This window comes from Punica granatum, chromosome 4, assembly GCF_007655135.1.
Source record: "Punica granatum isolate Tunisia-2019 chromosome 4, ASM765513v2, whole genome shotgun sequence".
NCBI classification, from domain to species: domain Eukaryota; kingdom Viridiplantae; phylum Streptophyta; class Magnoliopsida; order Myrtales; family Lythraceae; genus Punica; species Punica granatum.
In genome coordinates this window covers 25,241,942-25,292,844 of record NC_045130.1, presented here as the reverse complement: position 1 = coordinate 25,292,844, position 50,903 = coordinate 25,241,942, and the positions used below count along the sequence as shown (strand labels likewise).

General features: G+C 37.7%; 3 protein-coding genes, 1 long non-coding RNA gene and 1 pseudogene across 4 annotated transcripts in view; 2 read left to right on the top strand and 3 right to left on the bottom strand.

Moving 5' to 3' along the window:
* Positions 1-8,188: 8,188 nt before the first annotated feature.
* LOC116202649 (mechanosensitive ion channel protein 10-like) lies at positions 8,189-17,100 on the bottom strand. The gene is made up of 7 exons (XM_031534244.1): positions 16,621-17,100; positions 14,693-15,179; positions 13,273-13,676; positions 11,264-11,387; positions 9,896-10,189; positions 9,170-9,372; positions 8,189-8,658 (listed from the first exon to the last, which is right to left on the bottom strand). The coding sequence occupies exons 1-7, from the start codon at positions 17,016-17,018 to the stop codon at positions 8,388-8,390; spliced, it is 2,181 nt and encodes a 726-aa protein (XP_031390104.1). The 5' UTR covers positions 17,019-17,100; the 3' UTR covers positions 8,189-8,387.
* Positions 17,101-31,384: 14,284 nt separating this feature from the next.
* On the top strand, positions 31,385-34,069 carry LOC116205659. Its single transcript, XR_004156550.1, has 3 exons — positions 31,385-32,553; positions 32,884-33,456; positions 33,678-34,069. It is a non-coding gene; the product is annotated as an uncharacterized LOC116205659 (long non-coding RNA).
* A 1,377-nt stretch (positions 34,070-35,446) lies between these two features.
* Positions 35,447-37,815, bottom strand: LOC116204246 (annotated as a pseudogene).
* A 7,747-nt stretch (positions 37,816-45,562) lies between these two features.
* LOC116204655 (flotillin-like protein 4) lies at positions 45,563-48,013 on the top strand. Its single transcript, XM_031536841.1, has 3 exons — positions 45,563-46,528; positions 46,831-47,176; positions 47,282-48,013. Exons 1-3 carry the CDS (start codon positions 45,948-45,950, stop codon positions 47,798-47,800), a joined length of 1,446 nt encoding a protein of 481 aa, XP_031392701.1. The 5' UTR covers positions 45,563-45,947; the 3' UTR covers positions 47,801-48,013.
* A 1,570-nt stretch (positions 48,014-49,583) lies between these two features.
* The window catches only part of LOC116204658, a 5,510-nt gene continuing 4,190 nt past the window's right edge, over positions 49,584-50,903 (bottom strand). Inside the window, exon 5 of the mRNA XM_031536844.1 lies at positions 49,584-49,951. Within this exon, the coding sequence (XP_031392704.1) occupies positions 49,900-49,951 (52 nt within the window). The 3' untranslated portion in view covers positions 49,584-49,899. The remainder of the gene's footprint in view (positions 49,952-50,903) is intronic.

The window sequence follows — 50,903 nt, the reverse complement described above, 5'->3', positions numbered from 1 at the left end:
AGAGACATTTTTGACAAGGACAAGCACCAAGAAATACAGACACATGCCACATTATAACATTCACCACCAAACGAGGAAATGTGGGCTTTTCTCCATTGTACAGGATTTCGCCATTAAGATTCCCAATGGTTATTGTTTTTTGTTTCTTTTTTCTTGTCATAGGAAGATTGGACATGTGGTCCGGAGAGGGAGGCTTCCCTTATCATAACATTTCCACTAGAATTTTCATCCGCAAGGAAGCCATTCACTATCCACAAAGCACTAGCACGTGTGTATTAACCAGAAAGGTCTTTTGTCATTTCCTTTCACCATAGGCAATTACCACGACAGAGAGCGCATAAGAACCACCAGTGGTCCTCATTTTGGCAACTCTTCTATCGGATATGCATATCCAGAATCATTCTCCGGCACGTGATGCAGATAAACCAGTATCCAATGTATATAGGTTGATTCATATATACTTCAATTAAGATACGCCAGCTAGTAAATGCGGGAATGCAAACTTATTGACTTTCTTATCCGTAATTGCTAGAACATGGGCTTGAGAGCAGCATTTTCCATGGAGGGCGAGAAGTAGAGGACTAGTTAGTACATGGCCATGCACTAAAAAGCATATGCAGTATGCACAACGCAAAGAGGCAGTGATTTACCTATGTGGGTTGATTCAAGTAATTTGGTGCTTGTTTCCTTTAAATAAGGTTTCGAGTTCGAGTTTTTGAATGAAGAAAATTCGCTCTGATAGAGCTTTACCTTTTAGTAAGTCGACCCAACTCGAATTGGACTAGTCGGGGCCCATTAGACTCTGAATACTAGGGTATATACCGAAAGAAGAGGTAGTGATTTGAGCTGTATTCCCACTCCGACACTTGTGGTAGAGGGAGGAGCTCAGAAAAAGGCAGCAATGGTTCAACCTAAACAATCATGTGATTGATCTTTTAGTCAGTGGCAGAATATATATTCAACCATCCTACTGAAAAAAGAATATATATTCAATCATGAAATCAGTGCAAGTCATAAGATCCAGAATTATGACATGTAAGGATCGGTCCCAGACAACGTTGACATGAAAGCAGGATGTTCAGTGGAATACCAGGACATGACTCATTTTCAGAACGGAGCCGAGCCTATTCAGGCTACTTTTACTAGTGGGGCAATGGCTTCAGTTTGAATCAAGATCTATTGTGACCTATTTAATTAAATCTTTGTCCTCTTTTAGTGCCAGCTACTTTTACATCGTGTCATTCATGAAAACATTCATCGAGCGAAATTTGGAGTTCAAGAATCATCGGTCAATGGTCGTCTTTCTATTGTTAGCTAGGCAGAGTGAATTGCAGTCGTCGCAGTTCAGCAAGCCATGGATTAAAATTCAAGGAATATATATATATATGATCAACTCAACTGTCAGCATAATTTCTTAGAAAATTTACTCCCATAAACGAATATGCTTCTTCTTGTCAGCTTTGATAGTCTCCACTCAGAAAATGTTAATAATGAGAATTTAGCAATTTACGGATGGAAAATGATCGATGGACGCATTCCGACGGTTTTTTGTGGGGAAATGTCCCTCCCGAGCGGTCTTTTCTATAGTGGTTGAACTGCATTGGTTTTTGCTTGTTTGCTTTGCGATGGACCACAATGCCCTTTTTCGTATCTCAAGCCTTCAAAATCTTCATTTTGATTTCGATGTTTTGGAATTGGAGCCCCCCTCCAAAAACAAAATGGCCCAGACTTGGCCCTTGAGACTTCCTTGAGCCACGACAGCCATTCAGCCCACTGGCGCTCCAGCAAGAGATGGCCCAGCTTTGCTCTTGCCCGTCTTGGCCTCTAAGAAAAGTCCATTGTATCCGGAAATAATTTACTAGATTACAGTATTAACTTAGGCAATCTAAATATTGCAAATATCTTTGATGAGGTGATATCCTCATTACTCTACTCTCTTATAAATATATGCTTTTGTTCTTAAATTAGACATCTACACATGTATTGAACCCGCTATAGACTCATTCTACCTTGAGCGCCGACGAAGAAAATCAAGAAACCATCATGATCTCCACTTTTGCAGTTTATTCATGTAGTGTTTGTCCATGGCTTGATTTTCCAGGCCACAACATTGCCTTAGTCTTGAGGATATGACACAAAACCTCACTTACATTAACTAATTCAACTACTCCGAGAAGATATGATAGTTACAATAGGAAGCAAGGAAAATTCTTGAGCATGCGGATCCGAATTTTGTCTCATTAGGGCCCGCATGTGTACACATTGATAACGCGACTTGGGAATTTCCACTTTCTTGGGGGATGCGTGACGGACATGCATGAGAAGAAGTCGCTACTATCTGTTTACGACCCAGAAGTCAAGGGCCGGTGACTTGTCTGGATCTAGGAGTAAGAGATACACATAGTTTGGTAAGGCATATGGTCTTACGAACCAAGAGTTTCGGATTTGATGGTTCTGTTACGTACGGGCCTCTATCCCGCACGCCCTATTAGTACTCTGATTTGTCTAGGATTTGCCGTTTCTAATTTATTTACCGCGTTTATTAGGTTTCGCTTGACTCGCCATATTTGACACCATAAATTCGAAGAATCAATCAATTTGAACTATAAGACTGAAAGAGGAGTGGATCCTTGGGTCAGGGGATTGGTTCGCCGTCCACTCATCTCGGTTAACCTGATTGTGATGGCCGGTTCACTGTATGAATTAGACCCGTGACTTGTGTGGTCCAGCTCGCCTCGAGGACCCGTAAATTGACTTGATCGATTCCGACTCTCAGACTCCACCCTTGTTGACTAAGATCGTTACATAAATAAATATACAAATTACAACAAATGGATCCTGGTTGACTTGCGTTCGGCCAATAATCTATTTCTGCTCATCGTGAGGTTGGAAAGACCAACACTAAAATTAATACGAAGCGGGCTCGTGAGAACCTATGGGTCAGGTCCGACCGAACCAATGGGTCCCAAGAGGACTGAATGGTACTCGAGATATCTATGGGACTGGTCGAGCTGTCGGGTGATTGTCTAATCTCATTTCATGCATCCCGACCCGAGTTATCCTTTGATTGAATGCTAATAGGGTCGAAAAGTTGACTCGAGACTATACCCCATGCCATACTCGGGTCACACACACTCAATGTGTGTGAGGGCGTTGGACCCCGTGATCGATGGTTGGAGTGTTGGACCCCGTGTATGCCATGTCCTATAGGTTTGGGCTTGAACCGTCACAACATAGACAAAAACAGATAAAAATAGATAAAAACGGATAAAAACAAACAAAAACAAACGAAAACAGATAAAAGCAAATAAACACAGACAAGTTGCGTGTTGATTGCCGTGTTTACGTGATTATCAAATTATGAACCGGGATTGCTTAGTAATCGCGTTTCTACCATAAACAGACAAAAACAGAACAATTATGTGTGGTGATAATCGGCCATGACCACCCTAAATGGGCATGTAGCATTCGGCTTGGCATAGAAAGGACTTGACATGTATGATGTCTATTGTCAAGCCATGAGTGTAGGGGTTTCTTTTAAATTATTATGTTTTGTAATACCGACAGACTAACAAAAGATTATAGAAGTATGTTTTGCCTGAAACTTGAAACTTAGGGTTTTTTCCTACATGTTCTCATGTGTTTATTAATTCGAATGTGTGATTAACTAGATTTCGCGTTTTATGACAGATAAACACAATCTAAGCACAAACTTAGGAAAGTGGGAATGCGAAACACCATTGAGGTGCCAATGTCTTTGTTTATGTCCTATGGAGGACCAGACAACCTTTCACGAGCCCTCCCTGCTATCATCTCTAGTTCACATTCCTAAGCGTCTCAATCCATGCTAAGATGATAGAAACACTTCGGTCGAATAAAGAGGGCTATGCAGATAAAACTTGCGCCTGCACAGGCTGCTTGTTTTTACCCTGTGGCTCAGAGTGTTTCGATACTCTAGGATTGTAGGTAAATCATAAACCGATAATCTTGCCCTCAAGACGGATTTTTTTTTTTTTTGCATAAGTGAGATTGCGTGATGTGGGCTACCTCGGCATGTAGTCAGTATTGACCAATCCCCTAGATCCTCCATGGTCGGTGTAAACCTTGAGGGACCTGGAAGACTAGTCGGTATGCCCGAAAGTAGTCTAGGAAGAACTCCCATATTTCGACTTGAGCTGTCTTAAATCGGGCCTAGACTCGAGTCAGGACACGCGAGTCCTTCCTAGATATCCATGCTACATGGACCACGTGTCTTGGTATTTGTATAAATTATTAGTTTGAAAAAGGGCACGATTAATAATTCGTGATTTATCTACTTGATTACAAATTATTCACCGATTCATGCAATTTATGTAAAAGCTGAGTAAATTATTTAGCCGAGTGAAACGTCCCAATTGCTATGTGTGTGGAATCAATTAAATTAAGTGGATTGCCTAATGTTTTTGTTTTTGGGTTTCAAGTCGTCGAGCCGGCCATTGGTGGACCACTCGATAAGAGCTCTAATTCTCGATTGTCTCAAAATTAAATCCGATTTTTATACTGACTTTACTTGATTAATTCGGTTCGTGTGAGATTTTAATAAGAAACGACAAGGAACACATCCAAACACACATATCATGGGAATACAAAATCACATCATCATTTAATTTATCGGTTTTTAGCTCAAGTGGATCTTTTAAGCCGGTTTGACTCTTTTAATCGATTTTATTCCTTAAGGCCTAGTGCACATGGAGTCCAATTCGTGTGAGTTCATTCTTGTTCCAAACAACTAATTTTGAGTCCTTTTTTTAAAAAAAAAAAAGTCAAGATTCGTGTTCGGGTCTGTTTACATCTCACGGCTCGATTTTAAGGGTCCAAGTTTAAATATTATACCAGTTCGTGCTTATTGTTGTTCAAAATAACACGTCTCCATATTATCACGAATTAAAATCATCGGATCACCCAGTAAAAGAGAACCTAGGCATGCCACTAAGTCCGAGACTTGTACCTCTCCCAAGTCAATGTCGAGGAGCTCAAGGAAGCTTCGAAACCACTCGGGCCAAGGCTGGAGCGGATCACTTGAACTCACCATCGCACCACAGAAGGGTCCTAGAGCTGGAAATGGCCACAGGTGAACCCCCTAATGCCTAAAAACTTCGAATCCTACAAGGAAAAGGCAAAGATAGCAGCTGGAGCTTCCAGGAGGAACTTGGGATGGTGATGTAGCAGCAACACAGCTCCTGGACTCCGAAGAGAAGCTCGTTGACCACCAAAAGTGAGTTGAGGGAGGATTCAAGGGGCGGCAAGGCAGCTCACAACAACTCAAAGGTATGATGAAGGCTCCCAGTGACATGAAGAGCTGATGATGAGCTGAGGGAGGAGGACTGTCAGTGAACTGAGCTGAGGGGTTGCTTGTGTGTTGTCTTTTGGTGTGTGATGGCTGCAGTCAAGAGGAACAACGAGCCGAGAGGAGAATGTGAGGTGATGTTTTTGGATGGTTTTTTGCCGAGAAGAAGGAAGAGGTGGTCAAGAGGTTGCTGTGGTGAATGAGGTGTTAGTGACTCAGTGAACTGAGGTCAGGGGACGCTGGAGGATACCAGGGAAGAGGAAGAAATGAGCTGATCAAGCTACTGGTGGTGTTGTGCTCGAGAGCTCGGGCAATGCTCCTTATGGACATGTTGACGAGAGAGAAAAAGGCAGAGCAAAAGCTGAGATCATCCTGGGAGGACAGGGAGTTGGAGAGATATCCGTGAGCTATGAGGGAGTGAGCTGAGGAGGAATCGGGTGAGTTGAGCCGTGAGAAAATGCGAGAGTTGACGGAACATTGAGAGTTAGTGAGAATGAATCAATGAGCTGAGAATGAGTTGAGAGAGTTGAGGGAATGTTGAGAATGAGTGAGCTCAGATGAGAGTGAGCTGTGTGAGAGAACTGACGTGAGAGTCTGTGAGCCGAGGGTAAGAGTGTTGAGAGTGAGAGAGAGTCTGTCGAAAACACAGAAGAGGGGAGTGATGGTGATCAGGATCTGTCAGGGGTTGTCCTCAAAAGAATCCAGAGGAGAGACCAGAAGCTGAGCTTCCTGTAACGGGATCCTCGGAAAGTTGCAGGAGAGAGAAGGGAGAAGATGAACTGATGTGAGGTTTGAGGTGATGGGGTAACGGGCAGAAGCTGAGCCGTGATGGTGGTGATCTCATCCACCGAGCGGTGATGATGATGGTCTAATGAACTGAGCTGTGATTTGAAGGGTGTGCAGCCGCGTGAGGTTACTGAGTAGCTTGCATCGTGGGTGGTGGAGGAGAAGGGCTGCAGAGGTCGAACGCTCTGTCTGTCTTGTCCCTCTGCTTTCTGTTCTGATTGAGGGACAGTGAGAGAGAGAGCGACCGAGAGAGAGGGGGAGAGGGAAGTGTGTACGAAGCAGATGATGATGAAGATTACATGAGGATTGGTTGCAGGTCGGCGCCGAGATTCCTTGCGGCGGGCAGAGCTCCTTGCTTGAGCTGCAAGAAGGAACAAGAAGAAAGAAAAGAAAGGAACAGGGAACAGATAGAAGAAGAGGAGGAAGAAGAATAAGAAGAATGAAAAGGCGGCAGAACAGGGTCGGCAAGTTGGCCATTTGGTCGACCTCCACCCCAAAATTTTTTTTTTTCATTTTTTATTTTTTTATTTACTCGTACGCGCATATTTAGGTGAAATTCAACTTCTCGGGATCAATTGAAATTCACATGTGGTGCTATACTGATGGTAAAAGGAATTATACTTAGTGCTATACATATATACAGAACGCAAAATCGTCAGTAAACACCAAGTTGCCTCTTATGGTAATTTCTATTATTGCAAATTTGAAAATCATTAGTAAATGACATGTTTTTCTGATGAAAATTTCATCGGTATATAGGAACGCTCTATTAAACTCTAAAAAGTGGTACGCATGCCAAATAAAAGAGCATGCAGGCCCTTGTCAAGCAACTCGCGGAGGAAAGCAGCAGAAGGGCGGTCTCTGCTTCGGGGACTTGAAAATAAGCGTCGATCCGATCCATTCCTAAAGTTCCTGAGCAATTCATGTCGCCATTGATCTTGAGATAAAACACGAAACAGCGGATCAAATTACAGAGAGCTTAAGGCCAAGCTTGAAGGCATTCACTCACTCAGTAAGAGAAAGGAACATCTAGTGAGTTATTCCTCAATTCTCCCCAAGTCTCATCTGACTGTTGTTGATGAACTTTCAGTTGAAATTCTTGTCTCCTAATAATATCCATCTAACGTTTCTATTGATCAACAAAATCTTCTCAGCAGCAGCTATAACACCAGAATGAACTTTCTTATTTCTATATTTCCAAATGAAGTAAATATGAGCCTCCCAATCAAATTTATAAAAAGCTGCCTGAATAAACCTATCATTCAAGTATTTGATACCCTAATCTAAGTCAGTTGTCTAGTCTGCGGCGCTCCTCTGCAAGCCTTTCAATAGTAGAAGTTGCTTCCTAGTTTGTTTTGCCAAGGAACATTAAAAGAATAGATGGCCTCTAGTCTCCTCAGTTGCATCAAAAATTACACCGATGGAGCTACTTCCTTTGAATCCATTTTCTAGTCCTCTCTCGAGTGGGAAGCCCGTCCTGAATAGTAAGCCAAGCAATAAAACTATGCTTAGGAATACTTGGATGAAACCAAAAAAACCTGTGCCATCTTACTTTCTCCCTTTTATGCTTTAAAACATTCTAGGCACTTCCAATAGAAAACTTTTCATTGCTATCATCTAGCCAAACAATTATGTCATCTCTCCTAAATTCTGGATGAATAGTGGCCACTTCAACATGCATATCATTAACAGCTTGCTACAGTTTCCCCAACACCAATCATCATCATTGACAACAAGGTGTACTTTAGCATGAATCGGAATGCCTGTATAAAGAGGACCATTTAGAATCATAATAATTAAAGGGTTGTTCGGATGCCAATTGTCAAACCATAAGAGCGTATTGGATCCCTTCCCGATCCCATGCTTTATGAGTGGATGTTTTCTATGTCAAAGCTTTAAAAGCTCTCTCCATGCATATGAACAATAACTATGAATTGTGGGAGAATATACAAGAACATACAAGAGTACGACCGATAAATCAATTTTCATGATTTCATATTTAACTCCTCCATGGTGTAGTAAGATTTTGTTCAACATCTATAGTTGAAGCAATCACATATCCAAAGACCAATTGTACTTTTCGCAAAATCGACGTATATTGTGTATCCATGCAGAGCAAGTTATAGAGTATGCTAATAAAATGTAAAAGCAATAAATAAATGGACAACACCAACTCGATTGACTTAATGTCTCTCGTTACCCTCATAATAAAAAAACTCAAAAGAAGCATCCCAATTATGGAGCTCGTAATTAATAACCTACGATTTCTCATTCATCATGGATGCAATACTGGAACCCTCCCGATAGTGTTGACTTGCGTGAGATGGACTTCCTGAGGTAGGAGATGGTATTTGATGCCTAAGTTTTCAAATATCCTCTTGAGCTCCAGAATGAGATCTGACCTTCGAGTGGTTTTCTCCCCATAGTTCTGGTGGTTCATTGTGTGCTGAACGTAAAGAGCCATCTTCATCTTGTCTACATTCTCTATCTCTTTCACTATCACCGAATGCTTTGGGTTCCAATGCTTTGGCTTGCTCTCTATGTACCTGCATTCAAGAAAAATTCACATAATTAACATAACCTTGTTACATGATTTGGCAGATATGATAGACTAATCCACACATGGCTAAAAACTATCATAGATCATGCAAGTGCTCCACGTACTCTCCGATAGTATGTGCAATCTGCATGCATGTAATGACAAGCTATACTCTTGCTCTAGTAAACCAAGCTGAGTCGATATTTGTAATCTCTGCACATCCAGGTTGATTGCATACGACACCTCAATCATAATGTCCTTCTTTTCTCAAATTCGGAAGATCCCCATAATTGGCTCAAAAATGGGGGAGCTTGATTTCCTAAGAAAAAGCTTGAATATAAATCTATTTTCAAATTTACAGTTTCTGACTGACCAATATGATCATATCCACTTATATATCCAACAAAAATGATGATCAATTCCAAACTTACAATGCATGCATTTGATTTGTCCAGGTGGAAGAAGAAGGCCATGGACGTACATGCAATAAGCAAAGATCATTGAGGAGAAGAACTTACGTTTGTATGGCCTTCTTGAGAGTATTGATGTCATCGATCGAAGTTGAGACACTAATAGTGAAATCGATACTGTCGGCCATATCGGGGCTTCTCCTAAAATTGCTTATTGGCTTTGTGAGGAGAACTGAGTTCGGATAGTATATCTTCTCCATATCATATCTCAAAAACACTGTGGTGAGAATGTTCATCTCTTCAACAACCATCTGTTTGAAAACAAAGGAAAAAAATTCTCAATTTTATTTGAAGTACATGATTTTCTTGTTGATTGACTACATAAACGTATATGGTATACCAACATCTACATGTCCTATCATATCACCCCTCTATTTTCTTTTTCTTTTTCTTTTTTGCTTTTAAATCAGTTAGCCATTTTGACACTTTGTTTCGATATTTTAGCATTCTTAAATTTTTTTTTTGGTAGAAAGTAAATAACATTAATCAAACGAACTTAGTCCCCCACCATATCCGTGGTGTGATCTTGTACAAATCTAGGGGAAGAAATCCCCATTGTATTCTTGCAATTTTTCCTTGTTCCCAAAAGAAATGAAAATATCTTCAAGAACTTTATAATTGTTATCTTATTTAAGAAAAAATTGCAAGGACAACATCATTTTGGACTTTCCCATTAAGGATATAGATTTTAGACATGGTTTTAAATGAATTCATTTTCATTCAAAAGGTTTCATGATGAAACTCACGCTATAAATAAAAAGTTAAAGCTCTCACCTGAATGTCATCTATGACGCAACGGTCGCCAACATCAAAAGGGTGCATGACAAACACGAAAATGATCGACTCGAAGATGGTTTTGCATGTGTTTTGGAACATGAATCCCAAAATAAGAAGTTGAGATGTGACCACGAATACCACTTTTGTAGTAGCCAACCCCATTACCAAGACGGACACCACAAATATGACAATAATTGCAATCGCACTGGCCAGCTTATGTAGTTGCTGCACTGCAGTCTTCGTATCATTCAAGGAGTGTGCCAATGCCTTCCTCTCAAAATATGCATGTACCTGTTATGAATGTTTAATATGTCAACATTCATTATAAAACTTTAATATAAACAAAAGAGGTTGTATTGATCCATTGGAGTACTCTACTTAAAGCAACCAATTCAAGATCGTATTATTTTCTGATAAGAAATGTAATTAAAAAATTAAAATTTAGGTAAGCACGTACAAACATTGATACATATAATATGGAATCTGTGTTAACTGATAGAACTTTTCAAAAAATCTTAAATAAAAGTTAGATCCAGTTAAATTTCCTAATTTTTATCATTAACTGTGGTCTATCTCTGCAATAAATACTATAACTTCATAACATGCAGTTAAGATACTACCGATTGGAAGAACTTTTTTAACGCGGGACGATCCTCAGTGACTTATATATCTCATTAATGAAAACGGCCCATCTCAACATAATAGCCATATTATACCACATGCCAGCATTTTTTTTTTTTCTCTTTTCAATTTTACTACCATATTTCATTATTTTCTGAAAGTTTCTCTAAACTTTTATAATTTCATTCTTACTTCCAATTTCTTTCTCATTTTCTTTGCACCTTCCATGTTTGTTCTCAAAAGTATTTCTGATGATTGTTGTCCAATTTCCACTCATCCTATAAGTGATTGAACTCATGATTGATTGGACTTATATCCAACTCTAAAGATTTAGCTAACGGGTGACGGTACCTTCTCCTCTAGTATTCTCTAATAATTTCTAGACTTAGCAAACCATGATATTTGTGAGTGCTTTTTTTTCAAGATCATGTCCAGGTCAGATATTTGTCCAAAAAGATTAAGTAAAACTCTCTCCTCTGTTTTATGGGGTATTTGTGATATTAAAATATGAATATTTATGTTGAGAATAATTGAACCACTGGTAATAGAATATATATAGATATATATATATATATATCATATGTCATTCTTATTTATTTGGAAAAAAAAAGAGAGCGTTTATCAAGATAATAATCCCTTTTCTTTAAGTCTCATTAGCATATGATTGCATGCACATTCTTTTTAATATATAAATGGCAAAACTTGAAACATAATTATCTAGCAATAAGTAAAAAATAACCTCACCACCCAGTTTCTAAAGGAGGACTTGGTAATTCTTCCAGTCTCAAGAGCTCCCTCAAAAGTTGGAAATAGCGTGTGGACCTCTTCTCTCTTCAAAAAATTGAGCAGATCTTCCTCTTCTATATATCTATTAGAATATGAGATAAAGTGAAATTAAAAAAATAAAAGGGTTAGTATAGGTTCATGTCAACCATTAGGCAAGAATCCGTAACTTATCAAGTGGAAAGCATATATGTAATTTTCGATTTCTCCATCTGAAATTCCTTTGAGCCCCCATGAGCATTACATTGATGATCTAAACCATAGAATATATGCAAATACTATTAGTTAGTCCAGAAAAGTTGGGTCAACGATGTGACATATAGGTTCTATATATATGAGCTCCATTTTTCCAAAACATAAAGTCCTCACGTGCAAGTGACTTTAATTTGATAACTAACGTAACTGAAGATTTTTTTTTTTTGGGTAAATCGTAACTGAAGAATTTTGATTTTGCAAAAAATAAAGAGATTTCATTAATGACTAAGAGCGCTGATTGAAATTAGAGAAATCCAATGATGCAATTCTCTTTTTAACTCGGTTATACTGAATAACCATGAATTCTTTGGTGATCCTATTTTGCCACGAGATATGAGGAAGCACCAATAATCACTCAAATAATTGCTATAATCATATTTAATTGTGATAATTTAATTAATTCTTTCTCACTATGTCACTACAAGAGAACAAAAAAGAAGAGAAAGAGGGTTTAGCATAGTGGTGCACGCCTCATATTATAATTTAGAGTTTTCACATTCAATTCTTGATGTGGGACTTCCCGAACTCCTTAATTAGCTATTATGATTTCTATTTAATTGTACAAGTCTCATATGTCTCTCTTGTAACTAAGAAAAAATAGAATACCGGAAGTCGCATTGGCGAAAACCAAACCAAAATAAAATTTTGATTAAGGGTGATATGTGTTATTTGACACTCACGATATTTGCTTTTCTTCTTCTATTTTTCCTTAGCACAACATTTTCAAAATCATGATAATAAATATGCTGAAGTAGAATGTAATAACCTGCTGCTACCAAGTTTATTATTTGCACACATAGAGAAGCCCACTAAACAGTATATGCATTCAATCACGCATTGCATGGAAGAGTTTTATCCCTTAGTGAGTCAATCTATTTTGAATTTAAATTAGTCGGGCCCGTTCAAGTACCAGCTCGTGCACATCGAAAAAAGATAAATAAAATCCAGACTAAACCTGCTAAGTCCTATATTTTCAAAGATGGCTATATCCAGGTAGTTATTGTAGGATGGATGTGTTAAGATGGCTATTAGTAAACTTGTTAATGTAAAGATAGCCTGTCAAGGCAAAGTTATCAATGATTTGGCACAGCTCCGAAGAATATAAGGCAGCGGAACTTTCCTCCATCTGTAATATAGAAAAGGCTGTTCATTTCTCATGTGTTAGTACTTCTTACACCTAGTTATTTATTCCGTTACATCTCACACCCTTTATTTGAATTACTTTCTAGACATTGTTTCGTCTTTCAAAGTAGGTTGGTTCAAGCGATTCGGCTCTTGCTCCACTTAAATAAGATATTGGGTTCGAGTCATTGTGAATACAAAAAATTCATACTGTGAAAATTTTATTTCTTAGTGGGCCGACCCGGCTCGACTAGACTAGTCGGGGCCCAATTGGGCTTCTGGATACCAAGATTCATACATAAAAGAAAATGAATTCCAAAAAAAAAAAAAGGAAAAACCAATGGCTGATAAAGGAATTTGGTGCACTAACATTTTCGTCGATTTAGAATAAAGAGAATATTGAATTCAATTTAGCTGTGGCGTCATTCCCTCCCTATCTATTCCTTTCTAAACTCACGAGTGTAGTTTGTAACTAAAAAATACCCAGGGCAAAGAGAAAATGATTTTCCCTGGTCAATTGTCCATTCATGCGCGTTTTATTTGGATGAGAAGGAAGATATTCTTTCAAGCAGTGATTGAGAGAGAGGACATACTTGGCGCCTGGCTTGGCGACGTTCTTGAAGATTTGTTGAGCGCAGCTCCAGGCCTTCCACTCGCTGTTGATCTCCGACTCAGCCTTGCTGAAGTCGTCCACCGTCCTCGAGATGGTCGACAGCCCCGACTGCCTAATGTAGCTCACAAGCTGCCTCACGCTCCTGGCCGAGGCCCGCTGCTGCAGGCTCAGCTTCTTTAGCCTCTCCATATCTATTCTCCTCGACCCAAGCCTTGGTGGCAACGACCTTGTTTGCTGCAATAGGCGGCGGTGGACCTCCTTCGACTGCTCCCTTTCTGCCTTGTCCAGTGGAGGGCCCGAGAGGGTGTCGAGAATGTAGTGGTGGAACACGCTCTCCTTCATTCGGTCGAAGAATGTCGTCACGTGAAATGATGAAGCCAACACCTAATCAAAATAAAATTAAGTAAGATAAAATTATCTCACTGGGGGAAGAAAAGAATTACGATCAACTATCCAAAGTGCTTTATATTTTCAAATATTTTTTACAAATAAATCCTGTAATATTCAAAATGAGCGAAGTACAGTAGTACTCAATTTTAATCCGTTTAATGTGTAACTCTATTGAGAAAGGGAGTCTTAGCAGACGATACCGAATAGTTCCCCAATAAAAAGATTGAATTGTACCTCAATAGTTTATTTGTGCTGGAAAATTAACAGAATGAAAATAGATAATATATGTAATGAGTGGGCTTTTCCTTGTTGAAATGATCATTTCGTCAATTTTATTGAATAATAAAGGTTCCAGATTGATGCACTTAGTATATTTTAGATTTCAATCAAACGAGAAAAGAGACGGAATCATGTTGTGGCACGCATGATGGTCATTTTCACGCGCCCACAACTATTTTGTTGATTTAAATATCTATAGTGCAGATTATAACTTTTCAGTGTAAAATAATGAGCTAGATCTAGATCGATATATTAACCAGACATGATGACACATTAATTTAAGTCTAAATGCAACAACTTAGGGCAACTAAGAAATATTAGAAACCTACGTTCATCGGGAAAAAGTGAAGGTATGATACTTTAAAAAATACTTGAGCTTGCTTTAAGTAGAATATTTGATCTCAAATAATTCCTTACATTTCGCATAACTTATTCGATTATAAATACATTACTTCTTCAATGGTGTGGATTCGTGTCATTTTTCTTATTAATTGGTTGGTATATATGGAGGTAGCACATGTCTATGGGCCTGATACAAGAAAATAGGAAACCTAATAAAAGATCCGGGTCACTGCGAGAATCGAACCTGAAACATCTAACTTTAATCTAAGACATGTGTATCACTGCACTGCCCTCTTTCTCACACCCCTTTTAACTTTAATAATTGTATCATTCAACTATCAAATATAACGTCTTGTGGACTAACAAACTATATAAGGCGGATTACATACCTTGACAAGCACAATCTTAAGGAGCCATATTGTTGCCCCGATGAGCACCGCTACTAAAGTCCTAAAGAGCTTCTTCAACACTTTGTGGTGCTTGTGAACGTTAGGGGACATGATGACCCAAGCCACTAAGATCAAGGCCAACCATGCACAGTTTTGGAAGCTCTTGCGGAGCCCATACACGAAGTACAAGACCTTCTCCCTCAGCATGAAGTTCCTCTCTATGAGGAATACAATGAACCCGACAAGCCACTCCGACACGAGCCGTCCGCAGAACACCACCATCACCATGAGGCACCACTTCCACATCTTCAAACCCCAGAGAGTCTCTGTCCGGAGTCGATGTAGGGCTAGGGAGCAAATCAAGCAAGTCATAATTGTGAGGAAGAGAAACCATTCTAGTAATGCCGTTTTGTTCAGTTTCCTCCTCCTATGGTTTCCGTCTGCATATCCAATGCCCTCAAGCTTTTCATCATCTTCGTCATCGTACCTATTGAATTTTCATTAAGTATTGAGACACACATCTAAGTAGTGAAGTACATGGGTGAAGCTATCAGCAATCTCAACATCAAAGCCCTTTAGTGAAAAATAACGGGAAATATAGCAACACTTGCGGATGTTAATTCCACAAAATATGGTTGGATATCAATAATCTTCTACAAGTACATTTAAACCTGTAAAATCTTGTAAATTGTGAGGGGAAATAGAAAAAATTTTGATATTCTTGTAATTTTTTAATTAAATTCCAGTTTAGTAATTTAATTTGTTAAATTAAATATTTTATTTATTTATTAATGAATAAATTGAAAAAAAAATTTAAAAAAACTTTGTCCGTATACGTATTTTATTTCAGACAATTTAAAATTAAAATAAATGAATTATTTAATTCATAAAAAGGGAAAAGTAAGAATCTATCCAATTATTTCTGTTTGTTCTTTACTTACCATTACCATTCTCATCAAAACGAGATGAAAGCAAAAACTGATGATTAGATCGGTTTCTTTGCCTCCTAAGTTCTTTTTTCTCTTCTATTCTTTTTGAGTTTTCATAAAAGCTTTTCCGTCCTATCTTGGTTAATTCATTGAAATTGTAATCACTACTCTTTAATCGTATTATTTTCTGATCTAAGAGAAACTTCATTTAATTTCAAAAATTGTTTTCCACCAATAACTTGGTTGTTATTTTCAATCGATTTTATGTTTATTTTGTTAGGATTTAGTTGTAGTAAAACTGAAGATTTTGAGGAGTAATAATAACTTTTTAAATTACAACAAACCATCCTACTATAATTCTTGAATATTATAACATAAAACGTCAGTTGGAAATTAACAAGATAAAAACATAGTGTTATTATGAAACCGTGTAAAGTAGAGACAGCATTTTAAATGAGGATGTAGTGCAATGGGGCACGCATTCGCCTTCTAATTAAGAGGTTTCAGGTTCGATACTTATTAAAATATCGTATCCCTTTGTTAACTATTAGGATTTATATTGCATTATATTAAATCTCATGAACCTCTCTTATATTTAAGGAAAAAAAAATAGAGGCAGGATTCCTGTGACATCTTAAAAACTTTATGCAAATTCCACCCAAAAAAATAACTATAGAGAAAGGTAGAGACTATTTTTTATTTATATATATATAGAGAGATAGAAAGGGAGAGACTAAGGATTACTAAATCGATGCCTAAGCTACATCTCATTCCATTATCAGTCCTTATGTTGAGGAGTCTGCCTAAATTGTAAACATAGGTAATAAATAAGAGGATACTAGAGGTTCAATGTAGAGTCCTCCATGAACACTAGTGGTGATAAAAAAATGCCTTATTCTTTGAAAGATCTGTCTCTCATGTCTGGTACCATATGGTTTCTGAACATATCAACTATGTAAATGAAATAAAGGAAATAATCTATGCATATCGTGTCCTTACCAACCATCGTTGTCTTCAGATGATGAAGAGGACTCATCAGGCGAGGGTTTCGGTTCTCTTTCCTGAGAGTATTCAGGAGCGGACTTGGGAGAGTTGATTTTAACAACCTCACCGAAGCGGGACGTTGGCTTTGAGAAGTTGAGGCGGGGGACAATTTTGGCTCTTGATGGAGTAGGAGGTATTGGATCGATGTTGTTGCTGCTGTTGTTGTTGATAGGGTCTGATTGATTGAGAGGAGAAGGGTGGAGTTTACGGTTTTGCTGGTCCATGATAACTATCACATGGTCGGCAGTGTTGTTCTTGTCTTTCTTCTGGCACTCATGATCATGATCATCCGGTCTATTTTGGACAAACTCCATGAGAGACGTTGCCGTGTTTTGGCAAACTCCAATGGACATTTAATGCTTTGCTCCAAATGTGATATGAGAGAGAGAGAGAGAGATTAGAGTTTCACTGGATTATTAGCAGGGCAGTCTGCCATTGCCTTTTGGAGGTATATATACTGGGAAAAAGGGAGAGCTTTTCTTGCGGTGAAAAAAAAAAGGGAGGGGGGGGGGGGGGGGGGGGAGACCTTCGGAGTTTGGTTAGTTTTCCTGATGAAATATTCGGGATGACTGTTGAAATGATGGCAATATTGATTCTTCTTTTTGTTTTTTTTTTCCGTCCAAGTAAAGGACAGGGAATGGAAAACAAAAGGTGGCGGAGTTCCAATTTCTGAGAAGTGAATTTTGAACTTCGAAATTACAAATCAAGAATGATTATCATTATAATACACCCCTTTCTTTAAAAATATCATTCTTCTTTTTTTCATTACAAGAAGATCCGTATATCTAATATAATAAAATATAATTACTAATAGTTAATAATAATATCGTTCTTATCAGACCAGATTCAAAACGAGCACTACTTACCATAAAATCCTCATGATTAGTGCATGTATGTGTGTGTGTATATATATATATATATATATATAATGTTTCCACCAGGAAAATAGAAAGGATGCAACAGTCGGAGGTTGGTGAGGTGGCCCTCTATTTTGATTATTAATGAACAGATTCCAGTTTGCAGTGGGGGTCCCCACCCAACTTCCCCTCTGCTGGTTGGCTGCTCCCCTTGCCACCTCAATTTCACAATTTTATATTGAGAACTAAAAACCTCGAAACACTTAATCATAGACTTATTAAAGACCTGATTAAAGCTCAATAAAATTGAGCTCATCTCTTCCTAAAAAAAATCTAACATAAAAAACAAAAAATCAATCACCTCACATTTGTATATTATTGATATTAATTACTAAAGCTGCCCACTCATCAGCTAATTCGCTTTACGCAAAAACAAGACAAAAAGGGACCCTTTCAAGTTTGGTATTCTACTGTATATAGAGAGAAAGGATTTTTTTTTTGAAAATTACACTTTTAATCCTCCACATTTATTAACCTTTCAATTTCTCTTTTATTTATTTATTTTGTGACCACTTTGTCATTTACAATATGATAATCATTTGAGTGGGTCATTTTGTCAACCAAATTGTCCACAACAATAATATTCATGTGACAGATGATCATCATAATCTTGTGCAACGCATAAATTTACAGTTATGTGGTAATTCCAACCCGCATTTTTTTTAATTTAAAATGTACTAAAAATAATTTTGAAAATAAAAATAAAATATATATAATTATGAAAATAAAAAATAAAAAGATAATTTTTTATAATAGTAAAAAATATTGCAATAGAAAATCATTTTGAAAATAAAATGATTTAAAATTCTAAAACTATTTTAAAATAATATAAAATATTGCAATATATTTCATTTTCAAAATTATTTTTATTCAGAATTGTATGTGTGACAGAATTTTTTAAAGTTTTTTATTTTGAAAAAATTAATTTTTCTGCCACATGAATAGTATTGGACAGTTTGATTGACTAAAGGACCGAATCAAATAATTATCATAATGTAAAAGCCGAAATTGAACAAAAATAAAACCGAAAAGGACGACATGTATTGAACGTCAGATCAAACGTAGAGGACCAAAAGTGTGCCTTCCTTTTTTCTTTTTTCTTTTTTTTTTCTATTTTCCAAACTTTTTGGATGAGCTAAACTCAACCAGAGCCAAATTATGCATAAAACAGCAAAAATTAAGAAGCAGAAAAATGGTTGTATAGCCCCAACAAAGGTGGGTGACCTTCCCTGCCATGGACAGGGTCGCCGTTGGGCGTTGACCACCATTAAGTCATTCATGGACTCAACCTAGGACATGATGAACATATGATCCCTGCAAACCTCATGAACCATTGGTATGCTTGGAGGAAAAGACCGACATCATAGCCGCACTGACCTTCTAGCATGACGTTGAACTAAATTGGTTAATTACTTTGCTTTAATAACTTGGGGTGCGAGATGCGGGATCCATGACTTCCCACTCTCATAGGTTGCTATCTTGTACGGCCTTATTGATGTGACGTACAACACAAAATATGCTGAGAGGATGGGCAGCCTCGACGCATTCCTTGTCCCACAGGGAATTCATCATTGATATCTTCAGTAAAGAGAATCCGCATTGAAGTCATGCTTAACTAGCTACTACACCAGCACGTTGTGCGGATTTATTATTTGTCGAGAAAAAAGTATATTTTATTATTTCACTGGATCATTAAAAAGTATATTCCATTATTTTATTATTATTATTATTATTATTATTCCCTAAAGTTATTATTTGGCAATATCACTTTTTAAATTTTGTTGTTGTAGTTGTTATGAAAATATTTAATTTATAATAATAATAATAATAATAATAATAATAATAATAATATTATTATTATTATTATTATTATTATCTTTATCTCCACCTATGGTTGTTCTTATCACTTTTGTCACAGGAATTATTCCATTTGATTTATTGTTAATTGTCCCTAGCAATGATCTCATTTGGTGTAGGGGTGATCGGTTCCGGGTACCTTGTATTTTTCATAATACCCGAACCCTACCATGTAAGGGACAAGTTCCAAGATTTTGAAACCGGATCCTACCCTGTTGAATCATGGAACCGGAACCTACCCGGAACCTGTATTATACCACAGGTTCCGGGTACCCTGTTAGAACCTGTAAATTTTTTCCTCTTGCTAAATAAAATTGAAAATATCACATACATAATCAGTAATCATGCCAAATAAATTATCAACAAAAATTAGATTAATCCACAACAATGAAATAATAATATGTCTCATCAATCCATCGACAAAATTGAACATCCATAATACGATCTCACACAACAAAGTGCCTATGTTCTGATTCATTATATGAGATAGTAACTTTACTCTTTCCTCTTTTTTTTTAATAAATAACCGGTTCCGGGTACCCTGTAGGCAGGAATCGAAACCGGAATCGATTTTCACAGGTTCCTAATTTTAATACCAAGAACCTACCCTATTTTCAATACGAGCTACCCAGACTCTACCCGTTAGGATAGGTTCCAACCAGTTCCAGGTATACCCGGTACCCGTGCACACCCCTAATTTGGTGAATTGGTGAATAGTTATTACTACTATTATTGTTTTTGTCCTAGCAATTATTTCATTTGGTTTATTATTCTTGGCGATTATCCCATTTGATGAATAATTATTATTGTTATTATTGTTCTTGTCGCAGCAATTATCCCATTTGGTTTATTATGAATTTTGTCCCTAACAATTATCCTATTTAGTTAATTTTAAATTTAGTGAAATTTGTCTTTATTGTTATTATTATTATTATTATTATTATTATTATTATCCCATTAATATTATTACTATTGCTTTATTATAAATTTTGTCCCTACACTTATCCCAATTGGTGAAATGGTAAACTGAGTGAATTTAGTGAAAGCTATCATTATTATTTTTTGCCCCAATTATTATTATTATTCCATTAATATTATTACTACTTTTGTCCCAAACAACAACTACAACAACAAAAGTAGTAATAATAATAAAAATAACAATGACAATAATAATAATAATAAATGAAATAATATTGTTTTGGAAGTAACAAAAAAGATGATGATGATAATAATAATTTTAAAAGAAATAATATTTTTTATGGTGGGAGTTATGAAACTTTTGGGCATACAAAAAGTCGGTGCCTAAGAAGTTTCCATTTCGAGTTTTCGGATAAATGGCATGCAACCACAACCTCCTTCGCAATTATATATTATATCACTACAATAAAGTAATTTATTAGCAACTTAATCAATTTTACTTGCTAAAAAGTCACTTTTACTAACTAAAATATTTTCCCATCATATATATATATTTAGCCGTCATGCCCTTTAGCTATGGAGTTGTGGTAACTAACGTGCAATTAAGTATTTTTAGTTGTTATAGGCCATAGCAACTATATTTTACCTGTTAGTAATGTGAAAATTGTAGTTGTTAAAGAATTCATTTTAGCAATTAATGAACTCTTTAGCAAATACAATTTCGTTTGTTAAAGAGCAAAATATAGTTGCTAACATTTATACCGACTAAAACAATTTGGTTGCATTTCAATTGTTATAGCCTAGCAGTTAAAAGAATTAACAACTAAATATATGTATGGTTGAAATATATTTTAGTTGTTAAAGGCGACTTTTTAGGAACAAAAATTGATCGTTTAGTTGCTAATAAACTAATTTGTTATAGTGTATATAGATACATAGATTATGCAATGTACAGTGGCACCCCTCAGGTTTAAAAATATGCCCGCCATAGTTATGATCTCGTCCACAAATTCCCTAGTAGGCCAATCTTACGCCTTCTCAAGTTCATCTTTAATTGAGATAAAACGTTTCGCTCTCCTCAATCTTTCTATAGTTTGCATAAGCTCCTGAGCAATGATAACGTCATCCTGGAGCTTGTTAGGAAGAAAACTTGCGTGATTCGGGAAAAACAAATTGGCTGAGCCTATTGGCAATAAGCTTCATTATCAATTATAACAAACGTACATATTGCAAAAACTGAGTTGCCTGAAATTATGTAGGCACATTACAATTGATAGATTGATAGTTGGCATTCAACTGAACCCAAATAGTGCTTTAGAACCCATGAGCCTTATACTCTGCCTTGCACGGGCACATATATCTGACCCCTATAGTTTAATATATATATATATATATAGGACAGTTTGATTGGCAGCCTGTTAATTATGCGGTTTCCTCAACGTATCGTGCCCCCATAGCTCTCACGTTCGCTCTTACTCTTGCAATCAAAATAGTTGTATCGTTCCCCCACAGCTCTTACTCTTGCAATCCAAATAGTTATTAAGCAGCGGCGGACGGTGCGTGCGGGCACCACATATAATTTCCTTGCTTTACAGGTGTCTAGATTTGTCTTTGACCTGGAATATAATTAATTAAAATGTACATTCGAAGCATGCAAAATGTGGAATAATGAACACCATCATTCACCTTTGCGGTGGATAGAGAGAACATGATCGTTTATTATGATGAATTTGGGGTTTGATTTATGAGGAATTTGAGCATGAAGCTGCCTCCGAGATTTAGGAAACGAACTAAACATGTTGTTTTTGAACGGTTATTTTATTAAAATCCATAAGCTTATCCACCTGACTCACCATGTCCTTGTGAGGTAAAATTTTATAATATTTTCTTTGAATTTGTCCGTCAAAATGTCATGACTTATGAAATTCCAAAAATCCTAACCAAAGAAAGCTGCAAAGTCACTAACTCAATGGAGTCAAAAAAATTAAGCAAAAGAAACGCGGAAGTCCGAAATTATCTATAGTGGTTATTACAGTCTTTTTTAATATACCAAATATTTCTAGCCTACGCGTACATTCCGCCCTTTTCTGTCTGATATAAATAACTAGCGGTAATAAGCTTTGTGTCATAGAAAGAATTTGATTTCATATATGAAAACAAACAATCAATATAATTCATTTTCGTATTGGAAAGTGCTTAATGAATGTTCCTCGCCAACTTTGCAAGGTTGATGAAGCATAGTGGACGTTGAATCTAATGGAGCTACTGCTGGTTTGGCAGGTAATCCCTCGTGGAAGTACGGTACTAGAATCCATACGCGCAGATGTAGTGACAGGTTCGATAAATTCATCAGCAAGGTAGTGGCTAGTCCACTTTCATTACTAGAGTCACTTTGTAAAACTCTACATTCATTCGTGGGGCGGTGACCGCGTTAACTTTATTTAATTAGAATATATATATATATATATATATATAGATCGACATAATATATATATATATATATGTATATATATATATTTTCTGTTACAAAGGAGTTCAAGTGCATAATAAAATGAAATAAGAAACCTAATAAATAATAAAAAGACACAAGTAATATCACAATAAATATCAAATCTGTAACATTTTGATTATCAAGCGAATCACCGCACTATATCTCTTTGATGATATATATTAATAGGCCAAATGAACACAAAAGTCCTAAAACTATGGGAAATGTTAAACTTAAGTGATAAATGTATTAGTTTGGTTCAAGTTGTCATAAACATTTAATCCATTAGACATTTTTGGTCCGAAACCATAACTAAAAGTTAATGCCGTTAAATCAGCCAACGTGACACCTCTTGATTGGTTGAATAATATTTTTATTTATTAAAATTTCTGAAAAAATCTGAAAAAAAATAAAATATACGACAAAAAAGAAAGAGGGGAGGGAGTCCCTCCCCATCTCCGGCCACTTTTCACCCCAATGAGGTCATTGAAGGCGTCAATGACCTCCGGCGACCTCGCCGAGGGGAGGAGGCCGAGAGGGGAGCCCAACAAGTGGGATTCTTCTGCCCCCTTCTCTCTGCGATTGAAAGGGGGAAGGTGACCAGCGGGAAGTCCCCACCAGCGGAACTCCCTCCCCTGTCTCTTTTATAAAAAAAAATTGTTTTTTGTCCTCTTTTTCTTTTTTAAATTTTTAAAAATTTTAATAAATAAAAATATTATTTGACAAATCAGGAAGCGTAACGTGAATCGATTTAATATCGTTAACTTTCACTTACGGTTTCGGACCAAAAATGTTTAACGAATTAAGCGGACTAATTGAGCCAAATTTGATACATTTAGGACTTATGTTTAATTTTTTGCATAGTTTTAAGACTTCCGCGTTTATTTAGCCTATACTAATGTAGTTTACCTAGCTAGAAAGATTTATCGGAAGGAACTAGTATAGTTAGTCTTTCGGTGTGCATCAATAACTCTCCCCACATTGTAAAAGGTAATTATGATCCGAGAGCTTCATCATAGACCATGCCAAAACCTTACCAATGCACACGGAGTTTCTAATACCAATTCGTCAGGTGAATCTAACATCATACTACACCAATAAAAATGCTTTCAATTAAGTTATAACAGATATGTTTTGTATCGATGCTAGCTATATACTAATAAAACATTTAGCTAGCCATAAAATACACTGTGCTAATACCATCGTGCATGTATGAGTGCTAGAAATATACAAATATATAGTGGTTATGTTTCTTTAATAAGGATTATAAATTCACCCACTAAATAAAGCCCTGACTTTTTCACATGGAATGGGCAATGCGATGCCTGACATCATCATCTCAATCCCACATAAGACTCTAGTGGTTGGGAATGGGTCAAATTCAGCACTGAGATACGTTTTCTAATCTGACTACACAGACAAAACCTGCCAAAGGAGTGATAGTCATTATCTTAATTATTTACCTAAACCAACTATTTTTTTTGCACTCAATTAATATTACCTTCCCAAAGATTTAGTACGCGGCAAAGAACAATTATTATATGAAAGAGACCCATTGGCATGTGTCAGCGGTTGACGGCTGGTCCCGCCTAAGCACAATGATAGCATTTCCAAATGTTATATACTTTGCAGTGGCTCAACAAATTGTGTTGTAAATAAGACGTATATTAATATAAAATTGACACGTTAAATAAATATTAAATTATAAATAGTAATAGAGAGGCACGTACAATGTATAGTATTTTCAAACTTCCTTGAGAAGAGATTTACTACGATTCTGGAATTATCTAGGCTAGTTACTTATGGGGTATTTGGTTTCAGAGTTAAAATAACGTTGATTTTGATTGTAGAAAAGGACAAATGTTGTGTAGTGTGTTGAGTTAAAGTTAAAATTTTTAACTTGAAAAATGTGTAATTTTGTTGTGCAGTGGGTTGAGTTAAAGTTAAAGTTAAAATTTTTGTGATTTTAACCTTGAAAACAAACGTGAAAATTTTTGTGATTCCTAGTTGATAGCAGATTTTGTGGGATGCTTCTTCTGGTGCTTGGCCTATATGTACACGTTCTATTTAGTAATGCAAATTGACAGATAATTGTCCATTCATCTCTTCTTGGAAAACTTATTATGAAAAAATTGAGAAAAAAACCACAAGCTTATATGAGATTGGTTTCTTTCTCAATTTTTTTCATATGGGATAACCTATCTCAACAAGATTTTTGGAGCTCTCTGAATTGTAAAAGTTTGAACATAAGGGCCGTGCATTAATTAACATAAGACTTCTGTAATTAAGTTATGGAACTTTTGGAATTTTACGAATGATATGCCAACCTTATCGGGTCATTGTTGAAGTCTCATAGATTGTGATTTGAAAGTCACTCAATTAGAATTTAAACTTATCCTACATGGCATCACCTTATGCATTGGCCCGATTTTTATGTATTATATGCATATAGATGCATCTAAAATTAAAAAAAGAAAAAGAAAAAGAAAAAGGTAGCTTACTGATTATGTCAATTCAATGTACCGTTATATTGTCGGTCTCATACATATTATTTTTATGGCAACAAATGTATAAATAGTTTTCAGTATTTTGTTTATGAATTTTAGCAAACGACACTGTAGGATATTCGGTCTCCCATGAGAAACCCGATCAACCCGATGCGATATGCTAGCGTTAAAGCATGTGGCTTCCGTCTGATCTGAATTCGAAACATGTCTCTTCTCTGTCGCTATTGAGTGCATAACACCAGTACTCTCCTTTTAAGTTTTGATGGGAGTGTACTGAGTAGTAGAGGGCATTCGATCAGAAGTATTAATTTTCTGTGACGCCCTGCATTACTTAGTGTCATTAATCCCCTATTAATGGAGAAAAGAGGCCTGCAACATATGAGAGTATGGCAGCTGCTATGTATATCCATGAAGTGGACGTATGTCTGTGCCATAATAATTCAAAAAAGCATTCACGATTAGTACTTGTCACTCGACTCCATAGTGGGAATCCGCCAGGGTGTTCGTGACTCTGGTACATGACGGTGCATGGTGCGTGATCCATCCCGTGCAACGGTTCTTGGCAAACCCTTTTTTTTTTTTTTAAACCTCAAGAAAATGTATCACCTCATAAATATTTCAATCCATCATTTCAGCACGATTAAGATTTAACTCTCAGTCATGACTTGGACTAAAAATGCACAGTGTGTTTGGCGTTTTAGGACTAATTTAACCAAACTAAAACTTGTAAGACTCGATTAACATTTTTACCTAAGTTTACAGGTCTTCTGTTGTTTCTTATATATAACGGCTAAAATAATTGACTTTGTTCATGTTCATGTCATGACCGATTAAGATTCAGTAACGGTTTAGACTAAATGTATATAATAGATTAAAAATTTCAGGACTAACTTAACCAAAGTAATACTTATACCACTCAACTTACGATTTAAGTAAGCTTATAGGACCACTACACTGCTGCTGCTCTCCCAAGGCTTTACTTATCTTGACCAAAGCTTAACTAATTCTATCACTAGTCTATCACTGTACTGTCTCCTCCCCGTGCATAGATGGAAGTTATTCTATCAGAGATTAAATTAATTGTTTAAACTTTGTGTATAATTTCCTAATTGTTTTGAATTCTTCTCTTCTATCTAATTCTTTCCCCTCTTAGTTGCTTTGATTTGTTACCCCATATATATAAAATATGGCATATTATTCACCAAAAAAAGAAAATGTATGCATAGTTTGGAGTAGATCTCGCCTTTTGATTTTCCCGGATGCAAACATAACCTCGACTAAAGATTTTCCCAATGCAAACCAAACTGCATACATATAATACATGTAGGATTTCACATATATGCTATAAGGGGCCGTATGAGCCCTTTGTAGCCATTAATGTCAAAGTCTTTGACCAACACGCCAAGCCGCTCCGAGACCTAGAGCAATTCTTATCCAGCAACAGGCTCAGCTGCAGGGAAACTCACTTCCTTCAAGAGCATGACAATTAGCGAATGCCCCAAGTTGACCTCTTTCTTTTGGTATGCAAAATCTCACCAAGCTTAATTAATAAACTTATGCTTCATTCTTGCCGGGAGCTTGATCTTTCTGTGGACGAGAACGGGAACGCACTACAACTTCAAGGTATCATGGATCTTTGCCACGTGAAAATTAGCAATGTCACGTGACGACTTCATCTCACCAATCTTGAGTTCCTGGACATCTGTTTCTTGGACGATCTTGTGGCCCTACTAGGGTGGATAGGAGATCTGAGATCACTTCGAAAGCTTGAAATGTATAATTGCCCCAGGCTGACATCGCTGCCAAAAGAGATGATCACAGCTCGGATCCGGGGTATATGGGGGTGTGAGCATTGTTATTTGCCTTGCTTGGAAGAATGGTGCGAAAAGAAAGCAATAACTTCGGCCCATGATTAATTCTGCATGTTGGACAATTAATCGATCAATTATAAAGGACACTATTAACTCGGCTCAGATGTGCTTCCCTGCAGATAATGTATGTCTTCTTAATCCCACTTCGATCATTCTTATAACTAATGCATTATTGCTTTGCTGCAGTGAATGAGAATAAAACTCGTGTGGCTATGACGGGATATGGGAAAATTATGGCAGCGGTCATTTAAGTTTGCCGTTTTTTGAAAGCGGGTCCTATAAATTTAACTTTCCAAAAATCAGTTCTATGTGTTGCTAAAATTAGACACTTTTGGTCAATTCCATATCCGGCTGCTAACGGGTGATGACGTGGGCTTAATGCCGTAAAAAAAAAAATCACAGTTGGGCATTAATACGCAAAAGAATTCTGGTTCACCTTGGAAGTACACGGAGATTTTCACTTATATGCATCACTCGGTTTTTCACTTCAGTACCATTAGGTACCAGAACTGATCCCGTAGAGAAGGAAATTCACTTCCTGACTCGCTTGCTTAGTCGGGAGTCAATAGGAACCAAGATTTCATTACTTGGCTGGAGTTCCCTCAATCTGTCCATTCCTATCTATGTGCTTTTCCCTTATTTTTTTAGCATGATAATCTACATCTATATAAATAATAAAAGCTGAAGAATGCATTGGAATGCTCCACTTAGGATGAACTATGCCTTTTGCGGTCACATCAATTGGAACGTGACACTTGGTGCAATGTCTCATTGCCACCTCCATGTGAGAAGTCAAAACGACTTAAACACATAGTCTTATTAAACAAAACAAAAAACTCTCAAATAATATAATTATAATTACCTTTATAATATATTAAATTTTATTATTTAGGTAATATGGAGTCGTGCAGTAGTATATGAAATTTGGTATATTCATTGTTGAATTTTTATTGTATGAATAAAATAAAATATATTCATTGAGGGATTTTTCGAATAAGAGATAGATGATATATTTTGACAGTGGATTAGGTATGCTTAGATCGCGCAACATATCAAGATAATAGATTGCATGAAAAAAATACCGTATAAGAATAAAGAAAACTCATTTTTATAGAGGTCCTAGCGGAAGAATTTATAAAAGTAATTTTGTAAGTTAACGAACAATTCAGACCGCGCATATGTGGGTCTTTGACTTGTTCTTTTTATTTGATCCTTAAATTCATGTTCTAATTTGTAGGCTTCATGCGTATATAATAATTCTCGGACAACATAGAACCTCCTTCAATTGGGTTCTCGTTAAAAAAAAATCCATCCCTCTTCATCTGCTTTACCATGGTTAATTTGCAATGATATATATAGGTTTTGAAGCCGCCGTACCAGTCGACCTCATCATGTTTGTGACGGAAAAACCGAGCACAAGAAAGTTGTCAAATTCCAAGAACATGTGCACGGACAAATTGGCTTGCTAGGCTGATCTTAACGTCTTTCTTGGAGCATTCACTTCATCGACTGCCCGCTTGCTCACATTAAACCGCTTATCTCAATTGATTTTTTAGTGTCATTTTACCCTGCCTTTGTACCTTTTTTTCTTTTCTTTCTTTCTCTTACTTTCTGGTTTTGGCCTCGTGCGCTACCAAAAAACACGAAGGCATTGAAATATCCATGATATTTTCTTTCTTGTGGTGCGGGATCTCTACTTTCCACCACTAGCTAGTATAATTAGAAATTCGAACTGCAATCTAATGTATAAATAACAACAATCAAATAATAGTGGCAAATCGATATTATACTGGCGGACAAGCTGGCAAGCAAATATTTGTATCAATACTGTTCGTGCAAATGGAATCTTTAGGGGCAAAATCGATGGAATCTCCAGCAATAACATTTAGAAAGAAGAAGAATAATGGACTTGCACTTCTTTTAACTCTTACACCTCCAAAACTAAGAAAGTTACTAAATAATACATGAGTGAGACTATATAAAAGGAGAACGTATGCAGGGACCTAAGCATATTCATAGTCATCTGTAAGCTGGTCTAGTTTACCAAGTCAACTAGCCAGTATGATTTTCCTTACCAGCGATAGGGTTGATTGGGTGGTTATGGGTGTCACCGTCGTCGTTATCATCCTGATGCTGATATGCAAAATACGGGGGTCGGGCTGCAGCAGACGTAGTTCTGACACATCGAATGATAATCAATAGGATTCGCGGATGCAGGGACAAGGACAAGGACAAGCACCATGGCAACTATTCTTCCTCAAATTGCTAGTTAATTTTGTTTTTTATTTTCTCTTTTGGTTTCCTGATATTAGGCACGTATTTAAATTACATTGTCACGGTTGCTAGTCATCGATTCAAAGTTCAATAAACATGTCCTCAATTTTGAATTGAAGGAGTTTATCTATTAAGTTTCATATTTGTTTGTTTGAATAAGACCATTATATAAATTCGGGCTGCAGTCCATTATCCTATTTAATATGGCATAGAAATAATAATAAGCTCAAAATATTAAGGTTCTAAAGCTCAAATAACGGGGACAAGTCCCAGTGCCCTATGCTCAAGTGAAGACTCAACGCCTAAGGATCCAAAAGTTACTTACTATAAATAGAGAATCGTTTAAAAGATGAATCACATGAATAGTTATGAATTTTCGCATTTTTTTCAAATCTATTATAAATTTTATTTTTTATCAATAAATCAAACCTATACTTTTGTTTGAATTTTGACAACTGCCATTTTGTCTAATTTCGTCGATGTACTAATCGTTGCATGCCATGTAAAAAAAATCTAAAAATTAAAAAAAGGATTAAAAGTAAGTTTATGCAAAATTGGATAAAATATCAAAAATTGACCAAAATTCACAAAAATTCAAACCAAATTAAATAAAAGTCAACAAAAATTATAGAAAACCTGTACTCGAGAACTTTTACCCTCTTAGTGGTTGACCCGGCTGGAACTGGAATAGTTTGGGCCATTAGGCTCTCAGGTACCATGATACACACCGAAGGTAGATAAAAATTTAAGAAATTTTAAATATAAAAATTACACAAAAATAAAAGATATTAAAATATAAAAATAAATAAAATTCAAATTTTAAAAAATAAATAAAATTCATAAAATTATAGAAAAACTTAGAAAAAGTTTTAAAAAAATAAGCAAGTTAACAGAAAGTTATATTAATTTCATATAGTTGTTTAGTTGTTTTATTTAAAAATTAAATAAAATTCAAAAAAATTAAAATATATGAAAATCAAAAATAAAATAAAACAAAATAAAAATTACAGAAAATTCATAGAGAGAGGGAGGGGTCCAGATTGCGGTTGGGCTCCCCCTTCTAACCAGCCCTCCCTCTCGGCAAAGCACAAAGAGAGTCGGAGGGGTCCAAATCGAGGCTGGGCTCCTCCTTTGGGCAACCCCTCACTCCCGGCGAGCCCGTTGGAGGCTTCGAGGCCACCGCGATCTCATCAGAAGGGAGGGATGGCTGGAGGGCTTACCCATATGGTCCTTCCCCCCTAGTATCTCTATTCGAAACAGAAAAATTGGGGTAGGGAAGGACAAGAAACGAGGGTCCTTCAGGCCACCCCTCCTTCTCGATGACCTTGCCGAAGGAAGCAGCGACTGCAAGGGCCCTCCCTCGTGCTATTTCCCCTGGCAAATACCCAGCCTCGACAAGGGCTAGGTTTTCTTAATTTTTTTTTCTTTTTTAGTTGCTTTCTTAATCTTTTTAAGACTTTTTGAATTTTCTTTTTAATTTTTTTCTAAATATGATAATAAATTTTCTGAATTTTCTTTTTTAGATTTTTTTTCTAAATTTCCTTTATATGTTTAATACTTTTGTTTTTTCTGTAATTTTAATTTTTTAAATTTTGCTAACTTTCATTTAATTGGTTCTAATTTTATTCAGTTGTCTTTGAAATTTGTATAAATTTTCTTATTTAATGTTTTCCTAATTTTTAATTTTGTATTTATGTTTTAACTTTATTTGATATTTTTGAACTTTTTATGAAATTTCTGTAATATTGAAGACTTCAATGAATTTTTCTTAATTTTTGTATTTTTCTATAGTTTTTTTCCAAAAAATATGAATATTCTGTAATTTTTTAAATTTCCTATTTTTTTATTTGTATTTAATTTTGGTTAATTTTATTCAACTTTTAGATTTTTTTTGAATTTTTTTATGTTTCTTAAATAGTTTTTTAGAATTTTTTTGAAGTAGCGTTCGATGGTTGGTCCATGTGCTTCATATTGATGGCCAGCTATAATCTTTTTCACTGTGTTAAGTATACGTCATAGCCCTTTAACAGCCGATTAAGGAGTAGACAAAAGCATCTAACTTTAGCAACATTCAGGACTGTTTTTAACAAAATTATACTCATAAAACGTACTTTCAGAAAAGGAAAAACTTATAGGATCATTCGAGAGGATACAGGTTTGTGGACAGTGCAGACAACCTGATATCTTTGACTCTGACTCCGAGGTAATCCGTATTGCTCTCCACGCATTTATCCGAAATTAAGGCGCGATATCTATTGCTTCAGGAAACATGCCGCTAAATTTATTATACAGTGTAAACTCTGTGTTCCTCCAAGAGACTTTATCTTTCATTTCTGATTGTCTCCGGTCGCTAGCTATAAGATGTGGACTTCCTCTTTTTCCAAGCATCATGCATGGAATCTTGCTACCATTTCAATTTGTAACTAATAACTCTGTGACGAAGATCGTGAAAGCTATAACAGAAGAAGTGCATTGTCAGTGCCAGCATTGATCTGATATTCATTATTGCAGCAAAAAGTTATTTTCGAATCATACTCTTGTGCCCCTTGACGTGGCAAATTAAAACCCCGTTATCTGCAGATATTGCAAAGCAAGTGTACGTTTCACACTCAGTCTGTTGTGTCCTATCTGATAAAGAATGAAAACCCCTGTGTTTGCTTGGAAAGTCTTTAATAAAATAAAACTCCAAGAATCAGTGTTGTCCTCCTATGCAGTTTCCTCGCCAATCATTCATCGCGAAACTCATCGGAGTTCTCTTCCTCTTTCCTTTATTAAGTAAGGGCTTGATCTCGTTCTCGAGAGTTCATTGGCAACGTTGATCCATGAACAGCCACAACGGGGCATAATGAGGAAAGGTCTACTTGAGGTTGGATATTAAATCCAAGAGATCCTCTCAATAAAAAGTTGTCTGCGGAAAAGGTTGCCAGTTACACCCAGATACAGCATATGGAAATTGTGTTAGGCACTCCAATGGCCCATGTATCTACATACAGAATTAGACCTGTCTTATGCTTCATTGAAGTTGAATCCAAGTGCACGGTCTAATCTTCCCAAAGGTACACAGCTCATTTTTCATTCTTCCTAGTATCGTAAGGCTGTTTTGGTATCGCAAACATGCTTTTACTATTCATTTTGCATAAGTTGATAGCAAAAAATGTTACAATCCACTTCAACAAAATGTTGGATCGTATAATGTTTTCCTAAACTTAACAACTTAACTCTCATGAAACTCTTTCCTTGTGTTCTTTGTTTTATGAGAAAAATGGAAAGCTCTAAAGGTAGATACCATTTTCTGGAACCAAATAAGCTGGAACAGCTCCACAATACCTGAGAATTACGTGGATATTTGGTTCCTAATAGAGATTGTTTACCGGATTCATCTGCAGCTAGTTGATTTTGAAAGTTGGAGCACTGCTCTTGCGAGATCGGAAAAGTATTTGGGATCTATTGGCAATCAGGGAGCTGTATGTATTCTCAGAGATTCTATCGAGGGGCAACATGAGGATGTTAAAGGCAACAATTACGTGTTCGTGGTATTTCTACTTGAAATTGTTAGCAGAAGACCTTATTGCAAAGACAAAGGCCACTGTTAATCTCTTTCCTTCTCCCAAGTTTTCTCTACTTGGGTTCTACTGGTGGGTTTGGAAGATAGGAATTAAGTCGATGCGTACGAAAAGTGAGCTCAAAACTGTGAGATAATCTTGCTGGTGCGCTGGGCAGGCTAAGGATTATCTGGAACGGCTGGAAATGATGTCTTACATGGTAGACCCTGAGCTGAACCACTTCAGCTACGACTACCTCAAGGTGATATGCGAGGTTGTGAAACTCTGCCTCGGCCCTGACTTGACCAAACAGCCTTCAGTGAACCAAGTAACCTCTATGCTGGAGAGTGGGATCGACACCTCAATATTGGCAGAGCTCTAGCATGGGCGGAGCTAGCTCTCTCGTCCTAATTGGAGGTGAGGCACAGTAAATCTAAACAAAGGAAGACACGCTCCAATGGGGCTTCTCTTTTTATAATTTCTTGGCTTTTATCTGGTCATAAATCGTTATCAATCCTCCTGAGATCAGAATCTAACAAACATTACCAAAATGTATGATGCATCTGTTCTTATGAATTTGAGTTGCTCCAATGTTCTTTCACTTTATTGAACCTTTTCTTCGTTCCTTCTTTTTTCAGAAACCTTTCAGTCAAATGGCCTTATTGGGAGGGTTCCTCCTGAGCTCGGGAATTTGGCCAGGACCAATCGAAGCCACATAGACCGGGTCTCCTCAATCCAGAAGCAAGCACAAAGATGTTTCTGACTCACCCTTGCAGCAACCACAGCAGCTTGAAACGGCAAGAAGCCAAGAATCCATCATGCACGCTGCTTCTTGGTAATGCTGAAGAGCAGTTCATGGGCGGCATGCCAAAGGAAAATCTCAGATAAGCCACTGGAGCGAAGCTGGAGGCCGAGTAAGATCCACTCAGAGCAGATTATAGCAGGCTGAAAGCATAAAAAACTAGCCATTGGCTTCATTTTCTTGATGTATATTTGCTCCTGTTGAGAAGGTTACCTTGGTACATTTTGCATGACATGACATGTTAAATATTTGGTATTCGAAATATTGGATATGATTTGATTTACCTAACTAGATTCAAAATTTATCTGTATGCCCATAATTAATCTGACTAACCAAGCTGAGGAGACATCATATAAATATTGTTTACAATTTCAATCTACAGCTGCGGCATCAAGAGCAAATGTAGTGCCGAGCAATAGAATGGTTTGGCACTCTTCATTAGCTGTCTGGTTCTTCCATGTCTCTTCTACGGCTTCAATAAAATCAGAAAAATGATACTCAGCTGTAACCAAGGGCCCTACCAAGTTCAACTCGACACAGCCTGGATAACATAGCCAGTGTAACTGTCAATTCCCAGAAGTCTGTATATAAGCCCAAACACCGGAGCTTCATGGAAACAGGCCGTCCAGGAGCCCAGGAAGCGGTCCCTAGTCCTTTTGAGACACGGAACTTAAAAGAAGCTTTTCCATCCGCTCTTATGCAGCCTTGGCATTACGAGATTTTCTTGCTGAATGAACAAATGTTAGCTGTGAGCTTCCATTCTGGTAATCTCGCGGACATGGATCTTGAAAGTTCAAAGATCTTCAGTTCCGCTAGCAACCTCAAGACCAAATCAATGGACAAACCCACCACCTGGGAGAGTATAGTCCAATAGTTGCAACTGATTCCACCGCAGAGACGAGCCTGCTGAAGCGGGTTTCATGGTAGCAACAGTGATTTACATCTCATCTGCCATTTGATTGCACAACTACTTTATCAACCACTAATCAAAAGACATCAGATCAATGAATGCAAAAACACGAACAATTCATCAAACAGATGTGATTGATCACCTGACTTAGTCATGAAAAGAACCATTTCATTCATTTTCATCATTCTTTTCCTCCGGTATATGTTCCGCTAAAAGAAACGTCTTATTGATCGGGATTCCAAATATAGTCTTATTGCTTGGCTAAAATAGCGTTCAGCATCCTATTGGAGGCAAAAATAGAAGCGATACAGTGAGCTCTGTGCAATTTATCCGTGATCATTCTAAGACAGACGCTAGTATGATTTCTGTGACTCTTCAAAACCGATGTTTAGATGTGTTATGGTCACTAAAGTAGCAGCATACAGAAAGTCAGTGATTGGTGTTCAAGCTCTTAACCTATCCCCTTGCTGAACTGCCCTTATCTACCATAAAGGCTAAAATGAGAAATACATGGTTTATGTGAAGCTAGTTTAGATATGGATCTCTTTTTGGGTGGTTTTCTGTCCAGAACGCTCAACTATTGTCAGCTTATACCAAATTATAAGATCAAAGAAGGTAGAAATAGCAAATCTATATGTTCAATACTGTGTGATCTATATAACATGCTTAAAACACATTTGAGTATTAAAGGCACGTGTTCACATGATATTTAATTTTTTAAAAAAAAAGATAAAAAAGAGAGTTCATAACCAAATTTTCAAATAGTATCAAACAGGAGCTAATATACTTTACTAGCTTGCAATCCTAAAACAAACCATAACGACTTCTGAAACAGTCACACCAGTAACAATTCACAATTTCAGTCTTATTCTCAATTTTCATTGAGTTGATTGGTCTCGGCCAGTGACCCCATCCATGGAGGCAGCAGCATATTCCGGTCTGCTCTTGCACAGTCTTGAACAGCGGAGGCAGCATATTGTAGACCCCCGCCACTTCCTTCAAGGCAGCGTTCCCCAACCCACTGGAGTTGCTTCCACCTTTAGTGTTCCAAACGCTGATCTTTGGCTGGAGGCCACGGATGGCCTCTGCATTTGTCCTGGCAATCTGCTGGAACATTCAGCGGTCCGTCATCAAGTAATCCGTCAGGAAGTATAATTGCCTCCAAGGGACCCGAGGAGGGTCTTGAGATGCCCGTCCTGGACGTGGGCCAGAGCCACAAGCCCCTCTGCCTCCTTCCCCGCTTCGCGTAAAGCTCAGCATCTGCTGCCTTCTGTTTTGCAAAGAAATCTGCCTCTGCTGATGCCTTTTGGGCTTCTGTGACCCTCATCTGCTGATACAAGACTGCTTCTGCTTGCTTTTGTTTCCTGTACAACTCCCAGTTGGCCTGTTGCACCTCTGGTTCAAAGAAATAACGAGTTCAAAGAGTAATTAGACAGGGCATTCAATGCAGTATCACTTGCCCTCTACCTAGAGCACAACATAGTGTTTCAGACTGTAAAATATCATTGGGCCTATAAGCCATTGAGTCCATTTCCAACCCAAAATCTCAAGCTAATAGATTGCGGTACCCAATCACTTATAAACTCGTGGATTTCTCTCTAGTTTTTCCGTGTGGGACAATATGTCTCAATACTCGCCTTCACGTGGCAACGTGTGACATTAATGCTTTTCCATATACGTGCCACATGAACTTGAACAACCACCCTCAAAAATTGACTACGAGCCGGGACTGGACTTCTAGGCTCAAGACTTAATCACGAGGTGGACTTCTTCTTACACCTCGGACAATAGGAGGGGGGATAATTGATAATTAGGCCACATTTGAGCTGGACTAAGATGAAACTCAATTTGGCTACCCCAACACTAGACTTGGCATGGTGTCCGCCCACATGTGCACGCGAAAACGTAATCCTTATAAAATTTCCACAAACTCAGCCTTGAGCTTCTCAGTCCTAGTCTGGGCATTCATTATCTCGACATTCCTCTGCAACTCAGCCTCACGGAGGGCCACCACCTTGGCTGCCTCCACCTCTACCACTTTGGCCTCCCTTGTCCACCATGCCTTATTTGCGAGCTCAGCATTCGCCGCTGCCACCTTAGCATCCCTTTGGGTCTTGTACACCTTCACCTCTGCCTTTACCTTGATTTCCTCTTTGTTCCCTTGCCCCTGCTTCTACGTCGCAATATCTTCTTGTCTTTGTCGATCATTGCCTTATTCTACAGCGTATGGCCCTCCCTAACGACATAAAAACGAGACATAAGCCACATTTATTCAGGATTTTGCGAACCTCAAAATATAGTTAATAGCTTTGGAACGGACCCAACGCTAGGATTAACCAAACCATGTCCCTTCGCACTTTCATCAGAAAACACATCTCGAGTACAACCAAGCAGAGCTAATACTGTAACTTTCCCATAGTTTAGCATCGCTAAGAGAATTGGATATGTAAGGATGAAATTTTGCAAAGTTAGAAACTGATAATTTTACCTTTCCTTGGCACCGATCTCACCCTTCATCTTGGCCACGGCAACATCAATTTTAGCCTGGTTCGCCGCCTCTTGCTGGGTCTTTTGGCCAAGGTACGAGAAGTTCCCATGACCAAGCATGTCCACGAGCTGCTTAACATTGGCATTGTACATCAACAGCCCTAACTGGTTGAGCTCGAACTGGACCTTTTCAAACACCTCCTCCTTGAATTCCTTGGTCCCTTTGAAGATCTCCTCCATAGTCGTAGATGCCGCGAGGACCCGGGTCTCACCCTCAATGACTCCCTGCACTAGCTCCTTCACGTGGTTCGAAAGCATGTTCTGCGGAGAGATGAGCTTCGCGTAATTCATGAGACTCCTGGTCCTCCACGTGGGGGCCGATCGTGAAGACTGCGGGCAGGACGAAAGGGAGCTTCTCGGTGCTCATGGCTTGCACCTCGAAGGGGTAGTTCACCGAGGAGATGTCTTGCACAACTGCCCCGGGAGGACCCATGCCTTCTTCGCGAGCTCAATGTCAGGGATCCCCCAACCGGTGAATACCAAATACTCTAATGCGTTTGCAACCTTGTACATGATTACTCTGCATGTTTGTTGATTGATGGTCATGTTAGAAAACCGAGCACGTGCACAGTGGAAAGATTAAATTCAATAAAAATCAAATTTTTATCGCGTGCTCGTTTAATAAAAACTTCAAGGTCAAATCTTGACATGAGAATCACCTTCTAACGAATAGATAACATCACATATTAAATCCACAAGAAAAGTTAAGAACTTTAGACTAACCTCGTCAATTCGAGTCGATTAAAATAACCGTCCAAATGTTCGGCCTCTAACTCAGCCACACGATCATGTCTCCACCGAGTTTAGGCTCCTCTTGACCCATACACTCCGATCTAGGTCACCAATCCCCGAACGGAATCATCACGGAAGGAAAGGACCACTTCAAGGACATCAAGGACAACACCGAAATATTGAACCGAAGTCCAAGAAGACTCCAATCAGCCTAGGGATGCGTGCGGCTGGCTGAGGACCACTCGGTCGAACCCCTCTCCCCTCTCTCTCTCTCTAATATCGAGTCTTATCGATAAATTGCTCATAGGGTTAATTACAAGATCATATCTATATAATCTTTACCCTAGGGACCTAATTACAGTTATTAATTAATCAACATTAATTAATAAATCACAAATAAGTCCTCACACTTTAAGTCATCCAATGACTTGATCTTTAGTAAGAAAGAAATATGAAACAAGTCCTCAACACGAGTTTCCATCAATAAACAATTTATTTATAGAAACTCTCAAAATAAGAAAACTCTCGTATTTTCTTAATTAATGTGCAAGCACCCTTGCAACCACATTGAAAGCCTCGTTCGATAATTAATTCCTAATTAACTTCTTTAATTATAATTAATTCTTTTCTCAGTTCAGACACGCTCAATGTGTGTAACTACCTAGGTTCATCACCAAATGGCAATGGGATTATAACATCAACTTATGTGACATTACCAGAAACTCTTTCTGTAACCAAAAGCATAATTTCCAAAATGCCATTGGTTTTCAAAGTTCACGAATGACGCCTAGCAGCATATCATGATAATCCAAATGGTAGCGAATGTATAATTAAAACATTCTGATGAACCTCTTGATCATATATGCTATGCACTGAGTCCCTTCACTACAAGATCCCCATCTAGCCAAAATTATGGTAAATGCCAGACGCTATAGCCTATTATATGGATTCTCTGTTTTCATTCTTAGATCTGTAGAAGTTAAATAGAAACTATTTTCTATTCAAATCTTTCTACCCCGATCGAGAATTTCTCGATCCAAAATAAATACAACATCCATAGGACATTTTCCCAATTTACTTAGGTTAGTAAATTTCGTCTTGATCGGACACCTACCTTCAATTATAACTAACAGAACCACTGTCTACTGAATACTCATGCTAAGCACAAATTCATTAGCACTAGCAAATTCTAATTACCTATACATGAGATAGCATTTCACCTCAAGTCTAAGGACTATGTGCTCTAATACGATCCAGATAACGTTCATTAACATTAGTAAATTATCGTATGAATATTATCTGTACGTCAAGTTCGACTACTTATCATATAAGCATCCACATGTCTGTCATGATAACAGTTTTCAGATAGCTTGAGACTCATTACTCCATCTTCATTAGTATCTATATACTAATTATGGATATAGACAAATGTGATGATCTATCCGGAGAAATAATGTTCAGTTAAGTCTCATAAGATCGTAAATAGTTTAAAGATACTCTTACCGAATTACTCCGTCACTCATAGTCTTAACTCTTTAAGAATGAAGCATTCAAAATATTTCAGGGACTTTATTCTAATAAACATAAACAATATACGAATAATATAATAAACTTTATTGCCATAAAATGAATTATTCAAATACATAAATCCGGCTTTATGGTATATTACTGCTAGTTCCACGGGGCGCAACGGAAGCGAAAAAGGAACAGAAATTCAAAATTTCCTACCCGTGAAACTAATTCCAAGACCTACTAGAAGAGTAAGAGTAAATAAAAGCGTACCTGGAATATTTAAAGTTGTCGACCGAGCGTCCCACGCGTGACGCCTCTACTGGTATCCACACCGACTTTGTCGACGAGTTTTCGAGATCGGCGGTGCTAGCGACCAACACTCGAAAGAAACACCCCGATGCGACACCCGAAATTTATTAGACTAATGGACCTTATTTGAGTTGAACAATTCAACTCAAATTATATATATATATATATATATATATATACTTATATGCACACACATGCATACACTACGTGTATATATATATATATATTAGCAAATATATATGCAGCACACATATATATATATATGTCTCTGCTGATATATCTATATATGCACATTGCCCCCCTTTTTATAAGCAATATGGGGGGGACAATTCAAGTCCCTGGCCGATGTGGGACTAACCCAAATTGGGTTTCCACATTACATGTGTCCATACACATGTCTATTCACGTAAAGGCCATGTGTCACCATATTGATCGTGCATCAATTAGGTCCATTTAATCTAATAAATCGAGTCTAATTAATCAATAAATTCAATCTCATTAAATATCCGATTAATCGGTCGCACCATAAATCATCTAATCTCTATTAGACGATTTTATTTGTTTCAAGATATCTCTTCAATTTAGTCGTAGTGTGTGACCCTGTAGGTTCCCAATTACGTTGACAGTAATATCAAAATCTCTATTTCAATATTACAAACAGTGAGTGGCATCTAGCAATGCATCACTGTTACTCAAGTAATCGGAAAGTCAATTTCTCGACGAACCTTGTGACCTCCGTTACCGTGTAATATAATCCCTTTGTCATCTATATCTCTATTGAGCCCAAGGCATGGTCGATGACATCCTTGTATGGCTCAATATCTCTTTTTCTTAGTTTACCGGGTAAGTCTATCAGAACAAATGAGCTCGATATCATTATATCGACTCATTTGGGTATGCATACACTTTTAGACTTAACCACCAAGTGGCCGTGAGATATCGCTCCCGTTTCGTAGGAGGGACAAATCCTATCTTGATCACTCACATTCCTCTCCATACTCTGTGGTATACCCAATAACTGTCTTTATAACCATCCTGTTACAGTGGCGTTGGACAGTATCAAAGTATATGACATTACATGTGGGAATCTATGGTGACCTCAAGTCAAAGGACCATTACATTATAGTCACTTTGAGATATGCTAATGACAGTCACGTAACAACCCATGTAGCAATCTCATGGCGGATCAGTCCAATACACATTACTCTTAATGTATACATGTGATGTGATTTGATATCTCCATATCCATGACCTGTGAGACTTGGTCATCAATCAACACCAACACTAGTCTAACCGTATTATCGTTGTCCTAATTAACGATAATACTTTGACTATGGACATTTAGGAATAATGTTCGGTAATTATAGGATCTCACAATCAAGTCACACTTGATGCCTATTGAACATACTATTCCAAGGACATTATTGTATAAAATCATATTTAACGCAATTTACACAATAACAGATATGCCTCGTAATATAATGAAATACATGTCATATTACAGAACTGATGATAGATTGCCTCTAGGGCATACACCAATTCCCAACAATTACTAACATATTGAACGAGGAAGCAAGTTTTATGTCAAAAACATGTTCTGTGTTCTATGTGCCTGTATATATAGAGCAAGTGGACTGCACAGCAAGAGGAAAATTAGGGAGGGTATTATATCACTTTGGATCCCCGAAAAAAACTATATGTCTTTTTCTTTTTCTTTTTTTGAATAAAGATATATCTTTTTTTGGATTACCCCATGATATATTTAGGATATTTACGAATATTGCTTTGCCTTTTTAATTGGTTTAAATTAAAAGCATTTAATTACTCTGTCATGGATATATTTTTTTTTATATATTTCCGGATTGTGAGGCACATTATTCTTCTCTAATCAATCTCTTTTTATATTTGCTAAAAATTAGATTGACGAGTTCTTTAGGCAATAAAGGTTAATCTTAAGATAATTTTCACTGGGGCAGGCGTTGATACTGAATTAGATTTGGATGATCAAGTCAAAGCAAGGAGAATTAGCAATTAATATTAGCTATGGCATCGAACTGGCCGCTTGCTATTTTCCCCAGAAACTTTTTAAGAGAAAAATGTAATTGTTCTTGGTGATATTAATTACCTTATTTTTCTCAATTAATTCAAGTTTTTCATCTTGACATAATATTCATATCACCAAGAACGAAACCGGGCAGGCCCTCGAAACATTATGAAACACTATATATATATATATATACATATATATATATACACACACTCACACATATCGTATATAGAATTTACCCATTTTTCCTCATAAAATTATCTTATTTTGCCTTCTCCTGCACGAATTTACTTTTTCTTTGCCACATCTACATTTTTGGCCCTGTGAATTAAATTAAATTCCTAATTAAATGCATCACTGCGTATTAATCTGACTCTTCGCTTTGTTATTTTTAGGTTCAAACTGAAGTGCGGATGGATATTTCATTGGCACCTTCCAACAAATTACATCGACATGCCCTGGCCCTGATCTCTATTTTTGGTAAGGAGAAATGTCACGTCTAGTTCTCAACTTTGATTTTTTTTTTTAATAAATCAGTTTTTGTGCTAAAACTTGTTCTCGACCTATTCAAATGATGTCACTTTTAGTCATCCTGTTAATTTTTTGTAAATCCTTTAACTTTTGTGTCCACAAATTATTTCTTAACTAAAAAATTAGGGGAAAAAACAAAAGCTAAATTAAATGTAAAAAGAAAGAAAACCTGAGAAATGGAACTGAAAACGGCTGGGTTCGATGAGGCATCGACAGCATCCATCAAATTCATCGCCTTGACCAAGTGGCCAGGAACTACGTTGGTCGTTCTGCGACCTCGACTGGGGAGAGGTAGTGGTTGCAAGCGGGGCCCCCAACTCTCCGAAATCGAGATGAATTGTGATCTTAATTTTGGAAGGGTGGCAGCTTCCCTGGTTGCCGTCACCCTCAACTGGGATCGTCGGCCACCCCAACTAAGCGGCAGACCTTTCCAGCGGCCAACACCGCATGTCTTCTTTCTTAAAATTTCTTTTATTTAAAAACATTTTTTGTTGAAAAGAAAATGTTTTTCTTTTTTGACGGAAAAGTTAAGGGAATTGATCAAGATGGCTAAATCAACACTTCTCGAAAGTTCAGGACAAGTTTCTGCTTAAAATAAGAAAAGGACAAAATTGAAAAACCTTTAAAGATTTTTTATAATTGAAAGAAAAAACTTTAAAAATAGAGGACCAAAAATGACGTTTCTTCATTATATATATTTCTATATATATGTATATATATATGATGGATGAGCTTCTACCGAAAAAGAAATATATATACTGGATGAGCAGCATGATTCCGCCAAGCAATATAATATTTTTGGACCATATCAATCAATAGTTATTTTCCGTGTTGACTTTTCCGGTTCCATCGCTTATATGTTCCATTTAAAGAAGGTTGAGAAATCCCTATAAATTTTTGGGATATAGGAATTAATATAAGGAAATAGGCATTAATACCCATAAACCAATGTCATAACATTAATAATATTACCAAAACAAATGTCATGACATTGATATAGAAATATAGGGATATATACTAGGTGTTAAAATTCATATATTCCTATAGCAATGCCATGACATCGCTGGACCTTATCTCTATTTTCGGTTTATACATATATATATATATATATATATATATAAAGGAAAATGCGCAAGTCCTTATCCCAAAGAAAAAAAAAATCCTGTAAATAAGGTTCATATAGGGATTTCAACAACCGGGTAAAATAATGGTAATGCTTCTCCTATTTGGCTTAGCCTCCACTTTAAATCAAGAGACTTGTATTTGATTTCAATCAAATAGGATTTATTATGCTCTTTTTATTTTACGTCCACTCTAAATCTCTTATTTGATTCACCAACATGGGTTGATTTAAACGTTTCGACGCTTCTTTCCTTAAGCAATATCTCAATTTCAAGTCTTCTAGATGGAGAAAATCCAAGTTGGGAGAGTTTTATCCCTTAGTAGGCCAATCCAACTCGAATTGGATTAGTCGGGACCAATGGACTTCTGAATTTAAGGGTATACATAGAAAAAAAAATCTCTTATTTGATTCCCGCACGTCAACTTCGTAGAATCGAGTGAAACCCGAACCAGGCTAGTTGAAGCCCAAACTCTCCAACTCTCACAATTAATCCTTTGCGACTAAATCCCTCTGAATTCTAGTCCTGCCACTTATGGTGTAGCTCATTTATTGCCATTATCATATATTTGCAACATCTTTTTATTTATTATATATTTAGTACGTTTCAAAATTTTCCGAGGTCAGAAATTCCCTCGGAAAATAAATTTTGAATATTTTGACGAAAATTGTCTTGAAAATTAACTTTTATTACGTTTAAATTTTTCAATGGAATTCCATTGAAAACCTGAGGGAAGTTTTCGAGGATTGAGAATGCACATAAAATAAGAATACATAAATTTCTCTTATGTCCATTGAATCTTGTAAATTTTTATGAAAGTTAGGAGTATCGTGCAAATATTTTCAGATTTAATTTCGATTCAACTGACATAACTTTATTTTACAGACCCAACGGTGAAAAATTATGCGCGTTACCATCATATACTTTGGAGCGTAGCATTGTAGATTTGGCCGTGGTCAAAAGCAAGAAAATGTGAGTTGTGATATTGCAGCCGTAATTCGAGTCCTGACACAAGTGCCGCTGTCCAATATAGTAAATAACTTAGGTTATTAGACCTCCCAACTTGATTCGTTAATTTTCTAAAAAAATCTGATATAACTTCGATCAAAGAACAAATTGGCAGGTCCAATCTCGTCCCACGAGTTGAGGTCGTGATCGGGAAGGTCATGGGACTAATAAAAGGGCACAACAAATTCTACTGGGTTTAGAACCAAATACTTCGTCTCCTTGGTTTAAATTTTCAAATGGAGTCAAGAATAAGAGGAAGTCCAAGCCTGAGAAGTGTTAGCATGTATATACCTGAATCTCCAAATCCATACATATGAACTTTACTTACAGGATTTAATTTACTCTAATAAGATACACAAGCGATAGAATCGAAAGGATCAACACAGGGAACAGCTAATTAAACTACGTCACCATCAATCATATTAGTTGATATGGTCGAGAAATAGACATTGCTTGGTGCAATTATTCATCTCATTCATCATATAAAATTAACTGAGATTAACCAAAAATAGAGAGGGCTAGCTTGTCGACGGAATTTCTTCGAAGATTCCAGTTAAACATCAAGGAAATTCTTTTGTTCAAGCCACACCAGCCATAGTTAATGTTCTTCCACTTCCAGCCATAGTTATAATGCGTGATATTCAAAATATTACGTTACCTGATCGAATAATAAATGACCTATTTGAAACTTCATTAGTCGACTTTGACGAGGTCATATATATATATATATAACTAAGAGATCAATTAGAGAAGAATAAATTGCCTCACTTAACGCACCTAAATATGGAGACCCCGTTTGGAATCAATTCTTGCAAGAAATGATTTCAAATTTTCAATTCAGTTCATTTCAGTTGAATTCAATTCAATTTAATTCAATTGTAAATGAATCATGTTGTTTGGAAAACCAAGGAATTTAATTCAAATGAATTGAATAATCTTATTCGAAATGCGTTTTTAAATAAATTAAAAATCAAAATTAAGGTTGTTGATTCTAAATGAATTGAATTCTTGCTAATTCTTGTAGATTTTGATCGGATTTGATATCCAACGTAAATCTTGCATTCTTAAAGAAATCTTGTCACATTTGCATTCCAAATAATAGAATTCAATTCAATTTTTGTTAAATGAATTGAATTATCACATTTTGGAGGATTTCACAATGATCTTGAACATATTGGAAAAAAAAAAAAAAGGGCCACATTGCACAAGATATCCTAAATATCATCTAACATAGACAATCTTTATAGATATTTCTCTTCAGCAATTCTCCTCTCGCTTTGTGTGCTTTGTGCGTGTATATATATTTATGCATACAACACAAAACCAGTCTTCTGCGTAAAAACTTTCTTCCTCGTTCGATTGTCTATCAAAGAACGGATACCAGTAAAGATGTACAGAGTTGCGAAGGCATCGGAATACTTGGTGATCACCGGTTGGGGGGTCCGCGACATTAAGCTTGCGAAGAAGGCATGGGTCCTCCCGGGGCAGTCATGCACGGTCTTCGACATATCCCCCGTGAACTACACCTTTGAGGTGCAGGCCATGAGCGCCGAGAAGCTCCCCTTCATCCTGCCTGCGGTCTTCACCATCGGCCCCCGCGTGGATGACAGGGAGAGCCTCCACAAGTACGCAAAGCTCATCTCCCCGCACGACAAGCTCTCGAACCACGTGAATGAGCTCGTGCAAGGAGTCATAGAGGGTGAGACCCGGGTCCTCGCCGCCTCTATGACTATGGAGGAGGTCTTCAAAGGGACCAAGGAGTTCAAAAAGGAGGTGTTCGAGAAGGTCCAGCTCGAGCTCAACCAGTTTGGGCTGTTGATATACAATGCCAATGTTAAGCAGCTCGTGGATGTGCGTGGCCACGAGTACTTCTCGTACCTTGGACAGAAGACTCAGCAGGAGGCGGCCAACCAGGCCAAAATTGACGTCGCCGAGGCCCAGATGAAGGGTGAGATCGGCGCCAAGGAAAGGTAAATATATCAATTTCTATCATTGCAATAGTACTTCTTTAGTTTCGGAAATTAGATATCTTGTTCTCCCAGAAACACTAAAAACTACGGGAAAGTTGGGTATTTACTCCGCCTGGTTGTGGTTGAGATGTGTTTTCTGATGAAAATGCGAAAGAACATATATCAATTAATCCCATCTCTATGAGTTTGCTCCAAAGCCATCAGAATGTGAAAATAGTCCCACTGATGGCAAACTTAAACTGGGTTTCGGGGTCGGAGAAATCCTGAATAAGTGTTGTTGTTTCTCGTTTTTATGTGATTAGGGAGGGCCATACGCTGCAGAATAAGGCGAAGATAGACACAGAGACGAAGATTATTGCAACGCAGAGGCAGGGGCAAGGAAACAAAGAGGAACTAAAGGTCAGGGCAGAGGTTATGGTGTATGAGACCCAGAGGGATGCTGAGGTGGCAGCGGCGAATGCGCAGCTTGCAAAGAAGAAGGCAGGGTGGACCAGGGAGGCCCAGGTGGCAGAGGTGGAGGCGGCCAAGGCAGTGGCCCTCCGTGAGGCTGAGCTGCAGAGGGAGGTCGAGAAAATGAATGCTCAGGCTCGAACTGAGAAGCTCAAGGCTGAGTTCCTTAGCAAGGCAAGCGTGGAGTACGAAACCAAGGTAAGCATCCTAACTCTGTCTTTTGCTCCTGGCAGAGGGTGAGTGACACTGTGCTAAATCCCGTCTCTCGACTTGCCTTTAACTCGTACTTTATTTAAACCAAAGGTGCAAGAGGCCAACTGGGAGCTGTACAGGAAACAAAAGGAAGCAGAGGCAGCCTTGTATGAGAAGATGAAGGATGCAGAGGCCCAAAAAGCATCCGCAGAGGCGGGTTTCTTTGCGAAACAGCAGGCAGCAGATGCGGAGCTCTACACAAAGCGTAAAGAGGCAGAGGGGCTTGTAGCTCTGGCCCACGCCCAGGGCGAGTACCTTAAGACCCTCCTTGGGGCCCTTGGTGACAATTATGCTGCTCTGAGGGATTACATGATCATTGAGCGCGGCATGTACCAGCAGATTGCCAAGACCAATGCCGAGGCCATCCGTGGACTGCAGCCAAAGATCAGCGTTTGGACCACTGAAGGCGTAAGCAACTCCAATGGGCTGGGGAACTCTGCCTTGAAGGAAGTGGCAGGGGTCTACAGCACGCTGCCTCCGCTGTTTAAGACAGTACAGGAGCAGACCGGGATGCTGCCGCCCTCATGGATGGGATCGCTGGCCGAGACCAATCAACCTAATGGGAATTGAGGAACTCGTTATGGATCATTTTAGGATTCCTATCCAGTGTATGTCCTGTTTGACGCTACTCTGAAATTTGGTTATATAGACTATGTTCAAACACGTACAATTTCTATGGCTAAATGTCACCTCATTATGGCCTTGCGTGCACAGAGAAGAGCATGGCTATTAAGTTTCAGATGATTTTGGCTCCATGAATTGATACTCGCTTTATTGATCTTATTGTTGCTCCATTGGTGTGAAATGTATAGTCCTGGAAAATCCGAGCCTTGTGCTGTTTACTTTTTTTGTAAATCAGCTGGATTTTTTATTCATTGTAGGACAAGAACCACGTCCGACCAACAAACCATTATCAGTTGTTTCATCAACATCTGTTTATGCCCCAGCAATGGGATCACCGCTTTAGATTTAGTATTTAACTATGAGAAGTTGTGCTTCATGTAGTCATCTTCCTGTTAGTACTGTTCTTGACGTATTTTCACTGGCGGTGACTAGGTTGCTTATTATACGCACTTTAGATAAGTTATTACAGTAACCAGCAATTGTTAATCCGTTTTGAGGTAGATTAGGTCTTTTCTACATAGGAAGGAGAACACCCAGCTTCTTGTCGATGTTTTGCCTGTTTAGCAGCTCAAGTGGTGAGGGCAGCAACGGGAGTTTGGAGTAAGCCAGACATACCTTATTCCATGAGGAGTTAGTGTTATTGCCTTCATCCTCCGATGGTCTGATGTCTTGTGATTAACGTTTATACGTAAGGCGTTAGTGTTATTCCATGAGGAGTTAGTGTTAATACATTACTCGTGCTACTGAATAGCAGATGAGCAGATGAGTTAAGTGTTATTGCCTTCATCACTTATGTTACCATACACGCTTCGGCAGACTTGACCCGACAGTGAAATCAGGGGCAGCTATTGGACCACACTCCTGAGTGGTGGTGGATTCGTCCGCCCATCCATTTGGTCTGTCGTTGCTATTATTACCCCCATTTAATTGTTTGAATTTACGTGATCCGTGTTTAGGAGAACACTGGAAGCTCACTGTTTCCATCTCAGAATTATGCAATCAAATCTCCTAATACCGACACCGCATAATCTCAATAGGTTATTGGATGCAATGCTCACAAACAGATTGGATTGAAAGGCTTCCGTTCTGTAGGTCGATCAGCCCTAACGAGGGTGGCTTCAGCAGCATTTTCAGGAATTCGTAAGTCTGCAGATGATTAGGATCCACTTCCTAGCTTCAGTGCGCTTATGTATGCATGACAATGAGATCAAGGTGTTACGTCGGCTGTGGCAATTGAACTTGTTAGGGCCCTTGATTGCAGCTGAGCAAGAGATTTCTGATGTTCCCGAAGCCATTGTAGAGAAATGGAAATGCCGAACAGCTAATGAGACGTGTCAAACCATCATGTTTGCTCGACACAACATCGTTTTGCTCTTGATGCTGATGGCCACCGTAGATTGAACTTGTGAATAACAAGTACATGATAGTCTACCGAGTCCAGTTAGGCTATAAGCTGCCTCCAGCTCACTCTGGCGGCTTTTCTGACAGTCAAAAGGACCTAACATATCTGGAGCTATCCTTCAGCTTGCCGGGGTCTTCAGGAATGACCACCAATCAGCAGGCATGATTGAATCTTGCAGCTTCAAGCTGCCGTGTGGTCGCTGCAAAGGTGAGCCGAGAACGTCCTTGTGCTTCCTTCCAAATTGTGGAGGACCCTGATCTGTGGCTTTGTAGGTCTTGCTACATTGGTAGGATTTATTCTTCTCTCTCCCGTTATCAGTGGCCGAGAGGTGTCTAATGCCATGGCATTCAAATATAAAATCATTTTGACCTGAAGATCCGGCCTCTATAACTGACCGAAGGCCATAGTGTTCATCCAATTTCTGTATAAAACAGCTAAGGTACAAAACCTCAATGACAAGGGTCATTACAGTGGCATTTTCCATAATTCTATATGCATTACTTAATTCGGGATTTGACATTCACAAGTTCAGTCCCTCTCCCTCAAGACCTCTGGATTCGATTTGATGGTGTTGGGTATGACAGTTGCAGCAGGCCCAGTAGAAAAAAGGGTGTCTAGAGTTCTCGACATACTCAACTCCTCCCTAGTAGTCGAAGGATCCCCTGATGCCCTCCAGACTCTCTCCCAACGATACCCTACGATAAGGAAAAAGTTTCCCCAAAAATAAAACTGAGAATTAATGACTCACATGTTTGGATATGATGCAAAATCAACTCAAAACGCAAACAATCTGCAACTCAAGTTTGTGAATACTCTCAATAAACCTAGGAATAGCTATTCCACCCAGAATGGCAATTCCAGAACCTATGAAGCACAATGATGATAATATAATGAAACTAAAGAGAATTTCCTCTGTGTGGCATGCCGGTCCAACTTTCCAAATCTAGCATGAGCTCAAATTGCAAGTTTATATCGTTAAGTCGCTACGCCTGAGAGGCATACTTTCTCTTTTTCCTAGTTTTTCCAGCTCTATTTACCCTTTGCTTCACATTTCTCTACTTTAAATTCTTTTACCCACACTAACTCTGAGGAAAGCTTCAGACTTTTCATTTTAACATATGCTGAAATAAAGATCATGGATATGCCATGTATGTTGGACAGATTTGCAAAGTCCCAGCTAGCTAATTTCAGATGTACAATGAACTTCCAGTGAACATAGTCCAGTCCTATTTTATCAATGTAAATTGCAGCTTTTACAGATGTACTCGTGTCAAGTTCATCATTCGTGCAGGCTAGATATCATTAACGCAAAACAAGACAATGGGGCTTTAATTTCATACCCAGATTAAACAGCATCAATTCACCCTTTGACTACCAAGAATAATACAAAAGTCAACGAGGAGATGAAACATCCCGAAGAGTGCTCACAAGAGTTTACTGAGTCGCTTTTCTTGTTTATTCCACTGCGTGAATGCTAATGGATGTGCTAAAAGAAATATGTATATATGGACATCGTATATATATTCTACAGTAAGAATGAAGGAATAATCTTTTGATTACCAACTGATTTTGTACTTTGGATTCTATAGTTTATTTCTCACAATATTAAGAGATATTTCACAATTTATATTAAAGGAAACCTCAAAA

Coding starts and splice junctions, on each gene's coding strand:
- LOC116202649 (XM_031534244.1), bottom strand. CDS start 17,018: ATGTCCATTGGAGTTTGCCAAAACACGGCAACGTCTCTCATGGAGTTT. Junction 15,180..16,620: donor TCTGAAGACAACGATGGTTG/GTAAGGACACGA, acceptor AAAATTCAATAG/GTACGATGACGAAGATGATG. Junction 10,190..11,263: donor CCTCCTTTAGAAACTGGGTG/GTGAGGTTATTT, acceptor CATTCATAACAG/GTACATGCATATTTTGAGAG.
- LOC116204655 (XM_031536841.1), top strand. CDS start 45,948: ATGTACAGAGTTGCGAAGGCATCGGAATACTTGGTGATCACCGGTTGG. Junction 46,529..46,830: donor GAGATCGGCGCCAAGGAAAG/GTAAATATATCA, acceptor TTATGTGATTAG/GGAGGGCCATACGCTGCAGA. Junction 47,177..47,281: donor GCGTGGAGTACGAAACCAAG/GTAAGCATCCTA, acceptor TTTAAACCAAAG/GTGCAAGAGGCCAACTGGGA.